The 57,083-nt window shown below is 31.4% G+C and overlaps 1 protein-coding gene and 1 long non-coding RNA gene across 4 annotated transcripts; one reads left to right on the forward strand and one right to left on the reverse strand.

Annotated features, from left to right (window-relative positions):
* Positions 1 to 591: 591 nt before the first annotated feature.
* Positions 592 to 21,097, forward strand: LOC127714548 (E3 ubiquitin-protein ligase TRIM36-like). 3 transcript variants are annotated; one of them, XM_052220628.1, is made up of 10 exons: positions 592 to 629; positions 999 to 1,858; positions 2,915 to 2,962; positions 5,792 to 5,839; positions 14,513 to 14,530; positions 16,446 to 16,475; positions 17,801 to 17,818; positions 18,738 to 18,764; positions 19,592 to 19,675; positions 20,635 to 21,097. In XM_052220628.1, exons 2-9 carry the CDS (start codon positions 1,095 to 1,097, stop codon positions 19,647 to 19,649), a joined length of 1,011 nt encoding a protein of 336 aa, XP_052076588.1. In that variant the 5' UTR covers positions 592 to 629; positions 999 to 1,094; the 3' UTR covers positions 19,650 to 19,675; positions 20,635 to 21,097. The 3 variants fall into 3 exon arrangements, with proteins under 3 accessions (XP_052076588.1, XP_052076587.1, XP_052076589.1); XM_052220627.1 differs by lacking the exon at positions 592 to 629 and adding an exon at positions 636 to 784; XM_052220629.1 differs by lacking the exons at positions 592 to 629; positions 17,801 to 17,818 and adding an exon at positions 636 to 784.
* A 4,845-nt stretch (positions 21,098 to 25,942) lies between these two features.
* LOC127714563 (uncharacterized) lies at positions 25,943 to 30,242 on the reverse strand. Its single transcript, XR_007987788.1, has 3 exons — positions 30,002 to 30,242; positions 26,933 to 27,043; positions 25,943 to 26,062 (listed from the first exon to the last, which is right to left on the reverse strand). It is a non-coding gene; the product is annotated as an uncharacterized LOC127714563 (long non-coding RNA).
* Between the last annotated feature and the right edge of the window lie 26,841 nt (positions 30,243 to 57,083).

Genomic DNA, 57,083 nt, shown 5'->3' on the forward strand with positions numbered 1-57,083 from the left:
AAATCAACAAAGGACTACTAGCAGTTACTGACATGACAGCTCCAGACTTTTTTTTCTCCAGATTTTTTGCTTTGTACAGGTATTTCACATCCAATCTTTTATGTGAATATTCTGTACAAAGCAAAAAATCTGGAGAAAAAAAAGTCTGGAGCTGTCATGTCAGTAACTGCTAGTAGTCCTTTGTTGATTTCTGTAGCATTGTTTATTATAGCGTTGAACGTAAAAAATGTCTGCATGTTAAACTATACTTACGAATGATGTCCTTGAACCGATAATAAGATTAAGTAACTGTTTTGACTAGCTTGTGATATCGAAAACCCTGGTGTAATAATTTATCTAGCAACACTATTATTTGCGTTGCAAAATACTATACAACGTGTGTATGTATTATTACATACATGATATAGACATTTACCCATCTTATGATAAGCAAGTTATGACTAAAATAACAGGCAAAATACTCAAGATCAGTTTATTATGTAAGAAAGAAAACAAAACAAACCCTACTATATCACCGACTTTTACATGGATCAATAGTTTACCACCTTTATACGTGTGTGGATTTAATGCTTAGAGATAACCTAGTTTAAACTAACATGTGACAGGTATCGTCACTGTAGTCAATACAGGTAAATATATATAATCCGAAGTGGTTGTCTATGTTTGGTTGTTTTTAACCATTATTTTTGATTTTTGAAAGAGGAACAGTTAGGAATCAATAATTTACCAAAATAACCAGATATAAAACAATGGAATAACACGCATATAAACATAGATTAACCTGGTAAGATTTGGTAAACATTGGTATACTTCATTTTTAACTTGTGTTCACTGTTAAATATCTACATGTCCCTATGTTGATTAAACTTTGAAACAGACGGAATAATAAAGTATTTAATATTCAACCAAGTCAACTTAAAGAATATCATCAGCATGATCAAGTACTTGTAAATCAATATACCAAATGTAACTTGTAAAAGGTTAATTTCTATTTTTAGATTGTAACAAAACATTTACCTTATAGACTGGTTTGTTCATCACGACTAAGTAATAACATTAACAGGTGACTGTTGACCTATCTTTAGAAATTCAAAATGGCCCAAGCTGCAGCCTCCACTTGTGAAATATGTACTGGCGGACCAGGTGAATATTATTGTCAGCAGTGTGATCAATTATTTTGCGGAAGTTGTAAATTATCTCATTTACGCACAAAGTCTTGTAAAAACCACACATTTTCAAGTGGAACAAAAATTAACAAGGAAGAAAGGTTCCTTTGTACAGAACACGAAGAAATGTTCTTTTTCTACTGTCATGATTGTGGTACTCCTGTGTGTAGAATTTGCTCCGTAAAAAAACACAGTCGCCATTTAATGACAGACTTGGCTGAATCAACTGAGAAACTAAGATCTGAGCTAGTTAAGAATATTGAATCAAAAGTAGCAACCTCCAATGTAACCCTTACCGAAATTGAGAAAGATACAAAAGCCTACCGGGAGAAAGTCAAAGCTATCATCAAAACCATAACAGAGGAAGGGAAAAACTGGAAGAAACTCATTGATAAAAAAATAAATAGTCTGGTTAAGCTAGTACAAAATGGGGAACAAAAAGCATTACAAAGTATGTCTGTATTAACCACATTTAATAGGGAACTGTTAGAAAAATACCAGCAATTGCAAAACAATGTCAAAGAGATGGAAATAACAGCAGATGTATCTTTGGTACAAAAGCTGAAACAGATAAAAACTGATGTCGACAATATAGAAATAAAGCATATTCCCGTTACGCCTTCTGTGTCGTACATAAACCGAAAACCTTCCGTCACAGACATAGACACCCTATTTGGAGAGTTACAATTTCGGTAAGTTTCCTATTTATAAAACATTAGAAGTATAGTGTAGGGAGATAATTTTAAGGTGATCGTTGCCTTTTGTAAATACATAGTATTAACCATTTTTAAACTGTTTTTTTTTGTTGTTATAAGAAAACAGTAACATACTGAAGAATGAGCGTTAATATGACAACGACTTCTAAAGTGAAGGTATAAAATATCTGTAAAATAACAGTTGTATATGTTAATTAGTGATACTGCTTTCATTAAGAAAAGCTGCAGTCTGTTTCAAGCGAAACTGTATAAATGTTTGGACTGATATATTGAAAAAAAATGTATTTATTTCAAGATTACACATTCGTTACATAAGTGCATCAATGTTTGTGCTGTCCTGTGCTGTCTGTCGTTGATGGAAGATGTTCGTTGTTATTCTGCGGTTTGCATGTTGTGTCGACTTTTATATTATTTGTTTGTGCGTTGCTCTGTGATGAGTGGTTTTGCGTGTGTTTATGTTGTATTTCTTGTGTTGTTATTTTACCGATGTTTGTTTAACATTGCCATATAAGCGGGAGGTTTGGCTAAAAGAAGCTGTAACAAAATATATTTCTAGATTCTTATTATGATTAAGTAGCCTTATATATCCTCACATATTTAAGTAATTATACATCTACATCTTATTCGGTCTGAAATTTCCTCCTGACGATTAAGTAAAAAATGCACGTCGGACACATGCTACTTATATTTTTCTTTGTAATATGATTTCGTGGTGAAAATAATAATGTTGTTTGCAATTGTATTTACTCTGAGTTGTATAATTACGTAATTTTATCATTGTCAAACAAAAAAATATGTCCTTTAATTTGCGTGGCATCCTACACACGTATAGTTATATAACCCTCACATTTCTGTAATCTTTCCACGTATGACATGCATTTCGGATTTATGCCAATGTACTAATCTTAAACATGTATAATGTAGCATGTGTAGATTATAAAAAAAAATCAATGAGTTTAAATAATAATTTGCTGTAAATTAATTCAAGATTAGTCCACCTTATCAAAAAGTGATTTTGTGTTTTTTTTTTAGAGAAGGTCAATCATTCATGGAAAAAACTGACAACCAAGAAAGTTCCAGGTAATAATATGTATATATTTTTAAGCAAATAACATGTGAGTACACCAATTCAGTTGGACTGTCGAGATCCAATACCAGTGATTTATAAGTATAATACATTTATTATTCATTACAAATTAAATCAATGCAAAAACACAACCCAATTAATTTGTAGTCCAACATTCGATCATTAAAGGTCAATCAGAGATTGTGAAAAAAAAACAGTATTTTGATACCAAATGGAGGGTGTGGAGATATTTCAAGAATCGTTGACTTTCAAGATGCCATATACCAATAAAGAAATGTGGTAGGATTGCCAATGAGACAACTGTGTAACAAAGTTAAAAACAAATTGATGTTTGAGTGTCAATGAGACAGCTCTCTACACAGACCAAATGACACAAAAAGCTAACAACTATCAGTCACCGTGAGGCCTTCAACAATGAGATTACCCCATACCGTATAGCAGAATGGTGAATATTTATTAATAGAGAGGCGAATGAGACCAAACAGACATTCGAGCTCATAAGTCGAAATTAAACTGACAACGCCATGGCTGAACAAGAAAGATACCAACAGACAAACAACAGCACACACCTCTCATCTGCACGCTTTGCTAGTGCATGGTAAACTTATTATTTAAATGTTGTTATTTTATATTCTAAACCACGTTATTCTAATTGTTAACACAAACATTAAGAAGCATGCAATCATTAGTTACTAAACACATATATAGGTCAACCATACACAAGATCATTATATATATATATATATGTATATATATATAAACAAATCTAAATTGAAAACAACGTTCAAACCTATGATTGCGTTGGATAAAAACCGCAATTTTTATACGTGTGCATGCAAAACAAATTTCTTGGTAGAGGGGTCTAAATTCAGCACAAGCAACATTTTCCAAAAGACCAAAAAAGTGAAAAAAGTATATTTTAACAAAACGCATTTGACTAGCAGGTCGCACCACTGATGTTCTTAAACCCTGCTGACTGCCATTGGCGATTGCCAAATAAACGGATCACCAGATGTAACAAAATAGATCTTATTATTGATTTATTACCAAACAGAAAACAATAAATTTGCGGAAAAGATGGTATACCGCAAACATGAGGTGCAAACATGTGTACACCATATCCGGATTTCGACAATTAATGTCTCTTCAGTGATGTTAGGAATCGAAACTGTATTTGGAAAGCCATATCATATACCTCAATTTAGGATAGACTCTTGAATTTTGAAAGAGTCGAAATAGGATGAACGGATCATATAAACCCGAAGGCAAATATAATACAAGCCCAAACGAAAAATATAAACAAATCTAAATTGAAAACAACGTTCAAACCTATGATTGCGTTGGATAAAAACCACAATTTTTATACGTGTGCATGCAAAGCAAATTTCTTGGTAGAGGGGTCTAAATACAGCACAAACAACATTTCCCAAAAGACCAAAAAAGTGAAAAAGTATATTTTAACAAAACGCATTTGACTAGCAGGTCGCACAACTGGTGTTCTTAAACCCTGCTGACTGCCATTGGCGATTGCCAAATAAACGGATCACCAGATGTAACAACATGGATCTTATTATTGATTTATCACCAAACAGAAAACAATAAATTTGCGGAAAAGATATATATATAGTAAACGACTTGAACATTTATTATTGATTTCGGTGTATCCTCAAAACCTTTATCCAGAATTTTCAAATCTTTAACTTTAACTAAGGGATTGATTGAAAACCAGGTTGAATCCAACATTTTCTACATAAGAAAATGCCTTTATTTTGTCAGGTATATGACAGTTGTTATCCATTCGTTTGATGTGTTCAAGCTTTTGATTTTGTCATTTGCTTATGAACTTTCCGTTTAGAATTTTCCTCGAAGTTTGGTTTTGTTGTTATTCTACTTTACCTGAATATCTTGAAGGTGCATTTGACTCCACAAACAATTTGCAAATGAACATAAGATGAACAATGTTTGCATTTTGTTTAGGCTTTTCTATGATGAGTGCCTCTGGGAATATTAGTTATATAGCTAACCCTTTTAAAATAAAGTAGTGTTGTTGTTGTTTTTGTTGTTGTTGTTGTTGTTGTTGTTGTAGTTGTTGAACGTTCTTTGAGTTGGAACTCAGTTTCTCAGCAGTCTATTTCTGTCTATATTGATTATTTTTTGAAAGGTAGGTAATATAGCATGCACCCCGTCCGATGATAGTCATAAACATTTACAAAAGAAAAAAGAGTATGAATAAAATGAGATAAGGTTCATAATTTATTCAACAACATATTGCGCAACAATTGGTCTTTGTATTTGTCTACAGACTACAATATCCAAAGCTATCAGTCTCTTGGAGTAAAAAACAACAGTTTGGACTCAAGTATAATACTTATAAATTTAGTTCCTATTTCTATATGGTATGCATTTTTCTTTTAACCAAAGAATAAAATTCGAATCTTTATATATTATTAGAAATTAATTCGTTGATAATACAGTCATTGTGATAATATCAATACCCTACAAGAGCTTATGAGATCATCCCCGTTTCTTTAGGTGTTTGCATCGCTCAGTCTTTATTATTCAATTTTGTGTTTTATATACAGCTGTTTGTCTTTTGATTGTGTTTTGATTTTGTGTGATGCCGCGACATTGTCAATTTATTTTTTGCTTTTGAGGTTGAAATTACCTTTAGTATCTTTGTCTTACTTTTATCCGAGTTTTGAAGTTTTAAATCAAAACATGTTGACACACCTTCTTGGTTTATGTCTTTTCCTCGTCGTTTTTTTGCAAATACCTGTAGGTTGTTAATAATGAGGAGTAAACTCAATTTAATCATATTTTAGGCCACCATCAGTGCACAAGAGGTACAAATACATATGCACATGCTGCAAGTAAGTAAAATATTTGTCACATAGAAATTGTTGTTTCTATAGTTGTCTGAGTTGTGGTTACTGGCTTGTTGTACATGTCATTTCCAGTATGTTTGTAAATATGAAATCAATACAGTAGCATTTGTCATTGCATACATTATCATTTGTTATGACATAATAGTACATATTATAAATGTTTGAGTTTATATAAAAATTAAAACTGATTCCTAGTCATCATAATAACAATAAATTTAGACATTTACATATATCAATGTATATTAAGGGAAAGTGACAATTAAGTCTAATATTTTCAAACAAACACATACATAGGATATTTTCTATGAGCATAAAAGGAACATTGACAAAATGGTCTACAGTGCTCAGATATTCGTGAATAAAAATATATACCAGTGTGAAAAAGTTGAACAAATGATATAAATCTAAGAGTAGTATTTAAATTGGATATTACCGAACATCAACAAATAGTAAACACATAATGTAATAAGGAAAACAGAAAATGGAACCCGTTGAATTTTTAAACAAAAAAGCTTTTGATAATGTATCCCAAGTTGATAATTTCGAATAGATATAAGGAGATGTGGTATAAGTGCCAATGAGACAACTCTCCATCCAAGTCACAATTTGTAAAAAGTAAACCATTATAGGTAAAAGTACGTCCTGCAAAAAGCTATAAGGGTCACCAACATGATTAGTCAAGTTAGATATGTGCCAAATATGCTCAGGTTGTTAAGTAGTTGTTTTTGACTAGCAATAAACAGCAACATACTGAATTGACTGAATAGCTAATGAACAGTATTATATGGACTGCAAGCCATATTTCCGAGATAATTTTCTAAGTTATAACATAAATATGATCATGACTAAAACTTTTAGGTTTAAAATTGAGAATGGAAATGGGGAATGTGTCAAAGAGACAACAACCCGACCATAGAGCAGACAACAGCCGAAGGCCACCAATGGGTCTTCAATGCAGCGAGAAACTCCCGCACCCGTAGGCGTCCTTCAGCTGGCCCCTAAACAAATATGTATACTAGTTCAGTGATAATGGACGTCATACTAAACTCCAAATTATACACAAGAAACCAAAATTAAAAATGATACAAGACTAACAAAGGCCAGAGGCTCCTGACTTGGGACAGGCGCAAAAATGCGGCGGGGTTAAACATGTTTTTTGAGATATCAACCCTCCCCCTATACCTCTAGCCAATGTAGAAAAAACAAACGTACAACAGTACGCACAGTAAAACTCAGTTTAAGAGAAGTCCGATTCCGATGTCAGAATAGGAAACAAAAGAAAAAAAAAAAATGACAATAATACATAAATAACAACAGACTACTAGCAGTTACTGACATGCCAGCTCCAGACCTCAATTAAACTGATTGAAAGAATATGTCTTCATCATATGAATATCAGGCACAATCCCTCCTGTTAAGGATTTAGTATTATACCATCATAAAATATATGAGAAGAACATTACCCGTGTCATGCCAACAACTGGTTTTAGAATAAATATGTTTAATTCCGATGCAAAGACCCTATAAGTGAATCAATATTAAAGCCAAAATATGCAATCTTTAATGACCTGAAAACAGTATCGTAATTATATCCCTTCTTAATAAGTCTGTTTGTATATTTAAGACGATGTTACTATGAACTTGACCGTAGAAGAATGAAAATCATGTAGTAGAGTACAAAAAAAGACAATACATGCAACTCTTTATAATGCATAAAAACATCCAGAAATTGTCATCTGTGTCCGATGATGTGCTTTTTTTTATAATGAGCAATGTATTCATATTCATAATATTATCATCCTTATCCGGACAGAGGCGATATGTTCTTGTTGCTGCGTCACTCAAGAGTATACAATACAGTTATGATTCGACGGTGATTTTTTTAACGACAGTTTGCAAAAAAGCTATTTTACACCTAGCTAATTCAAATATGTAATAAACAAATATTAAGCCAGAATGTAATTACTATTTTAAAAATTCAGATACTTTTTATAAATTAAAGCCATGTTTCGTTAATATTTTCGACTGTTTAAAGACACGTGCTACAAGTGAATCAACACCTATCATTTTTTCTTATAAAAAAGGAAAAATGAGCACGTTTAAGACATGTAAAATTTAATCACGACTCCTGATTTTACCAGTAATTTAACAGGTAAAACGAATTATACTAAATCTTCCGAGCCTCTGGACTGTTCCACGGACAATGTCGTGTACGGAATTGAATGTACTTTGTGTGGACTACTTTATGTTGGTGAAACTCGACAAACTTTGCGTAAAAGGATGAATCAACACCGGTCTGATAATAAAGATCCGCAATTAAGGGTTCTTTAAAACCATTTTAATCAACCGGACCATGATCCTTCTTAGTCTATGGAAGTACGCATCATCGAGAATATTTATCACCACACAAATAGCCCTGTACTAAGTACTTCTTTCCGAAAAGATAGCGAAAAATTCTGGATAAGGGAATTAGGTACTGCAATGCCATATGGTTGCAATGATAATGTCAAAGGAGTAGGAAATTTTTCAAGTCCAGCCTGCAGTGATGTTAATGTAATGAGTTTATTTAACACTACCTTACGAAACCAACGTAGTCATGGGCAAAAACGTACGCAGGTAGGTTAATGCGGGATTTTATTAATTTTCTAGGCATCCCCCCTTTTTTATTTATTTTTTATTTTGAAAGAAAAATAACTGATTCCAGATTTGTTTATGTGGTACACATTGGTGATACGTCTACCAAGAAAATATTTTCTGCTGTCACACGTGGTGTCTAAGTCGTCACGTGATTTTACGATATGACTAATTTCCCATATGATTTAGCCTGTAGAACAAGTTCCTATACTAAAAATGTCGCCATGAAATTTCACTGTATGGTAAAAGATACCTTTTACTCCATAAAAACTGCTGATCGCTCACTGATAAATGTTTCCCTTTATTTTAACAACATTAAAACCAGGAATTCACGTCCGTTGTTAAAATACCTCTATTTTCATTTTAACCAAAAATTAATACAAGCGTTCAGCAATTTTCAATAAGCTGACTAATTCTTCTATAAACAACTCAAAGGATTTGAAATAATATTGCCGTTGGTAACTTGTTCTACTCGTTTGTTTGTTGTCCGCATATACCGTCTGAAATGACGCCCATTGCATAAACGCTTTACTGATCGCGGATGGGAGGTAATCGAGGTAAAACATTCCAAAGTTGCGTTTACGGGAATTTCATAAATGAAAGATAAAAACATTCTTGCGCTGTTGTTTCTGATTATATCATGCACGCATATTTAGAAAATCACGCATATATGGCAATCAATAACATTCGTTAATTATTAAAAAATACCATGCCCTTAAATAAGTACGTTTTGAAAAAAAGGGGGTGGGTGTTTCATCTTCAATATTTCACACACAATGTGAGATCTTCAATATTTCACACACAATGTGAGCATTCTTTCTTGAATATACAATTTAAAGGATTTGTATGGGTTATGCATAGTTTTAAATTTGTGTCATACTGTTGAGATACCATTCTGATGTGTTTTATAGTTTAAAATGTCAAAAAGTATTAAAGTCTATATGTAGAAGGTGTTGATCAATTCCTTTCTTACTGACTTAAAAAAAGAAGCTATTTCAAGGGTCCTCAATTATCAATTTCCTGGTTAAGTCTTAAAATTTATAACAATAATAATAAATATTGTGCACATTATGAATGAATTTTCTTGTAAAAACCCAGTCATTCTGCAAATGAAGGGTTTATTAAAATCAGAGACATTATAAGTCATATAATACATGATATTTCTCTATTAAAATGTGTAAGTTGACCTCAAGAAATCAAATCTGCTGTGAGAAATATGTACCATTCATTATCCCCTGTAACTGCTGAATAAGAGACAGTGATAAAGCCCAAAAAATATTAAAAAATTTATTTCTTTAACTGCTGAATCCATTTGTCCGAGTTTAAAACTTACTTAACTTCTAACACTAAATAAAAAAAGTACATCAAGTACTAGTAGTTAGCCCAAAAATTTAAAAAGGATGATAAAAGAAAACTAATAGCATAAAATATTAAAGAGAATTTCTAAAACATTTATTTATCTTTATATACATGTACATAAATGTGTACTTTCACTAAAAACTTGCATGTTTCATAATACTCATTGTATTATGATGTTTATGTATCTTGCCAGACATGGGTAAATAAATAATGTCTATACAATGATTTGTAATAAATCTTTTGATTTTTTAAAATCATAATAAAGTATAAATGAATGGTAAAATAGTAAATGTCTATTTAAATGTTTTATAAAGATGTCTGATGAATCTTCATATATTTCTGATCTAAATAATGCCTCACACTTTATTTTGAAAATATCAAATCCTGCTACACTAATTTCTTTCATTCAATAAATCCAAATCACATTCAAACCTTTGAAATGTCTCTGTCTTACATGTTCCAGAATCAAATTGGTTGTTGGTTCCTTGTTTGATATCCATTTGTTGTAATACTAAACAGTGTTTGCCTTCAATGTTTTTCAACTGGTTAATTTTAAATTCACTTTTTTGTATCCACAAATCAGCTTTACACATTGTTATTTAATGCTATCAGTCTGTTTTGACATCTTAGTAATAAATGTCATAAATAGTCATAAACATTTCATTTCTCACAGATTTTAAATCATCACAATATTATAACATGTTTTATGTGACAATTTCCTTTGTATGTAAATCCTCACAAGAAACAAGTACACAGTATTTTCCTCTGATTTTATTTTTATTTCTCTGTCTTCTATGTTCCAGAAACACTATTGTTCAACTTATTGATATTCATTTGTTGTCATACTGAAAATTGCATTATTCCTCAATTTTCCTTTAATTCACATGTAACATGTCATGAATTATCTTATACACAGCTCAGTAATCAGTCTTCTTTGATATATATTAAAAACTAATTCTCACATATATATTTTCTATCATTTCTCTTTTCATGCATAGATCCAGAATCATCTCTGTAGTTTTTATATGATACACAATTTCCTTTTGCTGCATTTTCAAAATCAAGGAAGTGCAGTCTTTTTCTCTCTCAGTTTCATTGTGTGGTATAATACCATTGCTTACAAGTCATCAAAGTGCTGAAAATAGAATTTTAAACAATATTTGGATAACATATACTTGATATATGAGGGTGTGGAGTTTACATAATGGAGAATAATGGACCAAAAAATTTATAATAAGAATAGAGAATAATGAGGTGCTAAAATATAAAGAATAGAGAATAATGGGCAAAATGTATAAAGATTAGAGAGAAATGGCCTAAAAAATTAAAGTATACAGAAATGAAGGACCCCATCAAGACCCTCATATATGATCTGATACAAAATAGTAAGTTTAATTCTATCTTCCTATAAAATAGCATAACAGTTAACTTCGATGTAACCTTTAAGTTAAAAATACATTTCCAAATTAAAAAGTTTCTTTAAAATAACAATATATATTATATAGTTTAAACTACATAATACTAAAAATGATACTTTCTGAGACATAATCACTGATTAACAAATATGCTTATTTATATTACTTCATCTGCACTGACTGAATGAAACTGAGGGAAGCAGTTATTTACACACAAAACAATATAATAATATCAATGCTTACATTTTGGAGACCTCTTGTTTGGCATTGTGGAAACTATGTTTTCTCTGGTTATTAGAAATTTCATTCTAATGTGTAGTGATAATCTTTCTACAAAAGAAGAAGATAACTTTACAATCATAACTGGAAATTTTCAAGCCCATAACACTCTAAATAGTTGAAAAGTGTCTTTTGATAAACAAAAGTGTCCTCCTAATCTGTACTCGACATCATAGTTACAACAGACAGAACTCATGTCAATTTTGATAGTTAATCAATATAATAATAATATGTTTATATCATCTTTTTAAAGTGCAATAAATCAATAAATCAAATGTGCTCTATGTATGAACACAAAAAGTGATGAAATAAAATGTTAATATGAGATTTTAAAACATGAATGAAATTAATATTGTTTTTGAAAAATGGTCACATCATACTAAATAATTATAAAAGCTAGTTATTTTTATATATCAAATTCGTACTTATAATGATAATTTACTAAATTTAGACAAGCTATTGGCATGACTGCACACACTGTGCCATGATGCAGTTAAAAAATGCACATTTTTTACCATGCTCTCTTTTTCTTTCTTTGACCCCCTTCTTTGTATTTGTAATATGTAAATGATTATACAAATCAAATACCTAAGAGAAAATGGGACATATTCATGATGCTTAAAGAGTAATTTGAAGATTTATGCTCAAAATATATGGAAGTGTTTTCCTCCATAATAATATGATCTAATATGACCATGGCATGTCAGTCTGACAGCACTTTTTCATAAGCACCCACATTATTTTAACACTAGTAAAGTAATTTTGACTTGCCTAAAATTATACTTTCTATAAACACTGCCTTTCGTCATTGCCGTTTTTTAAATAGCCAGAAAAACGCCAAATGTGAAAATTAACACCCCTTTTTTAAAGAAAGGTACATTTTGATCTAGATGTATCAATGAAATGAAATATACGGCCTTTGGCAGTAAAAGAATATGATAATTTAAAACAAACTTACCTCAATAATAATTAACAATATCCATCTTTGAAACGTGTGTTTACGTGATAAGACACTCATGACAAGGTGCCAGATCAGCTGATGATCACGAAGTATGACGTGCTGTGCAAGCCCAACCTTGACGTTGATGGAATGATCTAGCCAATCAGATTCCGCGTAGTTTGTTAAATGACGTTAGATTTAGATTTCGATGCACACACCGATATTCAGTGCCATTTTTTTTAAAAGTACATTAACCTACCTGCGTAACCATCGGCCTAATGTAAAAAAGTCTTCCAAATCTAGATCGCCCTCTGGGAGCTTTGATGACCTTCTTTCTCATCTTTATCATCCGCTAGGGTTGCATTACATTAGAACTATCCTTTTTTCACTGCCTGTTAATTTTCTAAAATGTTTGAGAGATTATACACTTGACAAAGGATGCATCAATACATTTTCTCCAATATACAGACTAGTCAGTATAATTTGTCATGTAGCTCTTTTCCGTCTTTTCAAACCAGTAAGATCGGAAAATTTACATGAGGAAAAGAGAAAATATCTTCCTGTTCGCTTTACCAATAGAGGAATTGATGCAATCAACATTTGCAACGTTCTACATCACAAGGAGGTAACATCTAAAATTCCTATTTATTTTCAAAATCAGTCTGTTCCTATTGTATCCTACAGTTACACCAAAACCATTGCACCCAAAGTATTTAACTATAAACAGGCATTGCAGGGCCTTGATTTAGAACAATACCTAAAAAACGTTCTGACATGTGACTGTTCCCACTCGCCTTATAATTACAGCCCCTCTGACCATGTTACTACTGGGGATCTAAACATAATTTAACATGAAAATCTCCGAAAGGTGATTTCTCATGGTCCTAAGTTTAGAGAACCCTAACATCTCAAATGGAACCATAACTTCAAAATAATTATGGATTCTATTGAGGATTACGCCAGAGCATGTGCTTAACGAGAAGAAGTTGAACTGGACACTTTGTCAGAATGGGTCAAAACAATCAGGTCTCTGATAAAACGTCGCATTCATAAGTTGAAAAACTATGTGAATGATTGACCAAAGTCCGTTTTCAGAGACAAAGAGGCTGTGTAATGTTTATCATCTCTTCATGATAAGTATAGTGTTGTTACTGCGGACAAAGCTTCAAATAATATTGTCTTTGTATGTAAATCGTATTACTACGAATGTCTTGTAAAAGAATTAGGAATAAATGAGCACTCAGGTAATCCCACATACAAAGACATATCATTTGACAAGGATGAGATTTTGGCGAATCATAAGTCCTTCATGGCTTCAATGAACATTGCATTGAACAACAAATCGGAGGACTTACCTTGTTTTTATTGGATACCTAAGCTTCACAAAACCCCGTACAAACAACGGTACATTGCCGGCTCATCTGCATGTTCCACTAAAGAATTGTCCATTACATTGACTGAAATTCTGGCCGCAGTGAAACGGGTTTTTCAGAAATACTGTGAAACTGTTTACTCGCGTAGTGGTATTAACCATATGTAGATTCTTAAAAAATCAAAAAATCTTTTAAAATCAAAGGCAGATAATGATCCTGAATTTGATAGGACACTTTGAAGGTTTTTTTACTTAGAAAATAGGGCCTGTGATCTCATATGGTCAATTTGGTATTTATAAAGTATTTCTGAAAATGATGATTCGCTCATCGAATTTTAACCATTTATATCGTTTGATGTTACCGAAATGAGGAAAAGTTTTTCCTATTTAACTCATATAAATAATTGTGATTTCGGTTATTTCAATGTAGTTAACGAAAAACAAGAACTTAAGGTTCGTCACTCCCAGATGTTATATTGAAAGTTTAAAGACCATTAACACATAAGTCTTTGACAGAAGATTAAGAAAATTAAAATGGTGGAATATTTTTACACCCCAGCTACCTTAAAAGTATCTGTTTATTATTTTTTAAACTCTGTTAGTTATGTGTCTGTTGTACTGTATTATTATTTAATATTTTCATTTGCATTTCGTTTCAGGAGAGAACAAATATTAACGTTAGTATATGATTTGTTTAAATGAATAATGATAGAAAGCATTCATAACAGTAGTCCATATTAACTTATTTTGAAACGGAAAACATATCGACGTGTGAATCTTACATATTGTCTATAAAAACAGTCGAAAACAGAGTTACTTTTGATATAAGAAGATATTGTATAAGTGTCAAAGACACAGCGCTCCCTCTGAGTCACACTGTATAAAACAAGTGTAGGTCAAAGAACGGCCTTCTAAACAGAGCATTGGCTCATATCAAACATCAAGCTATAAAGAGACGTAACTGACTAGTGTAAAACAATTAAAAAAAGAACACCAACGGTCTAATTGATACAAAAAACGAAAAACGAATAACGCTTATGAACCACACCAACAAACCACAACCACTGAACCACAGGCTTCTGACTTAGGACATGTGCATACAAATGCAGCGGGTTTTAATGTTTTAAAATCACCAACCTTCATCCTAACCTGAAATAGTAGTGTAACATTAGGGCAGAAAACGACTCACTATAAATTAATAATTAAAGACATTGTTTTTACGTGAGAGGAGAAGGAGTGATTAGTGTACGATAAAACATGATTTGTTTACAGTACAAAGATATTTCTAGCAGAGAAAGGCGCATTTTTATTAAAACAAACTAGTTGTTCATTATCACGATGACTCTTAACTTTTCGTTAAACGTCGCATGATGAAATACTCGAATCAAGCTTTCATTTCAATTTTGTTGATTTCACCTGCGTATGACGTTTAGTCCCCGAGGGTATCATCAGCTCAGTAGTCAGTACTTCGGTAGTGACATGATTTATAACAAACTTTTCTAAAATTGCCCGTTTATAAATTTTGAAATTATAAAGAAACTTAGGTTTTAACTCCCTCAGGCAAAGTTGACCTTAGATGGATTTGGCTATTTGTTTTAGGTATTTTTGTCATATAGCTCTTCAACTGTTTCGGTACTTATACATCCCTCGGATTTCAAATGTTTGGCTTTGGGCGTTCCTGATGAAGGTTAATCCAGAAAAGAGCTTCGGACGCATGAAATTATTAAACGTGTTGTTTTCAATTTTTTACATCACTGGGTCGATACCTCTGCTGGTGGACTATCAGTCCCCGAGGGTATCATCAGCTCAGTAGTCAGTACTTCGGTACTGACATGATTTATAACAAACTTTTCTAAAATTGCCCGTTTATAAATTTTGAAATTATGAAGAAACTAAGGTTTCAACTCCCTCAGGCAAAGTTGATCTTAGATGGATTTGGCTATTTGTTTTAGGTATTTTTGTCATATAGCTCTTCAACTGTTTCGGTACTTATACATCCCTCGGATTTCAAATGTTTGTCTTCGAGCGTTCCTGATGAAGGTAAATCCAGAAAAGCTCTTCGGACGCATGAAATTATTAAACGTGTTGTTTTCATTTTTTTCAAGATAAAATACACAACTATATTTAGTAAACAAAAACTGTGCGTTTTCATTTCCCTTCCCTTTTAATTCTTTCAATTTTTAATTCTTATTAAAATAATTAGATATCTGGGCGATAAGTGCTCGAAGCAATCGAAAATCAAAAATGACAACACATTGGTCAAAATTAAAACGACGAAAAAACATTCAAAATAGAATATGTACAGGAACAAAATAATTCCCCCTTTGTTTGAATTGTAGTGTTATTTGGACATGACATAACACACTTTATAACATCAATGATTTAGTGGTGTGTTTCCAAAATATTAATATTTGAATATTAAGTAAAAGGATAGACTTAAGTGGAAAGACTTCTTGTGAAATTTTCTTTTAATATTGAATTGAACCGTTATTCCAGTGATATTTCTAAAGGACAAAACAAAAATGCAAACACATGCGACTATTCAATCATACAAACTCATTAAGAAAAAACGTATGTGAATTCATTTTGCAGTAAGGAGCCTGAAACACACAGGATGAACATGTATGTATTAACGTTTTAATTCTTCTTCATTGTTTAAACATCAGTAACCCAATAGGTAATAGTACATATTTCAAAGCACATTAAGTTCTATAAATGTGTTTCTCTAATTCTTCGTCAATTTATTCCTTTCGGTACCCATTGTATGAAAAAAATTTAATGAACGTGTGGTTCGTTTGATCTCAGTTCTTCATTGGTTAAAATCCGATTATGACGTCGAATTTTCTTGCTTTCCTCTGAATTTCCTATTGTGACGGCATGAAAAAAGGCGACCATGCCTGATGACGTCACATAGAAAGAACACATCTTTTTGCAGATCATTCGAAAAGAAGGAATAAATTTGCCTGCGTATTGTTTGAAAATCATTAGAGAAACAGATTCCACCACCAAATCTCGTGTAATACGATATTTATCCACTCTCGACAGTTAAATTTTAAATATTCAAAACGCTCGGCGAGCCTTGCGTTTTAAATTTGAAAATTTAACTGTCTCGAGTGGATAAATATCGTATCACACTCGATGCAGTGGTAGAATCTATATTTCTCTAACTATAAGTTATTTTATATAAGAATGAAAGATAAAAAAATATACTGAATTTGCGCTAAATATCATAAAGAAATTGCCATATATTGTGAGGTCTTTATCTGTTTAAAAGCTGCTGAATTTGTAATGATTTGAGTTGTTTGGTCTTGTTTATATAGCGATGACATGTCATATATCAGCTACATTTACATAATCATAATTCACAAAAACTAATAATTTCCACTTCAATACAGCTTGTGTCTAACGTTTAGAAATAATATGTCTAAAATCACAGTAACTATAAACGCTTATCAATATATATTCTCATTATGCAACAAGTTATAATACCCTTACCAGACAAGGTTTTCGGAAAAAATAAAGAAATCTTAAAAAAAAATTTGGTGATCGTAAAATCTGCAATGCTATTAATTCATACGATATACCTATTTATTATCTTCCTGATAGAAGTTGTATCTTTCATTTTTATAAATCAGATTTCAACTATGATATTCTGCCCAAAATAACGGAACTAAGAACATTATTTGTTTATTTTACATAAATTCAAAAGAGAATATTCATACTTTCAAGTAAGTTTTAAATGTAAAAGAGACTGAGCACATAATACAAACAGCACCACTCTAAATCAACGATAATTAGTGATCATAAATAGCTACGGCAAGTTTCATTGTTCATTTTTTGAAATGCTTGCATTTTTTGTTCATCGTTAGTGATTAAGATTATTAGTGAATAATTATATAAGTCACAGTGTTTTTTAAGCTATCATTTTTTCTCATCTCATATTTTAGCGGTCGAGGTTTGGTAATGTAAGTATCACTAAAAAAAAAACAATAACAAAAAAAAAACAATACAACTTCCATCTCACTTCAATCAGTTGTCCTTGAGACCAAAAACAAGCAATATTTAATAATGAGCAATCAAACCATAGGCCAATATTTTGTTTGGTCTTTTTTATATACTAAAAGCTACCCTCAAAAGTGGTAATTTGACGTACAACGATCTTCCAGAAACGTGACATAATATGCAAAAAGAAAGAAGATACCAAAGGAAGTAATCATAAGTAAAATATTTTGACTACTTTGAAAACAGTCAAAAAGTTATAAACAATCGTGAATGAGAGATTACCAAATTCTTATAAAATAAAGGCAGCCACATACATGTACACATAAAGAAAAATGCAAACCTTAGTTATGTTTTTTTTTTTGTGGCAAAAACCAAACCACCTGCTTTAATTAACTCCAAATTTGCATAGCTTTATCAATATATTTGTCCTGGCTTTTTTTATTTATGCATATTTATCATAATTATTTGTATCAAATCTTTATACGGCCTATGAAAAGTTGAGAACATTATTCACATTCGTAGTCGTACATCAAGGGAGAAAAATGAAATGATGAAAATTGAAAACAGATGACAGCAGAATAATGATAATACTGAAATTGTGTTAAACTGTACTGAAGGTCAAGGGTAAATACGTTTTTGTTAAACAATGATTGATTGTTGTATCGATAATGTATCCATGAGTAAATTGCCATGGTCAGCTTAAAAGTAGCGTATAATTTTTTTCATAGCTGTTTAAAAATACCTATAATAGTAGATATATTCATTAGGTTTATTGCTGTTTAATATACATCTCTCCTGATATGAACGATGGTACATGTGTTCATAGTAAAATCAAAAATATGTTTTTCACGGGTTTTCTTTGTGTTATCATCTTTTTTACAGCGAGTGCAATAACAGCAAATGTTTCCTGTAAGTACATATATTTGTCCAATTTCACTATAAACCGAAACACATTTCCACTGCAAAAGAGTACAAAAAACATACTCACCAATAGAAACAAACAATTCGAATGACATTGCCTACAAAAACAGGTCAGATGTTTAAGTAGTTGTATCTTTAGTGAATGTAAAGAACGATATAATGTGATGTTGTGATGGCTAGTGTTTTACCATTCCCTTCTTTCTTGACAACAAACCAGCGACAGTCTGAAATTGGCAGTATTTATACTAGATTATTACTAGTAGTTATCCGAATAACTTAATGCAATGGGTCTATATTTACTCTTTTAACCTGTCAAGAATAGGTAACTTACAAATGTAAATTGATTAGTACAAGGTATAGACAGGCTACAGTAAAAAAATATCGATTTATGTTCCGACCGATCTAAAGTATGTTGTTAGGTTTTATTTGTACATTTATCTATACGGCATATAGACCTAATACTCTTTTTGTTTTACTTGCCAAGAACGTTCAATATATTTAATTGTGTTTAAATGTTCATGTTTAAATGTATTTAAAATTTTGCGGGTAAAAAAAATAAATTTCAATATTATTCAAGTACAGACACAAAAGGGTATTTGGTATCAAGCATTGCGACATTATCACTATACCATAAGAATGATAGAACATTTGAATTCCAACTTCTGTCAAAATTTAATGCATATCGTCCATGATTTTAAAATAACAAGCATTGTATAAGTAATTTCTTTTTGGCATTGGTTGATTTTATAAACTATTTTCATAAATTTCGAGTTCAGTATGTTTATGTTTTAATGTATTTTCATATGCTACTGAAGCTACAAGATGTCATCTTGGCATACTTTTAAAGACGAAGCACAGAACCCAAATACCTAAAGATTGTATGGTTGCTTGTATACAAAGTGAGTCAACATCAATAAAGGTCATCAAATGAAACGGCTGACCTTTTTAGATTTATTTTTTACTAGACTATTTAACATGTTTAAAACAAATGTAGTGTCAGCCTTAAAATATCGTATAATATTTTCTTCATTCAGACACATTAAAGCATAAGTAATAGCACACACATTTAGGCCGCAAACGTACGCATTAACATGATCAAAATGATCAAAATGATGCCGTTATGATGATTTTATATTTATATAAAAAAATATGTATATGTGTAGCCATAGTTTGATTATGTTTATATTAAAATTTGTCAAATTCAACGAAAAAATGAACGCACAATATAAAAAACCACAAAAAAACCACAAGACGAACACATTAAAGAATAGGTCAGCTACAATGATATTCACAACCAATCAAGCTTGATGAACATATTAAGTTACATTGTTCATATATTTACACGTAGTTAGACACTTTGTCAAAATCATTCGTATTCACAAATTGTTGTTTTATCAAAAAACTCGAACTTGCATTTTGAAGTGCAAATTTATTCAATCCTCGTTTGGTTGTTTCTAATAGACAAGAAATCATGCATTTTTTTGTGTTCATTTTATAATAACAATTAGATTTCCTAAAGGAAATCTGAATTACTTTCTGTATTAAAAAGGGAACACAAATGTTATGTTAAAATATTCAGAGTATTCATTTAATTTTGTAAAATAGTGTTTAAGATTCAAATTTGTTATTACCTTTATATGTACTTTATCCTTTACAGCAGGTGTTAAGTATAAAAAAAATATAAAACATCTCCTATTATAATTGATCGGAAAAAAAGACTGTTAAACTATAATTAGAAAAGCTAAAAGCTATAAAATGCAGAATTACCATCTGTAAGCTTCATTAATAAAGGAAATTTGTATCTCTTAAAATGAATAATGGAATTACAGTTTAATGATATTTCTATAATGTATTGTAGTGTGTTCCCTTCCTGGTAATAATCTTATAGTTATAGTTTAAAGTCAGTATGTTCTAATAAAAAAACAACGACAGTGGATAGGTAAAAGATCATTCAGCTTTGAGAAGCATATGCAGATAACATGGACAGGTGTTATTTTGTTTATTGAACATTGTAGTGTAAACATATTTTTGTATTGTGTTTATAAATGTCATGTGAAGTATAAGTATTTAGAGAAGAAAAAGACATAGTTATTTATGTTTTTGTGATTTGTATTGTTGTATCCATACTGGCATAGCATAAAAGTATACGTGTCGCTGTCATGTTTCGTGGTTTTTGTCAGGTTATGTCTTACATGGATCTTTCATCTCAACTGTAAACTGTTAAATGCAATAGGAGTTTGTTTTGTGGTAGTCATTGTCAGATAAACATTGCAGACTAGAATTGTCACTTGTGAAATTGAATAAAGTTTTTTTTCATTTTACAGTGTTTCTAGTTAACTTTCAATAATTTGACATTTTGAAAATCTTATCAAAGGTGAAACCAAAAACCATAAGTTGAAAATTAACAATTTCAAGCATTAAACAAAATAATTGTATTAAAACACCACACTCACTATTAATGATTGAGAAAAACGTACTAAATCACAAACTGATGGTCAGCAATCTTAGTCTTTTCCAAAGTTATCCTGAAATGAATCTTTCTTATTGAAGGTTCCTGTTGTTCAAAAACTCCTCAGGTTTGTGCATATTAAAAAATACCCGGTTTTAAAGTTGTGTACTTGGGTTTTGTAAATGACGGTGTATCAAGAAAAACGCGTCAGAAGCAAGAAATTAACAACGTGATATTTTGTATTTCCGTGAATGATCCTTTATGGACACAATGTTTCGCTCAAGTCCCTTACATTCCGCTTATATTACCTATTCGGTAATCCTATAAGCCATATTTTTGTATCAATTTTATTATTTAACAAAAAAATTACAAACTATTTTAAATGTCGGTATAATTGTAAATGTTTGTTTTACAGAAAATATAACATGTATAAGATGCATCGATTTACATTACGTACACAATGAATAATTTCTGTTCTTTTTACGTGCCTGTTTATATTTGAATAACGAGTACAATTAAGGAAAAAAGAAAAAAAAGATTTTCAGTCGGCGTAGATAGTAATCAAATGTACCAGGACTATAATTTCATACGCCAGACGCTCGTTTCGTCTACATAAGACTCATCAGTGGCGCTCAGATCAAAATAGTTATAAAGCCAAACAAGTACAAAGTTGAAGAGCATTGAGGACCTCAATTCAGAAAAGTTGTGCCAAATACGACTAAGGTAATCTATGCCTGCAATAAGAAAATCCTTAGTTTTTCGAAAAATTCAAAGTTTTTTAAGCGGGAAAGTTATAAAAATTACCATTTAATTTATATGCATGTCAACACCGAGGTGCTGACTACTGGGCTGGTGATACCCTCGGGGACAAAACGTCAACCAGCAATGGCATCGACCCAGTGGTGTAAATAGTTATCAAAGGTACCAGGATTGTAATTAAATAAACCAGACGCGCGTTTCATCTACATAAGACTCATCAGTGACGTTCAGATTAAAATAGTTATAAAGCCAAACAAGAACATAGTTGAAGAGCATTGAGGACCTCAATTCAGAAAAGTTGTGCCAAATACGACTAAAGTAATCTATGCCTTGGATAATAAAATCCTTAGTTTTTCGACAAATTCAAAGTTTGTTAACAGGAAATTTATAAAAATGACCATATAATTGATATCCATGTCAACACCGAGGTGCTGACTACTACTAGGCTGGTGATACTCTCGGGATTAAAACGTCCGCCAGCAGTGGCATCGACCCAGTGGTGTAAATTGTTCTCAAAGGTACCAGGATTATAATTTAACACGCCAGACGCGCATTTTGTCTACATAAGACTCATCAGTGACGTTCAGATCAAAAAAGGGTTACAAACTAAAACTGAGGTAAACACATCAACTATAAGAGGAAAATAACGAAACAGTAGAAACACAGAAGTGCAACAAAAAACCAAAACGACAATGCAACACACACAGAAACGAACAATAAGATAACAACTGCCATTTTTCTGACTTTGTACAGGACATTTTGAGAACAAATTATGGGTTGAACCTGGTTTTGCTACTAGGCAAACCTCGCGCTTTTATGGCAATGTTAAATATAACACCAAAAAAGACAACATCACATACAAGGACTACAGTACAAATAAATGCAAGAACATTCAAGACAGAGAACTACACAAATACACATTACAAATTAAAGGACATTTCGACATGCTAATAGTTATCAAAAGTACCAAGTTTATAATTTAATACACCATACGTGCGTTTCGTCTACATAAGACGATCCAGTGACGCTCAAATAAAAATAGTAAAGAAAGCCAAACAAGTACAAAATTGAAGAGCATTGATGACCCAAAACTCTATAAAGCCATATACGGCTAAGAGTATCTATGTCTTGGATAAGAAAATCCTTAGTATTTAGAATAATTCTTACTTTTGCAAACAGTAAATTATAAAAATTACCATATAATTGATGTTCATGTCAACACCGCAGTGGTGACTAACGACAGAATAAAAACGAACACGTAAAACATCATAGGACAGCACATAAAACAGCACAAAAGAAACATGCATTATCACCGACTGGATAACGCTACAAAATGACGTCACAGGTAAAAGCGACGTCACAGGTAAATTTCTAAAAGTTTGACATAGTCAAAATCAGGTTTGTAATTATGGTATTTGATGTATAATATAACAATTACAATTTAATTAATATAGAATTGTGTTAGTAATTAGATTATTAATTGTATTATCTAGCTATGTCGGTATTTCTTCTTAATCAAACTATAAAACAAATAAATCGTATACGTTAAGTTGCCCCAAACTAAAATCTTACAAATGAAATGGGGGATTAATTATCTTTACTTTAACATACGAATAGAATATTAAAAAAATAGAATTACAACTACAAACGATAACACATTTAACAATATCCGATCAGAATTACAAACACAACATCATAACTAAATACTTTAATGTTGGATAACAAATTACCCTGACACGTCTTATAGTAATGCGAAATCACACTCAGCAAAACAGTCAAATTCGGGATTAGGTCACGTTCGGTACTTAAAAGACCAGACGACGTAAATGGCAAACAACAATCTAAGTCGTGGTAAAAATGTCCTTTGTTAGTTTAGACAGAGACACGTCGTATGGATCAACCAATTCGTGATGGTGTCCATAAAATTTACGGAGTGTTGTTTTTAATCGTTCTACCTCATAACTTTGTTGGAGCAGTTTCTATGTAAGGAGCACACTCCTGTATATGAAGTCCATATAGTGTGAACATGCACGAACATAACTTATCAATTGAGATATGTAAACACCATACGAAGGGGCAGAGGGTATGTTACTGCTGAGAAATTGGAAATTGATAATTGGGAAGTTGAAATTGTCCCGTTTGTCATAGAATTTAGTGTTAAGTCGTCCTTCTGTGTCTATATTAAGAAAAAGATCAAGGTATGAAGCAGTCTTTCTAGAATCAGTAGTATCCTTAATTTAAAATTCACTGGGATATATGAGATGTAAGTATTGGCTGAAATATGGGTTATTCAGTGATAGTACATCATCAATATATCTGAAAGTAAAATTAAAGAATTTCGCAAGGTTCTTTTTCTTTTCTTTTTTATAAGGTTCTGAATGAATTCTGCTTCATTCGAGTCCAAAAAAAAATCGGCCAGTAGAATTGCACAATTAGTACCCATTTGAATACCGACAGCCTGTTGAAATATCAACCTTCTAAACTCAACAAATATATGGTCGATCAAAAAAACCAGCATTTTGATTACATCATATTTAATATTTCTGGTAGTTTCAGTGTGGTTCTTCACAAAATAAGAATTATTATAACCCAGAATAAAGAATTTTGTATCAAAGATTCCCAATTTGTAGGAAAAATCGCTGTTTAATGAGATGGTGAAGTCGATCTTTCAATTGAGCACGGCGAAAAGTAGTGTAAAGCGTAGAAAAATCAAAAGTATTAATGCTGCTGCAAAATTACATAGATTGTAGAAAGAATAGTACCCAGCAAACACAAAAACATCTTTAAAATGTTTTTAAAATGTTGTGTCTAATGTCATGAAAATATCACAAGAAAACGTGAGAAAAACATTAAATGTATGGTAGAATATATATCGCTAAAACGTTTTCTAATATATTTTCTAAAACATTTGCATAATATAATTAAAATGTTGTAAAGAAATATCATGATAATGTGAAAAACAATGGCGTATAAAACATTTTGATAATCTTTTAAAAAATATTTTCTAGAAATATTTTCTGAACGTTTGAAAAACATCATGAACATCAAATAATGTTATAAAAATGTTTTTTGGATGTTTTCTTGCAAGTGAGACTGTGCCTAAAAAATGTTTTCAAAATGTTTTAAGAAGATGTTTTTGGTTGATATCTAGATCATATCAATATAAAAATTTCTGTTCTTTTGATTGAGTTTCCTGCTTTTTTAAATAACAAATCATTAGTTAAATTAATTTATACACAGTGATTAATTCTATATACAAACAAGAATAAATCAGTTGTTTTGCTAAGCATATGAAATTCAATTCAAAGTCTCTAAAAACAAGAAGTATCTACAAATTTTGACACATCCAAAATGGCAGACACAATTCATCATGGTCAAGCCACTTACCAAATATGAAGTCATTCTGTTCATCAGCATTACTAATTAAAGTAATGAAAAATTTGAGAACATTCAACATTTTGAAATACAATGTATAAGCAAACAGGAAACAGGGGCCAGATACAAAAATGTTCACACATCACAGTTCATCACTATCAAGCAGCTCATTAAATATGAACTCATCTTTATCAGCAGTTTTGGGAAAAACAGTGATGAAAATATTTGTTGGACAAAATCCGACAAATATAGGTGGACAGACGACAGACAGTGCAAGAAAGCCCACATTCCAACCACAATGGTATAATGTTTAGTTTTTCACTCTCAACTTTTATTACCTATCTTATACACATCATGTATAATATATGTCAACCTGAACATGCATGACATATATGCCATTGGACATTATGCAAACATTATACACATTTTTAAGTTCAAGTTACATTGACTAAAACTTGTGTCCTCAATTCAGATTTTTCAATACAACTTCTCTTTCTAAACTAAAACACTACACTTCTAATAGGGTAACATCTTAAGTCAATAATCATTGATAATTGGCTGAAGAGATGAGAACAATACACCATTTTACATCAACTATTTGATTTATTTAAGAATACATTGAAAAAGTCAATCAATTGTCTTATTCAAAATCACTTGGAATGTCTTGTAGTGTCTTATATCTTTTTCTTGCTGTGCCATGCTTCTGAAAAAAAAATTAATCTTACATTCATATATAAACTTCTTGCACATTCCTTTATTATAGAACGATTCACGTTGCCTGAAGGATATACATCCCCTCCCCTTTAAAGTTTTGAAACAAATAACGATGATAGTCTGTCGGAAGGGGACGATAAATGGCTGACCGTGTTAAGAGAGAGCAATATGCCACGCTGAACTTCATTTAGTTATTAAAAAAAAAACACATAAAAAACCTTAGACTAGATAAGTGTCCAGTCAAGAGTCTTATTTCATTATACTCGTTGATTGTTGTCTATAGATCATATTTTTTTTCTTTTATTGTTTTGTATAAATCAGGCTGTTGTTTTTTTTTAGTTTTCATTAAATGCATTGTATCATGTAGGGGCCTTTAAAAGCCCTGCTACATAATGTCATTAAACATCTTATTGTCCTTTTTAAGTGTTAAACTCTGTAGAGTGACATAGTTTATAACTTGTCATTTGTATCTAAGGGCATATGATACAGTCCTAGAAGTATACTATAGGAACATAATAACTTATCGAAGTGTTACGCATTGTTTTCGCAATGATGATAATAATATAACTTAACTTCCGAGAAACACACAGATGTCATTAAATGAGTTGTTTATATGTATTTGAAATACTTCAAAGGAAAGCAAATATGTTGTTGATGAAAGCACACTGTTGGACTAAACATGCTAAAAGATTGATTTTATAAACAACTTGTTTCTATTTTGTCACAAAAAAAATAATTTATTCAAACATCCAGATATCTTTTCTGTATTGTATGCCCTTAATCTTGAATGTAATGCATTGTTTATGCTAAATATTTGAATTAAATATGGAATAACAGTTATTCTGTATGAAAATCTTACTTCAAAAAAAAATTCTCCTGAAAGGTTGTAGACATTCCATAGAAACCTGCGCCACTCCCAAATTGTAAACCTGCATATTGAACTTGTCCTTTGTGGCTTTTCTTTTAGCTCCTGTTAAAAAATAAAAGATACATTGTATGTACATTTTGTGTATGAGGCAATAAATATAATTTTAAGCAACAGTTTATATTATCTTGCTTGTACTGAAGTCTTACATAGTCTTTGTAATGTTCATTAACGCTCTTGCTGCCAAAGGGACATTTATGGCTTCTACACACAAATCTTGTTGATTGTATAGAACGTCAAAGGTCTATGGTAACGTCACAATACTGAGGGGCACTGACAACGTCAAAAGACGGCGCCAAAAGGACGATTTTGGCGGGAATGAAGCAAACTGAATAAAATGCATTATTTGTATACTTAAAACGGATGTCAAAAAATGATACAGGATCATAAGCTTGTTAGTACTATAGTACCAACTTATTTAACGTGTTTACTAATTATCTAGTTAGTCATTTTCATGTAAAATGTTGCATACTTTCGAGAAATTTGTTAAACGTTTTTTTCATACATCTTTCAATCAGAATATCTCATATAATAATCGCATTCCTAATAAATAATCATAGAAAAGGTAACTGTTATATTTGATCACGCGAAATATTAATATTCACAATACACGCTTTATTTAAGAGAACTGGAAAATTTCTTTAGGGCTCAAATGCCGCGATTGAATTCTCAGTGAAGATTTTTTTTTTGTAAAAGTACACAAATGTTACCTGATATACTTGTATTGCCAAACGATATTTCAATACATTTTATACCCATTTCATCATTGAAGCACTAATCTAAAAATATTTATTTTCATTCGAAATGGGGATGTTAAATTAGCATGTTACCCAATGATTTCTTTTCTTTTCCTATCCTACATATCATCATTTCCCAGTGGCAACCTCAATTTTCAGCCATTCATCACAGATCTTTTACTTTGTAGGACCCACTGAGCAACATATTTATCGTACATTAAATTTCAGACGTCTTTAATAGTGCATGAAATACTTGCCACTGAACGTTGAGAAGAGAACAATTTATCAATCAACAGATTTTAAAAGATATTTTGTGTATGCCAATTACAGTGTGTACTTCATCATAGAAAATGAAAATGAATTATTATTGATGCAAGTTCATTTGTAGACAATAGAAATTAATTTTAGAGATTTTTTCCCTCGCTTTTCTGTTGTTCTTTTTTTAAATTCGTATTTTCAAACATTGCTCTAAAATTTAGAGCAATAAGTGGTCAACAAAATAATAATAAACATGATTAAAAAATAAACAAAATGAATATGGATAATAGCGTCTATAAAAATTATTTTCTCGCCTACCAAAACAAGGCTTGGAATGAAAATTTTAATCTGACACGTTTGATACTTTACAACAAAAAGTAGTTCATAGAATCGGCTGCTCGGAGTTTTTATTTATTTTTATTTGTACACGCATTGTTTTTATTTTTATATTTATTGATGGCCATTGTTTTGATTATATAATTATTTGAGAGATTTTTTTACTGTATTTATCAATTATAACAAGGTTTACTAAGCTAATCGGATAACAAGGATAAATATATTTTAGTATTTTAGAGGTGGTAAAGAATCAGTTATGCATTTCACTTGACAAAGATAAAACAAAAGCGCTTATAAAGCTAGTAGCAATGGGTATATTATTTTCATTTTTTTAAAGACAAGAAAGATAAAAAAAAAAACTATATTTCAAGGTTAAAAGTTGTATTTTTAAATAATATTGTATTAAAAACATCGCTTATAACAATATTAGAGCAATAGTTTTCATAAAATTACTTTACATCGCTTTTCATAATATTACGGCTTCATAGACGCGGGAAAAATTATGGACGGCGGGAAAGCGCTGTTCTACAGAGAGGCACAAGTTTTGCAACGTCACAGATATGAAACGTCAAGATGATTTTGGCGCGACAAAGCAAGAAAAAAACTCGGCAGCAAGAGGGTTAAGCTGTTAAGGGAAATTTAATTTACTGTTTTGCAAATACATACATACACTGATTTTACTAGAAAAAAATTCTCCATATTCAAATGGTGCTTATATTAGTGTTATTGTAACTTGTTTGTGTGCCTCGGAAACAAGGTATTGAGTCATGCTTATTGCAATAGTTGCTGTTGGTTTAAGTCTGTAAAATTTCTTTTTCATAATGTGTATTTAATGTAGGCAGTTAGTTATTTTGTTTCAATTGTGTTGAGAAAAAAATTAACATTTGTTTGTCAAGGCTTTAAAGTGGACTATATGGCATTGGTTTTCTCAGTTTTGAAAGCCGTACAGTGACCTATAATTTCTTTTATCCAAGTCATTTAAATTCTGGTGGATAGCTGTCTCATACACCTTATCGCTATTTCAGTATTTGGAAATCTGTCCCGCTTGAACTTTTTACGTCAGAATACGTCATACAATAATACACCTTATCGCTATTCCCGCTTGACCCGAGAATCTATCCTGCTTGAACTTTTGACGTCAAACAACAATCACTTTTCCATTGTGGCATCAGATATTTTTTATGATGACGTCAAAATTTTAAGGGAACTTGTGACAGTTGTGTGATGTCCAGTAATGGCGGACAAATAGCAATAAGGTGTATTACTTTCAATTGTGGTGTCAAATATTTTCTAATATGACGTCAACATTTTACGGGAACTTTGCCAGTAATGGTGGACAAATAGCGATAAGGTGTATTGGCAATCAAACACACAAGCCACATATCCTTATAATTTTTTTATATTAATGAACAAATTCATAATTGTTGTACGTAGATGCTTGAACAGTGGCGGATTTAGGAGCCCCGACCCCCTTATGGAGCTACTTATAAGATAAATGTATAGACTATTTACAAGTATCACTCCAAACGTTTGCTTGCCTTGGGCAAGGGCCCCCCTTTTTTCAAAACCTTGATCCGCACCTCCAGAAACAGATGTAATTTGGTTCCGATTATGATTGAACACACACAATGAATGCACAAGTTTCATCTTATGCCAAAACAATTGTTCTTACCAAGTGAGTATATATCGCGTAACAAACACTTTTCTTGGCTGTCTTTGTTGTTATCCTGTCTTCGTTCCGAAATTCAAATTTCAAAATCATTTCCGGTGATAAAACAAAAGTCGATTCCGGAAAAGGTCGGTTTTCCGTAAGGCATATAAACATACGAAAATAGAACTTAGTACAGTTACAGTTTTCATTTCTTAATTTCTAAAATATACACGAACGAAATGAATAAACATTAAAGAAAAGTGATTGTTTATTAATACATTATTGCTTAATTTAATGTTGACTATTTTGAATTTTAAAATAAGAAGGAATAAAATCTGACTTCAAGGATCTTCAAGATATGAATTAAGGATTTCAACCATAGTATCTTGCTTGTCATGATATTGATGAAATGTAGTACTATAACTTATCCTGAAAAAAAACGAGATAATTCCACAAAACGTTGTTTGTGGGGTTTTGAATAAAGTTTAAATAAAATGTTATTTTTATATCCGTAAAATGTTGAATAAAATATCAGTAAGACTATTAAGTAATGTGTATGTCAGAATATTTTATAGAAAACATTTAGCTGATATTTTTCAGATGTTTTATGTAAAACATTTTAATTTTACGTTATAAAACATTTTATGCAAATAGCAAAACTATATTTTCTGTAAAACATTTTTTTGCAGAATGTTTTTTGGATATTTGGAAAATATTTACTTTAAATGTTGTTAAAATATAAAATACCAATTGAAGAAAATATTATTTTTTTATATTATAAAATATCTATGGGATATTTTAGAACAATGTTTGAGAACATGAATAAAAGATATTAGCAAATAATATTTTGTTAATGTTGTAAAAACATTTTACTTAAATGTTAGAAATTAAACATTTCAAAAACAATAAAATAAACATTTTTTTTATGTTTAAATGATATCTTATTGAAATATTTTGTGAGAGACGTCCATATGACATTTAAAAAATGTTTTTAAAATGTTGTGTGTTTGCTGGGTAGTCAGTACTTCAGAAAGATGTTTATTCAAACATTTTGATGATCCAGATATGTATAGTTCTTTATATGGAGTTTTGTGAAGTTTTGGTATCCATTATAATGACGGTAAATTGTCCTCGTTTTCTTTGATTTTGATATCAAAAGAATGAAGGACAGATTTGTGATTTTGTAAAATTTCATCCGTTGAAAATGATGTTAAAGAATATGTAGGATTACCAGTTGTGCTGTTTATTCCAAGCTCTGTTGTGAGAGATTACAAATAATGTATTTTAAATATGGAGACAATATTATTGGAGGCTTTATCTGCTGGAACAACGACATATTTGTCATGTAAAGAGGATAAAGCATCCACAACCTCCGGATTCTTGAAAGGGTTATATAAAATAACGGCAACAGTAGTATACCGCTGTTCGAAACTCATAAATCGATAGAGATAAAAACAAATCCGGGTTACAAACTAAAACTGAGGGAAACGCATCAAATATAAGAGGAGAACAACGACACAACAAAAACACAACATTAAAATGTAACACACACAGAAACGAACTATAATGTAACAATGGCCATTTTCCTGACTTGGTACAGGACATTTTAAGAAAAAAATGGTGGGTTGAATCTGGTTTTGTGACATGCCAAACCTCCCGCTTTTATGGCAATGTTAAATACAACATTAAAATGACAACATTACATGACATGACTACAATACAAATAAATGGGAGAACATATAGGACAAAGAAAAACACGAATAATAGCTAACAAAAGGTACCAGGTTTAAAATTTAATACGCCAGACATTGTGCTCATAGTACATCGTAGTTTCTGAATGCGCTTCTGAATGCATGATCGAATAGCTTTAATCCAATAAGACAAAGTGTCCAGTTCTGGTTCGTCTGGTTCGCGCTTTATCCAATTTCTTGCTTAGTTCTCAACTGCATCCAGCTATAGCCTGAAGTTATATATATATAAAGCCAAACAAGTAGAAAGTTGAAGAGCATTGAGGACCCAAAATTAAAAAAAAGTTGTGCCAAATACGGCGTAGAAATATTCAGGAATATATTAATTCTACTTATATGATAATGACAAATTTAAACAGAAATCTAAGTCTTAATTTCACGTTAATTTGTTTCAATTTATTTATTTTCTATTTATTTAAAAAAAAAAACATCTTTCACTTTTAGGATCGCAATTACAACCATCTCATTCTCTTTCCAATTTTTAATTATTCGTATGTATTCGCAGGTAGGTTTATGCTGTTCTAGAGTAAATCGGCTATTTATTCAGAAACAAATCATTGACATTTGAAGTTATTGTGAATTCAAGTATAGAAACTTTCATACCCTAAACTTATTTTTATCATCCCTTATATCATCCAAACTTTAAATTTCTGGTGTCTCAGACCCCCCCCCCCCCCCCCCCCCCCCAATCAAGTGACCATGGTAACGGGTGACATTCAAAGATGGCGTGTGAACCTTCAACTTCAAGAGCCCGGTGCAAACCAAAGAACTACACCAATGAATGAAAGTAAAGTTGTATTCGGTTCACAAAGATATTTTATCTTTCCTGTAACAGCTGTTTCCTTCTTAAAATATGCTTTTTTTAATAAAAAAAAAAAAAAAACACACACAACAGAAGTGACATACTATCCAACCATGCCCATACCAAAAGTCAACTTTCTTGTCAATTTTGAAAATGTTGTATTCATTTTAGAAACAAGAAACAGCAATCTTCGTATTCATGAGCTATCAAAGAATAAGTTTGCACAGTTTTAAAGAGATAACTAGATTAACGGGGTGCGCCAATGCGATATATATCATGTTTAATGATACTCGAGTTCTTTTGCGGCATTTTGATAGATTTTGACTAGAAATGAAAACACATTAAAGATGTAAGAATTTTTTTTTTTTTTTTTCATTTTTATAATTGAAGGTGTTCATTAATCTTGAAAGAATCACGGTGCATACGAATGTCATGAGGGAAAAAAAGGGGGAATACTCTAACGTTACACATTGTAAGATGTTGTAATAGCTTTCGTAACCCCATGTTCATTTCTAACTCCACATATGTGCCGATTGCAAATAAAAGTAACTTGCATACTTTCTATACCTCGATTCTCATAGGGTTTTTACGACTTTAAGATGACCAAGGATTGGTTTTGTAAGATACCGAGATGACAAACGACAAACAAGTCTTTCTTGTGGTTTTCCATGATCCATAATAAATGTAGACATATAATATATTCATAATGTTGTTCCGGAAAATTCTTTATTCCTTAAGTTGTCTTTTCATTCACATGTTTCATGCAAAGAAAATTCCGATATTCATGTAATATGTTGTGAATTACACTATATACACTAGTAATTGCATGCAGTTACCAGCCTGCCAAATATGATGTTTGAATTATAATTTTCACTCGTTTTACAGTTTTATGCATATATTTAAAATTATCTCAGTAACTGGCATATGAAACATAATGAGTTTACATTTCTTTTCATTTGTTGATCTTACAAGAAAGAGGTGCACAGTCATTTTTTTGTTTAATTCTTTCATTTCTTTGTCAATGTTCCAGAGTCAGTTTTAACAGTTATGTATTTCTTTCTTTTTGTTGTCATAATGAAAATTGCTACATTCCAAAAATCAACTGTGGCTTGGGGTTATTTTATATTCAGCACTGGTATAGCTTTGTTATATGTTCTCAACGTTTTATCCTTAAAACATTCATTTCACTTACTTTTCATGCATATATCTAAACCTATCCCCATATATGGTTATAGATTGTCTGACAATTTCCTTGTGTGTTTTTATTTTCAAAATAAACAAGAGGTTACTCTTTTTCTCTGAATACTTTTTTCCAATTTCAGTTTTAAAAACTTATATAGCTCCATTGCCTCCAACTCATCTTAATCATGCCAAAACATGTACTGAAAAAAAAATGTAAACATTTAGTGGCATTTTACAGTTATTGGAATTCATGTTTTGATACAAATAGAAAATTTCAGTCAAAATTGTGCGTTCCTAAATTATCATGGTATTAAAGGTAAACTTGACAACAAATTCTACATTGAATTAAAATGAACTTTTAATTGATGATTTTTCTGTAAAAGTACAATAAGGTTTTAGGTACAACTTACTTCAACTTATATTTACCCACCACAATGCTTAACCAATTTGTTACCAGTCAATATGACTCAATATTGATCTGAGTGGGTGTGACTCAATACAACAGACAAGTTATTATATATAAACCTAGTCTGAGGGTCTGGATGGTGTTGACAGAATAGATAATAATTCATAGAAGCAAAAAGTGTAGAAAAAAGGTCTAAAAATAAATAATAAAAACGGATCTAAAATTAAAGAGAAAAAAAGGGTGTTAAAATACAAAAAATAAAATTATAGAGAATAATGGACGAAATGAATAAAAATAAAATAAATGGTATTAGAAAGTCCTCCATCATTAAATTCGAACTAACGACATGCATACGAGATAAATTAAGGGTAGAGGGGAGAATAAAGGGGAAAGCTGTCAACATGGTGTTCGGACTTTTTAACAAATGCCCCTCCTTAAATTGCTGACCCTAAAAAGACCTTATTTAAAAATATGTTGACCCGCATTTGTACATGGCAGGTCAATCTGCAAAATGTCGACATAAAGTAACTTAGTCAATGAATAATAAAGATATGAATGTTTATACGCGAGTAAAATAGTGTTAAATTGCATAAATCATTCATAGAAATTGTGTCTATATTGTATACAGACTACCCTCGTAATGTTGCTAGCTTAACGTGTAACGAATAACCCCATTTTTAGTTGCATTCATACTCAATCGTGAATGACATGAATATCGACGATCCTCGGCAGTAGAAAGCTAGAAAGCTAAAATAATATAAAATAAACTTACTTCAAAATATAAGCAACATACTTCTATATTAAGGTGTTTTTGTGATGACACTCATAACAAGGACCCCAATCACTTGGTCGTGACAAGCTCAAACTTGACGTTGACGAAATGTTCTAGCCAATCATTTGTCAAATAGGTTAGTCGATGACGTCAAATTTAGATTGCGATGCAGTTACCGAAAATCAGTAACTAATTGTTTTCAAGTGCATTAACCAGCCTGCGTTTGTAAAAGACCACACGTTACTTACATGCCACGATTTTTCATATCAGTTAGCAATCTTTTAAACAAAATGTGAGATAAAGATCTACTGCGTTTGAGCTATTATATATATGGGTAAATTAAAATCATGGTACATATCTATCTATTTAATTTTCAACAGATTCACACGTTTTGCATGTTTTATATCGTGCATCAATATTTTAAAGTTTTTTTAATTTGTATTATATCTAAAAAATCGATAAAGTTTGAAAGACAAACAAGTGACATAAAACATATTTATGTCTGACAATGAGAAATCATTCTACACTTAAAAGATTTCAACACATACCAAATTGCCGACAAAATATCATAAAACAAATCAACAAATGTATCCCCCCATTATTAAAAAGTAAAACCACAAAAATACCGAACTCCGAGGAAAATTAAAAATGGAAAGTCCCTTATCAAACATGTCAAATCGCAAACTCAAAAGCTCATACAAATCAAACGAATGGATAACCACTGTCATATTCCTGACTTGGTACAGGCATTTTAGCATGTAGAAAATGAAGGATAAAACCTAGTTTTTTAGCTAGCTTAACGTCTCACTTGTATGACGGTCGTATAAAATTCCCTTATACATGTTATATTGACAACGATGTGTGAACAAAACAAACAGCCATACTAGATAAAGACATAAACGATACACTTTTAAACGAATATCATGGAATTAATGACACTTCTGTAATAACAATAGTTCAGTGTCTAAAATAATATGACTTCGATATCGAAATTGATTACGAAAGTGTTGGCACCAAATTGTTTGTTTTTTAGCTTAATAGGCAGGCATGTTATGAATGTCTCATTGTCTGCATAAGGAAAGGCCTGTACCATGTCAGTAATATAACAGTTGTTTTCCAATTGTTTGATGTGTTTCATTTTTAAATTGTATCACTTGATAAAGGACTGTGCGTTTAACATTTTCTTGGAGTTTAATATATTTGTTTTTACAGAAACACATGCACGACAGTGACAAGCTATTTTGGGGACAAAAGAACTTATGTCAGAAAACGGAAACAGTTCATTAGATTTGAAGGGTGATTTAAGTACATAATTATAACCATTTGGATGACGAAAAATCTGTGTTACAATTTTGTATTTCAGCTCTTTGCAACACACTCAACAGTTCTAATAAATCGTTATCAAATCGATCGTTCTCATATCAAATTTTATGCGTTTAACAGTTGATATACATTACCCCGGATGAACTTGATAAGACATACTGATAATTACAATCTGAAACAGGTTTTCATTGTATGTCATACACTATCGAGGTGAGTAGTGTGTTTTCTATTGACTAATTTAAAACCAAATTTAGGTATTTAATGCTACATAAGCATGCGAAAAGAGGAATCTAACATGACAAACGTTGTACACTGCAGGAACAGAATTTTGATTAAATCTAAATGTTAACTTATTAAGATAAGCAATGCTTCGGAATACTGAAAAATCGATAATTGAAAAGTCAAAAGAGTATAAAGATGTACATTTGTGTAGTGTATTTCAGCTTCTTAAATAATAATTAAATTAATAATAATATACATTTGATATCAATTTCGTCGTTCTTATGCCAATAGATGGGACACAATCTAGATAACATTTCATTTATTTAACAATGTATATACATGACAGAGGAGAACTATATTTAGTTATCTTCTATCTTCTTTTCATTATATGTCATATACTACCGAGGTGAGCTGTTTGTTTCCTACCTACAAAGGTTAACAAAATGTAAGCTTTTAATACTACAAAAATTAAGAGTCTAATTTGTTGTTATAGAAATAAGAAGATATATGAGTGCCAATTAGACAATTCTCCATTCAACATGTTCAAGTCACAATATATGAAAAGAAAACAATTATAAGTCAAACTACGGTTCTCAACATGGAGTCTTGGATCACGCCGAAAAGCAAGCTATATAAGGCCCCAATCATGAATAGTGTAAAACCATTCAAACAAGAAAACCAACGGTCTCCTCTATATGAAAAACGAAAAGACGAGAAACACTTATGTACCACATCAATAAAATATCAATTGAATTGGTTTTCCTCCATAAAACAGACACATTAACAACAACAAAAATAACACTGAACGAATACATTATTTATTTTAGGCGATATAGCTCTTAAACTGTGTTTCGGTTCGTATACATCCTTAGTTTCAAATATTTAGTTTTCTTGATGAAGGCAGATCCAGAAAAAAGCGTTTCGGACGCATACAGTTAATAAAGTGTCGTTTTTTTTTCTTTCTAACAGGACATAATTTACTTCCTACAAGTGCAGAACATTATTAAAGTTCACATGTCAACATACTATGAAGGACGATACTTCTGAATACGGGAAACCCGAATTTGAAAAATAAGAGCTTTATTCATGACTACCATCCGACAACTTACACCAGCTATCTTGTTGACGCGATACATGAAGTTGATTCAATACTCAGATTATCATTCACTATTTCACGTTGTTCTCTTTTAAATTACGCAATAGTTGTTTCGGATCACTTAATGAAAGTTGCGCTAATAAATGATCGTCGCATTGCCCATGTGTTGCCGATAAAGCTGACATGTGGTCAGCAATTTTTTTTCTTAAATGGCGTCTTTGATAAACAATTTATAGAAAACTGCCGTTGTCTAATAGGAGCATGATGTATATTCATGATTTAATCGTACTTAGAATATAGCCTAATAGCTTTTGTTCCATACCAGCGAGTTCGCAGAAAATTTTTCATTATTTGAAACCAAATAAGAAAAATCTCCGGTATTTAATAGTATTCGTATCTGTATATTATATTATGCGTTCCGTTCAGCAACAGGTGCGCCCAGTGCCGCTTAATTATGGACATGATAACAAAATCGTTTTTGTTTAATTTTGCTGTAATATTAAGTTGTCATAATTTCAAGTTTCTAAGACGAGATTTGAAAAACGCAAATGAATAGAACTTTAAATCCTATTAAAAAATTCCGATTGATCTGTTTTCATTAAATTCTACTATAACCCCGAAAATCCTCTAGAAAATATAAAACAATCAAACTTTGCAATTTCCGATGCGTGATTTTCAATAAAAAAGTTTTGGACACTCTAAAAAATGCAAACAAGATATAAAAATTAAATTTGTTCTTATATTAAACATATTAAATGACAACCATCTCATCTTGATCTACAAAAAAGTCATTATTTCCATCGACTGTTATATTAATGTTCTTGAATTAAGACATTAATGCAAATTTGTAAACATGAAAGTTTGCTGTTTTCCTTAATATGTAACCATACTATTTTGTTTTGTTTTAAAAAAGGAAAGTTTGAAATTAAATATAAAAAAATAGGGAGATGTGGTATGAATGTCAATGAAAAAACTATCGACAAACGTACGGCCTTCAACAATGAGAAAATCAAACCCATATCGTTAGTTTGCCATAACGAGGCCCAACACGAATAATATGAAAAATTTCAAATGAGATAAAAAATAATGATATATCTTATAAGAAAAGAATTTACCAGAAAACTGTATGACATAAATAATTATAGACGTAAAAATAGATTTGAATTTTAGTAAAGTTGATGGCAGAATGATTTCCGCTAAACAATCACATTAGTTAAACCCGCAAACGAATTAACTGCAGAATGACGAAATCCCAACCCGAAAGGATATTTTGCGAAATACTCCTAATGCTATTTTGACTGATACACATTCTTGAGTCATGTGTTACTTACATTTGGTTATACCAAACAATCATTTCCAATTGAAATTCGTCATTTTCAAAAGATGAATAGTTCACCTAAGACAAAACAATACTAATATACAGACATTTTCAAGTCAGGAATATGACGGTTGTCATCCATTGGTTAGATGTGTTTGAGCGTTTGATTTTGCCTTTTAATTAGGGACTTTCCGTTTTGAGTTTTCTTCTGAGTTCAGTATTTTTGAAATTATACTTGAACATGTTAGTTGATAAACGTTATTGGCAAACTTGTGTATTATTTTATTTAATTTGTTTTTTATATCCTTGTTCAATGTTCATGAATACCTCTTTAAGAGTCCAACTTATCCATGTTCTACATATTTTATATAAAATTATATCATCCAATGATTTGAAATTTATCATACATTATTCATTTAATACAATCCCTTTTTCTGAGAACTGCTCGTTAATACAGGTATAAGACAGAAATACCGGTGAATACAGAATGTTTACTGGTTTTAATAGAGGATTTCATTTTCAATACTGCTTTTTTTAATCAAAAAGGTGTAAAAAAATGAATGCGTGTATTACAAATTGTAAAAACACTTACGTCAAATAATCATTTTTGTGACACTTGTGAACGTAATACAGAATAAATATGAACAAAACTCATTTAATAACAGAATGGTACAGGAGAGGTATTTCACTATTTGAAACACGAAGAATGACTCCACATAGTAAGGTATATGATGGAGTTGTAGAGAACTGTCAAAAATAGCAAAAGATCATCGTGAAAATGGAAACAAGATAAGATATACTAATGATACAAAAATTGAAGCAAATTAAATCTGATGTTGACCAAATAGTTTTAAAGCAGATTCCCGATGCGCCGTTCGTGTCATACCAAAGCAGACAGCCTTCAGACACAGAAATAGACAACTTTTTTGGCGAGTTACAATTTCCGTTATTCAATCATAAAAGATGATAGGTATAGTGAAGTGCATTTTGATAATACATGTGGTTTTTTCTACATGATGATTTTTATATTATTTTCCTGTTGTGATAATTTTACAATTACACATTAAATAACGGTTGTGGACAAGATGGTTTTAGACATGCTAACATACAAAAGGAGCTAGGCAATAACTATCAGTAACACATGTTAATGATTAGTTCTTCTAACGAAGGTACATTCAAGCATAAAAAGAAAAATGTTATACCTATAAAAAGTAAAAAAACAAAAATACCGAATCCTGAGGAAAATCCGAAACGGAAAGTCCGTAATCAAAATAAATAGTTCAAACACATCAAACGATTGGATTACAACAGTCGTATTCCTGACTTGGTAGGTTTTTAGCTAGTCAAACCTCTCACTTGTAATTCAGTCGCATAAATTGACAATAATGATAGAAACTAGATTTGCTGTCCAATATGTCGATCAAAATTGTACAAAATTGTTGTTATATAGAATTATTAACGAACAGGAAAGGTATTGATTAGTCAATTAAACTGTGATACATGAACTGTGCATATTAATCCAGTGGCTGCTTTACATGATTACACAGGCATTTTCTAGGTAGAAAAAGGTTGATTAAATCTGGTTGTTCTAGCTAGCTAAACCTCTCACTTGTATGACACTCGACAAAAAATTCCATTATATTGACAACGATGCAAAAATAAAAGACACTAATACAAAAATGTTACCATAGAACAATAACACAATGATGGGATGAATAAGTACAGAGCTACGATCTTTTATTTTTGCTAATGTGCTTTGTCTATATGCCCTTTTGTGCTTTGTTACATGACGTGGCTTGGTACTTATGAATCCCGTCATTGTGTTATAGTGCTATCGTAATGTTTTGTGTTCTTGTCTTTCATTTATTTTTGCTGATATGCTTTGTTTATATGCCCTTTTGTGCTTCATTGTTACACATTTGTTTGTTTTCATGGTGATTAAGATTAAAACACAATATTGACTGCTGTACCCTAATTTTTGACATTTTTACCTATTATGTCTGTTTGTTTTGTTCACACATCGTTGTCAATATAATGGAATTTTTTGTCGAGTGTCTTGCAAGTGAGAGGTTTAGCTAGCTAGAAAAATAAGGTTTAATCCACCATTTTCTACTTAGAAAATGCCTTGTCAAGTTAAACAATGACAGTTGTTATCCACTCGTTTGATATTTTGAGATTTTGATTTTGCCATTTGATTATAGACTTTCCGTTTTGAACATTTTTGTGATTTTACCTGCTTAGCTACAGACAGGTAGATCGATGATTTAACACTTGTTTGCGTCCAATCAGAAATATGATACAACATGATTGCATTTCAATCTAAAATATACTTTAAAGCATTGGTATGATTTATAGCTCTTCCCATGTTTCAGGTTTGCATTGTTTTGATACATCTTTCAAATATTCCGTTTTGAATGGCCTTTGTATAGGTTAATCCGGAAAAGAGCTTCCGATGCAGAAGCCTTTGTATGATAATATAATAATTTCAATAGTAACCTTTTATTTAGATTGAGTACTATTGGAATTATTATATTGTCAAAAAAAAAGCTCAAACACATTAAGCAAATGGATAACAACTCTTATATTCCTGACTTGGTATATGCATTTTCTGATTTAGAAAATAGTGGTTTCAATCTGAGTTTTTTAGGCTGGCTAAACCTCAGACCTTTATGACAGTCACATATAACTGAATTATATTGACATCAATGTGTGATCAAGCAAACAGACAAAATAGGTGAAAACGTCAAGAATAGGGGTACAGCAGTCAACTTTGTTTTCTAATCTTAATCACTATACAACAAACAAATAAGTCAACAAAGTAAAACAAAAAGGCACATACACAAAGCACAGCACCATTTTTTACTTTTGTAAAGTTGCTATCATTTTAATGAACCCTGTCTTTATTGGGCAGATGATAGGTAAAGAAAATTATGCATATAAAGTATAACATAAATACAGAACCCAAATAAATTTAAAAACGTGGATTTATATTTGGAAAGCATTTGGAGATGTTAATCTCACAATTGGAAAAGTTTTAAACAGAATATTACAATGAATGATAGTATAAAATACTTAGCATATATAAGAGAAGCGTAAAGGTAGGGGGGGGGGGGGGGGGGGGGGGGGTGGTTTCTGCACGGAAGAACGCCATTTCACGATGAACGAACAATTAAAAATTTCTTGCACGTTGATTTTTTTACCAATTGCACGAAACACGGCGAATAACGAACCTTTTTCACGGCTGCACGTGAAATAAAAAAGGCAAAACACGTTGCACGAAAATAACCCTTTACCACTCTCATATAAATGCCCTTATTTAAACTATTCTATTATTTCTATATCATAAAATCAGTTCTTTGTTTATCCGTTTGGTGACACTGATAGGTGATTAGAAATCAATAATAATTATAACGGCAATCATCCTTATCACACACATCTTCAAATAGACTGCGCTAATGCAAATTAAAACGTAAGCGCCCGATCAGTTGAAATAACATGGTAATATCAGGTGTATTCCTGTTTGACATACCTGAACATTGCTACTAAAAGAAACGTATATACATATTTGTATTGTGTAATTATAACCGTGTTTTATTGGAATTTCGATTTATAATGATCTTTTTCAGAATGTGCAATAACAGTAAATGTTCCAAGTAAGTATTTTCCTCATCTTACTGTAAGACGACAAAAAATTAAAAAAAAATAGGTGTTTAAGGGGGTTTATCAATAATGAGCATCTAAAAATGAAACATAACAGAACTTGGCATTGTTTTTCGTTTGTGTTTAAAGTTCCCCTATATCATCACTGCAAACAAGTGGCATCTATTCGACCATTTTTGATAAGTTTTCATTTTTTCCCAATGATTTATAAAACGTTGTGCTGCTGACTTGTACTCGACCCTTAACTGAATCATACTTAAGTTTACCATGCTGAAATAATGGTGGTTTGGCAAATATGAATGCAAATATATTTGCTGCTACTCATTTAAATATAAAAAAAGAAGGTGTGGTATGAATGCCAATGAGACAACTCTCCACGAGAGACCAAATAACACAGAAATTAACAACTATAGGTCACCATACGGCCTTCAACAATGAACAAAGCCCAATCCGCTTAGTCAGCTTTTAAAGGCCCCGAAATGACAAATGTAAAACATGAAGCCTTCTTCTCTAATGAGAAAGGTTAATATGCTAGATTTACTTACTGGAGGTGTGATGAGATGATTGAAGCTGTTGAATATATATCTCCTTGATAATAGTTATATACGATTCGGCAACAAACTTTATCGACAGGTTGTATGTATTCCAATGGGCTCTAATTTAGCCCCTTGAGTAGCAGATTTGTTTTTGTACTGTAACAGTTATGAATCACAGTTTATGATCAAACTCAGTAAAGAATAAAGTTTGGTTGTACCTGTAGAAAACTTATTTCAAACGGGATAGCACATTCTCATTTTTACGGAGATGTTTTTTACCGTGCCTGGAAATTTAGAAACGATCCTGGTAAACTTGTAGATCCTTTAAATAAACTTATTCTAAAAGCTTACCAATGCAACACTAATTAGATCATTGATTATAATTTTTTATTGGTATCAATGTTTATTTTGTTATCAGTTAAAAGCAAAGTAAATATTATTGTTATACACATATACACATATATGGATCTACAATCTGTCAATAGCTGGCATTGCACAAGGTCGTGTTTTTCTCTGACTGTTAATGACGTTTTGACACTAAATTCATTGGATTTTGGATGTGTACTGATTTATAATTTAGTCTAAGATGCATGATTTTTTTTATTAGTTGTTAATTGCTTTGAACAAGCTGTCAGTAACTGCGAGTACTCTCAGATCTGAACTTAGTGTCTTTTTGTTGTTCGAATGTTCAAGTACCTGTTCACGTCCACTCTATGTTTTTGTTTTATGTATTTCTATTTGTATCCATCTGATGAGTTTAGCCTTTTTCAAATGATTTTTATAGTTCGTTCTAATTTTGTATAGTTATACTACTGTCCAAGATAAGGGGAAGGTTGGCATCTCGCTTACATGTTTAACTCTGTATGTATGTGCCTGTCCCAAGTCAGAAGCCTGTAATTCAGTGGTTGTCATTTGTTGATGTGTGTACATATTTGTTTTTCGTTCATTTTTTGTATATAAATTAGGCCGTTAGTTTTCTCGTGTGAATTCTTTTACATTTGTCATTTCGGGGCCTTGTATAGCTTACTATGCTGTATGGGCTTTGCTGATTGTTGATGGCCGTACGATGATCTATTGTTGTTAGTTTCTGTTTCATTTAGTCTCTTGTGGAAAGATGTCTCATTGGCAATCATACCACATCTTCTTTTCTATATACCTATTGACAAATATCAAATGATCATAAAAGTACATATTCGCCAATCAAGCGCCAGAAACACAATACAAAATGACAACTTTAGTTTCACGTCTTGCATGTTGAAAGATTTAATTTAATATCAACTAAACACTATTTCTCATTGCTTTGTTTGAATTTTGTATTACAATTACCACTGTATAATAACAATGCATCATCCAATAATTTGCATTAATGGTTGACTTTCAAGGTTTCAAAGATGAATACAGAATCATCACCAACATGCTGTTAATAATGTATGACATTGTAACTTTAAAAAGGAAGGAGTCAAATAAAACTAAACCTTTTGATATTCGCATATTGAAATCTCCGAATCAGGATAAGATAAAATATGAAAAAATGATCTGAAACAAAACATTATTTTACATTGATATATAAAATGGTCATACTTTCTTACATTTCTTCAAGTATAAAATTATTATAAACTACACTTCAGACTAGACCCGAATATGGATCGGACCTTCTCCGGGAATGGTTTAGATTTTAATGTATTTTAGTTTAGACCTAAGTCAGAAATATTTGAGAAGTTGTCAAGTAAAGGTCAAATACAACGAAGTTGTTATTTAGTGATTATACTTCAGATGAAATATATCTAGTCAAATAGAGATTAGTTTAGAATTGGCAAATTTTAATTCATACAACACATTACAAACACTGCCAATTTCAGTATTGTACTGATGTGTAGTATTTTGCATCTATAAATATGTTGCAAGGTTTTATTAGGTTTAATAGAGTACACTTACAGATATTTGTTTTTATGCGTGATGCATGTTAATGTTTTAATTTGTTATTATATGTTACTATAGGTACGGTGTGTCGTTGTTTCATTTGCATAAAGAACTCATATATGAAGATCCCATTACTACTTGAATACAGAGTGACAATGTTTTGACCCAGACATCAGTTAAGGTGATCATATGAACAATCTGATTTGTTTAGTGTAAATATATTGTTTTTTTTATTCTAAATGTGCAAACAGAGATATCATGTCGTAAAATGATTTATCATCTGACATATTTAAAAAGCATATAAGTATGTATAAAGACTTATTTCTAACGAACGTATACATAATGATAATGCATTTATTATCCTATTTTGATAACAAAAATTTACATGTTTACATTGGTCTTAAAATAACTGAAACAAAAGAACTATAAATGACAAACAAACAAAAATACACGAACAAAACAAAATAAATAAGACTTTTATGTATACTTTCGTAAAACGTAATCTTCAAACAATATTTAATCTTGCCATGAAGTTAAATTGATATCCAATCCAATATGACAAATATATTATGTTAAATTGTCAGTAAGTAAAAATCAGAAGAATGATCAAATTGGTCCAATATATCAATCTTTTCAGTTTTATTGACCGCGGTAAGTGCAGTACCGTTCAGATCAATCGCTCAGAGTCAATTCAGTACTTTTTAGTGGCTTTTCGGACAATTCAGGCTGTTGCTAATCTTTAGAGGTATATAATACAAACTGAACAGTCTGAAATTTTACTGAAAAACTTAAAATGGCTTTTTATTGATAAAGCCGCCCTTCTTTAGAGCAGTTGAGAAAAAAGTTGAACTAAAATTCGTAAAATACTGTTATATCTATACCCTTATCAGCCTAGTATCTATGATTTATTTCAATAACATTTGGGAGAAGACCTGTGCGTTTTGGTTTTGAATCCTTTGATGATATATTGACGATTTTGCCAGGCGATAAACACATCAATATAAGACATTACTCGACGACAAGGATGAACACAGACATGATGTATCACAGGCGTATGGAGTCTATTAAATATCAGATATTATCTGTATGCATCAAGTTATTTTCGCCGAACTTTGTTGTTCAGACGAACAAAAAGAGTAAATTTATATTCATAAACAGTCTGTGAAGAATGCACGTTCGCAGGCTTTTGTAGGTTTCTTTCTTTTTCATGCAGTTATTTATATTTTTTTCAAAAATATTGATTTCAAGATTGAGAGAAAAAAATAAACTATTTAAGCTTTTAAATTGACATTTAAGATTAAGCTGTGAATTTGTATTTGAGGAAAAATATTCAACCCATCACCTTTTATTAACTTAATCTGTTTGTTAAAAGGCATAAAACCTGGTTGAGTGATATGCTAACTGTCAAGTAAATTATGTTCTCCCAAGTCCTTAATACATTTAGAAAAAAAACAATTCAGGCTGTATTCATTTTCAAAATTGCTATGTGTGTTTACTGTGATCTAATGCAGTAAGTCCCATTCAAAACCACAATCCTATAATCTATCATGTCTGTATTGGTGCTCATCGTATGATTTCTACCACAAGTTATTGCTGTTTTTTCTCCAATGTCTTTGTTCTGCTATAATTTCTGGTAAACCACGCGTGTATAAAGTAATCAAGTTATTTCAAATATAGTTTAATGTTAGTAGGTAGTAATCTGATTGGTGTTATTTTTCTATAGTGTTGTGTAATATATTATATACGCATAATTCTAGGAATTGTTAATGAATATCACATGACTGGTGAATTGTGTTTATACAATTGTATTTCAAAATAGTACAAAAATATATTTTAATGAAATAAGACATAATTATTGCAATTGTGTAAATAATATTGTATGATTTGTGGTGATAAAAACAAAATTAAAAAGAAAATACACAACCTCAAAAACAATTGTAGAAAAATTCTTATTTTAGTCACGTTGTTTTCAAAATTCATTGAAGAACTGAATGCTTCTTTTTTGTAAATTTATTGGGGTGTAAAAGCGTTTACCGAAGTACATTTTGTATGAAGCCCTTTACAATTACTTTAAAGAAGCATTCAATACTTATAATTACATTTTTTGCTAGAATCATGAAAACACGATATCAAACAAGTTTTTCTTTTATTTACCTGTCCACTTTATAGGGGAAGGTCGTGTCGTCATACATATATTAAAGACACATCCCATTATACTTATATATAAAAAAAAAACTCCGAGGAAAATTCAAAAAGGAAAGTCCTGAATCAAATGGCAAAATCAAAAGCTCAAACACATCAAACGAATGGATAACAACTGTCATAATCCTGACTTGGTACAAAAGAAAATACATATGTGACGGTGAATCAATTAAAGATATTTTTTTTAAACTGTGTAGCAAGAATATCGTGCAAATGGTTGAAAACGATATTAATGGTGAGTCTTTAAGTGCAAGATATAATGCAGTAAAAAAGCTTTGTAATAAAAGTGCCTTATCGATTTTACTATTGAAGTGGTTAAACGATATACAAATATACCAACTATTCTATCTTATTTTATATCCCCTATAAATCTTTGATAACTTATATCAAATGCAATTATCTCTTATCTATTGATAATTTTTATAAGAACTTTATTTAAATAGCCAACTTTTTGAAAAGTAAAATTTATTTTTGTCAAGGATTATAACGTAAAAACAATGTAAGTGCTTTCATTTGTTTCATCGTTGTGACACATTTTATGTACAATACTGACAATTTGACGAACAATTAAGACAAATAATTTCATATCATAAAACATATATATATCTGCAAGCAAAATAAACACAACAAAAACAAAATTAAATAAGACAATATGATACAATAGCTTTAACGTTTCTGATTAATAAGCTTTATGTTGTGGCCGATGTTTGAACTTAACCAACAATATCCCAGTGATGGAGTTCTGAAACATAATCTAGTATATTCATAAATATCCTAAAATATGAACGATCAATATATAAAAACACAAACATAAGCATCGTACAAACATATACATTCAAATGATTGACTTCTGTGATGCAACTTATTGAAATATATTTAATTACGCAGCAGAATCTGATCTCGACAGTCTACGAATTACAAACAAAAAATCTGTTAAAAAAACATTTCATTTGATAATGTTTAAGAATAAGTCTTTATTTGCGACAATTTCAAAATAATTAAATAATTTGTATTACAGTAGAAATTTCCAATCCTCCCTCCCCTATTGTAATATCTCGTAACTTGTTCCAGTCCCGACCATGCATTAATTATTTAACAATGTACGTAAAAAAGACAATCGTATTTTTAAACATTATAATTTGAATTGAGTCAACTATAACTTGCCTCTGTTCAAATCGCCAATTTTCATCAAGAATATATATTGAGTGATTGATTATTGTTTAACGCCACTTTCAGCGTTTTTTTGCTATTTCGTGGTGATCCATGATCTATATTGGTTAAGAAAACGGGAGTGCCTGGAGAGAACCAACCATCAACATCCGGTAAGAAAATCAAAATGTACAAATCAATTAACAAATAAACAACAGGGAATCGCGTGAACTCCAAGAGAAGCGATATCGGATGCGTCGGCAGTGAACGTTACCATTCACAAAATTACAAGCGTGTAATTCAAAGTCTTACGTAAGTAACACTTGTCTTATAAGGTATTATTTGTAGTTAAATCTCTTGATTCCTACCAAAAAAAATTTTGAGATATGTTTTTAAAAACTGCTACGTATAATGACCCGTACAATGGGTGCCACATGTGGAGCCGGATCTGATAAGGACATAGGTCCACCCCGCTTCTAGGTATAATTCGTGTTGTTCTGTGTAGTTTTGAACATGAACATGCATGAAATATTTGCAACAAAAAGTTAGACATCGATCTATCAATCATCTATATTGTGTGTTGTTTGCTTATTGTCTGTTGGTCGTTATTTGTTCAAAGCATTGTAAATTCGAATAGGAAATACAAATACTAGAACCTGTTTCGCAGCTAACAACGGATATCAGATATCACCAAAATCCTGTCCTCTTTTCTGCGAATGTGACATCACCGAATACGCTTTTTCAAACATGAGCAACACGACGGGTTCATCATTTTGAACAGGATATGCTTTCCATTTCAGAGCATCTTATATCACCGGCTTTAAGCAGGGTTGATGTATCGGCGTAATGTGGCATGAAGTTTTCAGTTTGTTTTCGACTAAGTCCTTAGGTATCATCTGCCTTACTTTTGTAGACATTTAATTATTTTACAGTTTTTTTTTCTTTTACTTTTTGCTATGACGTTGTCGTTTTTGACCCAATATCTCGTACAGATAGAGTGTCATGCTCTATCACGTTAAGAAACATTGCAACAACTGTCTGTGGGTTCGAATGTGACCTGTTGCAAAGAAAAATGTCCTATCCAATACATCTTCATTTTCCAATGACAGTTAAAACTTCCGCGACCTCTTTTGTATCTATTTTTAATTTGTTCTCGTCCTGAGCATTCATGAAATAGTTGCCAGTGGACGACAAACAACCAACAACCAATCAATCGTTATCTATGACTCAAAGGAACATGAAACATCATTATATTTTATCATAACACTTTTGTGTCATATGTATCATATTTAACTGTTCGGAACAGGTTATAACAATTGACCTGTAAATCTTGTTATTTTTTTTTTCAGCCAAGTTTGTAACAATTAGGATGTCTATCTGTCTTCACAAAATTCCAATGATTATTCAGCATATTGATCAATTGAATAGTGTTATCATCAATCAAAGCTGTAAATAACTTTAGCATATTTAAGGTCTAAGTTCATTAGTAGTGACAGATACAACATATGTTGCAATTATGTTTTTAAAAAAAATTCGAATTTTTTGCCTTCTTGTTTCTCACATTGGAATTTGAGAATGTTAATCTATGAAATATGTATCATAACAAATAACATTCATTTCGAGCTCTAGATTTCCTAAATTCCAATGCACACAACTAGAAAAAGATATATAAATTATCGTCAGCATTTGAATTATTTTTCTTTCTTGTCAATATGATAGATGCAAAACCGTAAAAAAGGTTCAGGCGTTCTTGATTAGTTCCGATATTTCAAATCTAGAGCATCAGGTAATTGTGAAATTAACAGAACACCGATTTCATCGCACAAAAGTTTATACCAAAACTAACAGACATTTAAGGGTGAAAAACTATCATATTCTTACCAACTCGTAATTACAGATGTACAAATACAATGAATATGATTGAAAGACATGGGATTCATGTCGATGAGACAGCAACAAATGAAAATTAAAACCTTCAAGAACATCTGAGTCTTATATGAAACTAAATCATCTTGGGGCTGTATGAAAAAGGCGGCAGAGGCTCATATTGGTAATACACGAAAACGGAGGGAATCTCATGAAATCCATTAGAAACTACACCAGGAATTAGTCAAAGTTGGTAAATTTACAGTTCTAGCGGCTATTCTAATATATAAGATCTAATTTCTCGAAAGCATTTGTTCCGCTAGTCAGTTTACACATCAATTAGTAGTTCACTGAACATTTATATTAGTTTCTGCGTCTGAATACGTACCTTTTAATGACATCTGCATAGTGTGGACGTATATGAGCATAACGTATTAATATAAATTATTTAAGCGCTAGGCGATTGGGAAGAGTATGATACTGCTTAAAATAATATTGATACTATGGAAAGTTGGAAAAGGGGTTACCCGTTTCTCATAAATGTCGTGCCGGTTGTTCATTCATGTCAATATCAGAGCAATATTAAAAACGAGCATCTTGTATTAGTTTCCTTAATTTCATGTTCCGGTGGATATATGAAATGTGGGACATACACAATGTTACAATTACAACCACAAACCAAAGTAATGTAGGGTTATATTAATCGTTCGCTTTAAAGTCAAAATTTAATTATTATTTTTCTACATTGCAGTAACCTTAGAAAGTAAAAAAGCACAAGGTATGTCATCGAATGATAATTAGAACAAATTATGTGTGTAATATTTGCTCTTATTATACAAAAACTGTTTCATTTAAAACTGTCAAGTATGCAACTTTTTTAAGACTTTGCGTCTTTCCCATGATGACTGAGGAGTAGAAAAATGGTAAACTTGTGTCTTCTTCCAAACGGCAACATAACACTTTTCAATATGGGTGTTCATTTGGCTTTGAAAGTGTATAAATACACAGACACGTCCCATTTGCGGACGCTAAACCAATGTCTCGTGTACAGAGTGCCACGCTCAATGCACGTTAAAAAAACACTCACATCAACTCTTAGATGGCATGTTGGAAGGCCATCTTAGATGGCTTGTTGGAAGGCCAAATGGCTGCCCCTATCCAATAAACATTCATCATTTTCTAGTAGCAGTCAAAATTTACCTGACATCCATCTCCAACGTCCTCTATTACAGGACCTACCTATTATATTTATTGTCAATTTGTCCGTGTCCTGAACATGAATTAAATAGTTTGCCCTAGACGTTCAGCAATTGGTTAGTACTTATAGTCCGTCATCGTTGTCCGTTACAAAAAGAGTTTTTTGTTCATTATCTTGACTGATAGACACTTCAAAAAGTAAAACTGAGTCGAGTCCTGTCCTTTACCTATTATTATTACCTATGTTTTGCGTGTTTGCCTATTATCGTATTATCGTAATACATTTGAAAGATAGACTCTTAATTTATAGAAATGATCGGCCAAAAAAGATCAAAACAAATTAGTCGAGTTTTCCGAAATATTTGTTGGGCTCTTTATAGGAATAATAATCAGATGAAGATTTATTTCCTTTTTTATGTTTTTAAGGCAAAAACTAAAGAAGGTAGACAGAAACTGTAAACAGAAAAAAAATGTTAAAAAAACAAGATAACCAAAAAACAGATGTTTGGCATTTATTCTATTTAAGTCAACAATGTTTATAAAACACTCCAAGACGTAGGTGTGTCAAAAGGGTTCGTATGTTGTGTTGCTACACTAATAAGGGTTGTGAGGACAGTGTTTGGAACCTGCAAACATGTTTAATCGGACACATGACTTATGTGGCTGTTCCAAGAAAGGAGCATGTATAAGTGGATGTAGCTGTTTTCCATATTGCTTTTCGTTTATTGTTTTATCACTTTGTTCTTATGTTCCCACTGTCCCAGGTGCAGAGAGGTCGACTACTATGTGCCCATGTCAATTTAAAGCCGGTAGTCGTAAAATATCAGTGTTTTTGTTGGGCTACAGTTTTATCAATTTTTCACTTACATTTCAATTTCTATCAGCAACAATGCTAAATAAGATGTAAACACATTAACTTTAATGTTAAAGACTTATTAAAGATACCAGGCTTGTAGCTTGGTATCTAATGCGTGCGCTTTGTTTACATACGACTCACCAGTGGCTTTCAAATAAAAAAGTTAGAAAACCAAATCAAATACAAAATGTGATATATAAATATATATCAAAATATCAATACGGTTTTCACATAAGAACCATGAGATGTTGTAATCAGACTTTCCCCGTTACAGGAATTTTACATTTAGTTGAAAGACCATTTTTAATAACTTTATTTCAAAAAAGTAAAACCCTGACGGGGTTTAAATGCAAACAAATCAGACATGTACAAGAAACATGCAATACATGAAAAAAGTTTTAAACAAGTCAATTTAATATTAATAATAGAGGTTTTTTTTTTTATTGCAAAACGTTAAACGGTGACGAATTAAATACAACTGTGTGATTTGGTCTCTAGTGAAGAGTTGTGCCATTGGCAAACATACCAATTCGTCTTTTATATATATATACACAAGAAACATACAAGATATGAAAACAAACAACCTAAATTGATAGTAAGCGGTTTCAAATTAAGAAATGGTGGTACAAAGTTTTGTATGATGGAATCATTCAAATTATTAGGTATGTTGATAAAATCAAATGCTCTGTTAATACAGGTATGCCATTTAAACATATATATATATATATATATATATATATATATATATATATATATATTGTTTGTGGATACGTGGGAACAGCTTATGGTGAAAACAATTTAAGTTTTATATGCATAAATTCGAGAACGGAGTAACAATTGTATCAAACTCCTTCACATTGTAATGTTGTATATTATTGGTATTATATTTTTATTGGTTTCATATTTTAGTTGCTTCCTACACAATATTTATAAAATTTAAAACGCACTCAACTTCCTGTAGGTACGTATATACTGAAATACGATGGAATCGACGCCCACGAGACTATTAGTGTTACAGAAAGTAAGTATGTATTGTTATATTTTTATAGATATGGTAAGTTAACTGGTGTTTCCGGTATCTCTATGTTGAGTTTGTATTTAAAATAAGGTGTGGTATAATTGCACTTAGACAACTTTCCACTAGAGACCAACTAACAAAAAAGTTAACAAGTATGGGTCACCGTACGGCCTTCAACAACGAACAAAACCCATACAACATAGACAGCTATAAAAGGCTCCAAAATAACAATATTTAATATATATAGTAAAATTGAGAAGGAAATGTACACAGTTACACTGATATGGCCTGAGATGGATTTTGCTTTATTTAATTTTTTTTTAGACATATATCACTTCAAATGTTTCGGTTCTTATAAATCCTTTGCTTTCAATTATTTGGCTTTGATCGTCCTGATGAAGGTAAATCCAGAAAAGCGCTTCGGACGCATGAAAATTATTTGACGTGTTGTTTTAATTTTCTTACAGCACTGGGTCGATACCTTTACTGGTGGACTATCAGTCCTTGAGGGTATCATCAGCTCAGTAGTCAAAACTTCGGTACTGACATTGTTAATAACAAACCTTTCTAAAATTTTGAAATTATAAAGAAACTAAGGCTTCAACTTCCTCGGGCAAAGTTGGCCTTGTATGGATTTGTCTATTTTATAAGGTTAGTTATGGTCATATAGCTCTTCAATTGCTTCGGTTCTTATAAATTCTTGGCTTTTAAGTATTAGGCTTTGAGCGTTCCTCAGGAAGTTAAAACCAGAAAAGCACTTTGGACGCATGAAATTTAAATAATGTGTCGTTTTATTTTTTTAACACGATATTGCACTTTATCAGCTATCGTCATCAGAAAATAGAAATATTTAAAACAAACGATTTTTGGGAATATATTTTTGCGAAAAAAAGGAGGAGAAATTAGTGCACATTTGTTTACAAAATAAAATAAAATTTAGTTTTTAAGAACTTGGTCAGTAAATCTCCGCTAGCCAAGGGTTACGATCCGTCCAAATCGTCTTCACCCTTGGTAGATTAAATCAAAATTTTGAATCCACGTGGTAAAGATTTATATTTAGTAACAAGCAGCATTCAATCAAAACGCCTTTATGATAATCACATGTAGAAATGTAGATATTGTGCTGATTGTGCAACACGTCTCTACCTACAAAACATAAAATAATTAGTGTCACCTTGGAAGTTCGTGTTCATGTTTCTCGTGAAAATAATGAAATGTTTACGGATATATACGGTTTTTGCTTTAAAAAAATGTGAACATTGGAGAGATACACCTTTAAGCCTCAAAACTGAAGAGAACAAGTGCTATCATGTTTAGTTCTGCTTTTTTAGGAGAGGGCACGACTTAAGTCTGTCACTGAATATCACTGCGCTGTATAAACAGATACCGTCTTATTCTGACGAGATGAGGAGCATAAACTTATATCACAACGAATTAGACAAGATCGACAATGTCATACTAACGTCATTGAATGTTTACCATTATTAACATGAAAATGAATGATGATCTTATGATCTTATGATTGGTTTTAACACCACTTTCTGCATTAATAAGCTGTTTCGTGGCGGTCAGATTTTATTATAGTGCCTAACAAGATTTCTCAGGTGGACAAACTTGACCTTAAAACAATCATATTGAATTGTGATGTCAAAAATTAGGCAGATTGGACATATTTGGACTTTATCTACTGACTACTTCTGTTTGGGCTAAATTGTAATTATGACCTTATAATGAAACTAAAAAATATTTTTTTTGTTATGAGAAACAATAATGTTACCTGGTGTAGCCTAGGGTTAAATGTATTTCAGCAAATCTCTTCGAAAATGACTTGTGTAATGAAATATAACGTCTGGTTTGTAAACTTTCTTTCTTTTCTCCGGAATATGCTTTTAAAAAATTATTTATCTACTCTGCATGTGGAGAACTTTGTGAAAATATAAGAAGTGGCAATTATTACCTTTCAAACCTTTAGTTTCATTGATAAAAAATAATATGCATTCGTCCAGTGTCCAGTTTGAAAGTTAATTAAGTTACTGTACACACCCATGCATGTTCTGATTTATCAAATATAACTAATAATTACTTAATTCAATCAAATTGCTAGGATTCATTAACAATGACCGGTCCACATCATAATGAGTAAAAGGGGTAAACTGGGTAGGGAGAACATGACAGATATTTTAAGTTAATTTTTTTGCAAAAACGTAAAAAAAAAAAAGTCAACCAACACTTTTGTTATAATTTCAAAAACATGTCGTTCAGTATTGGTATAGTTTCGGATCTTTAATTTGAGTATTTAAGGCAATAGAAAGCTTGGGCTTTAAAAGTGTACATAATTATTGACTTTATACAGAAAAATCGCCATTTTAAAACTTTTGAAGTGCAGAGGCTACAAGCATATTTCAGACGAATTGTGCACGTTCTGCTACAAAAATGAAATTTGGCATAAATATTTCTCAATCATTACTCTTATAATTCAGATAGGGAGGCATTTGAAAAAATCTTACTTCCGTGTGGTGGATATCATTTCCCATTCAAGTAAATTTCGACAAAAAGTATGTTTATAAGCGTACTACACAACATAACTGCATCAAATTTGGCACAATCCTTTCTTTTCTGTCACTTTATGATATGATATTTAGCAGACCTTTAAAAAAATACCGTATTTCTGGGAAAATTAAAAGTGGCAGACAAAAATATTCAAATTTGGTCAACGTTGGTGTATTGTTTTGTAAAAAGATGTTGGCAATTGGATGGATTCTGCAGCAAGTATATAATAATTCATTTCATTCCCCAACGTGACATGACAGCTCTTTCCACTACCAATGTGGGTGCTCTTGTTGAGTTTTTATCCGGGAAATTTAGTGTTCACAAAACGAAAAGAAAGTTTTCTGCAATAGCAATAGACCATGCTCGCAATCAAATAGTCTGATGGTGGTGCAATTGGATTAAGTGAAAATTCTGTAGCTTTACGGCGATAGATGATTGTAGGGACTGAAATGGCAAGTTTGATAAATGAGTTTGAGAGCACTATAAGTGATTTTGAGGTGGAGGAGAAGACGAACATCACCTCAAAGATAAGACAACTGTTCAAAAGACACTTTTGAAGGGTGTTTGGTCGATGGTAGAAATAATGGATGAGTAAGAAAATCTTTCATGGAAGATAGTCAGGATTTGCTTGTCCTCGATATAGCACCAACATCTGTAGGTGATATTATCCGCAAAATAGAGAAGATCGGTAAAAAAATATGTATATACATAGAAGACAGACTAATAAAACGAACTGTTAATTTTTGAACAAATCAAGAAACATGGAATGACATTACTTAGAACTCCTAATAGGAAGACTGTTTCAGCAATGAAGGACAAAATAAGCATACTGAAAAGTGATGTCTCGTTATTTTCAAGGCTCGATATATCTTATCAGACAAGAGGTGGCGATTTGGAAGACTTCTTTGCTCATAAAAATAATACAAATCCGCCAGCATTGAGCCAGAATAGGAATATGCATCTCGGAACCAAATCCAATCTTCTCAGTAAGTGTTTAGAACCATGAACAACAACGACATGTGAAGTTCCTGAGGTGGATGTTTTACTTATTAGAATCGGTCGTCTTTTCCAACATGTTAAACGTGCAATATGGCAAGGCAGGTGTGTGTGGGAAACGAGCTTGGAATTGATTCCTAGGCTACCTAGACAAGGCGCTTATGGATGGTGAAGGGACAAAGATGATCAATGGAAACTGTTTTGTACAGCTCTTTCTGAGGTCTCATCATGTTGTCAGGAGTTTGTACATTGTGGATGTAAGAAAGATGCCTCAGTCGGTGTAA

The sequence above is a fragment of the Mytilus californianus genome, unplaced genomic scaffold, assembly GCF_021869535.1.
Source record: "Mytilus californianus isolate M0D057914Y unplaced genomic scaffold, xbMytCali1.0.p SCAF_9, whole genome shotgun sequence".
Taxonomy (NCBI): Eukaryota; Metazoa; Mollusca; class Bivalvia; order Mytilida; family Mytilidae; genus Mytilus; species Mytilus californianus.

What these genes read in the sequence shown, in the direction of transcription:
- LOC127714548 (XM_052220628.1), top strand. Translation starts at nt 1,095, where the DNA reads ATGGCCCAAGCTGCAGCCTCCACTTGTGAAATATGTACTGGCGGACCA. An exon ending in TTTGGAGAGTTACAATTTCG is followed by an intron (nt 1,859 to 2,914) that starts GTAAGTTTCCTA and finishes TTTTTTTTTTAG; the next exon opens with AGAAGGTCAATCATTCATGG. An exon ending in GACAACCAAGAAAGTTCCAG is followed by an intron (nt 2,963 to 5,791) that starts GTAATAATATGT and finishes ATCATATTTTAG; the next exon opens with GCCACCATCAGTGCACAAGA.